Raw genomic sequence first — 72,089 nt, 5'->3', positions numbered from 1 at the left:
ATCCCTTCACACCCTAAGAGTAATCGAGATATTCATCCTCGCCCAAAAACCGGAGGCCATTTCATCCATTTAGACCTTTATGCCTATTCTAATATTCTCGATTTGGATGTTGATGACTTTTTTTTCGTATTTTGCAGCCCGAAGAGATGGAAAATTTCAGAGACTATACCTCACCTTCCTCCAAACTTAGATATCTCGTAATTGAGATTGAAGATGGTATAGAACAAACCAAGCTTTTGGTTCACACCCCACAAGCTGGCCGGTATGCAGCCTCATGGCCTTCTTTGAGTTCATGTAGAAAACTGGACCTTGGAGCACAAGTCTACTTCTAATCCATTGTCCAAGATGTAGTCTCTTCAAGTGCCAATCCATCACCACGTAAACATTGCTAGCACCCTTCCAAACTTAGGGCGTCGCATAATTCAAGGAGAAGTACGTTGGGGAAACACAACAACAATCGAGGGTGAGTATCGTTATATTCTAGGATATTGGGAATGGGCTGAAGATGTACTTGGTGGAAGCCAACAAACCCCGAGTACAACAAAGATTTATGATGCTGTCTATGCCTCACTTTTCACTTATGATCGAAACTCGAACATTTTGCAAGCATTGTGTGAGGCTTGGTGCCCCAAGACGAACACGCTTCTTACATCAGCTGGGGAACTATCTATCTCTCTTTGGGACTTACATATCCTTGGAGGTCTGCCCATTGCGGGTTTTCCGTATGAAGAAGTGGTACCTGAGACAAGAGAACTCATCAGTTTGGATAAAAAATAGATGAGATTTATTCCTCGATCTTGCGAGTATTTATTTGCTACCTTTCATCACCTTAAGAAAGGTACGAGTGTTAACCAAAAGGTCTCCTTGAGCAAGTGGACAAATTTTTGGTATAAGAAAACTTTAATATATAAACCCGCTCTACTGTGAAAGAAAAAGAAATCTGCGCGCCTAAAGTCGACACATAATCTTAATGGAGTTATTCCCGAGACAACTAGGTGGTCGAGTGATCAAGAAGCTATATTCTCCATGCTTAGGGTGAGGCCTGACAAGAAAGATGAAACATATATAGCAGCCTTCTTATTATGTTGGCTATGTGCTTTTGTGTTTCCATATAAGGCAGAGAACTTCATTCGTCCCGAGACTTTTAAGATGGCAAGCATTATGGAAAGCGGGCGAAAGATTAGCCTTGCGGTCCCAGTTTTGGCGAGTATTTATCATGGTTTGAATAAGATTTCATGTTCTTCCCATCTTGATCAGGTCAAAGTTTGTTTTCCCATCCATTATATTTATGGTTGGCTTGCACATTACCTCAAAACCCATTATCCACTTGCTAAGGGTCCGTCTGTCCCTTTGATGGTGGCATACTCAGGAGAGGGAGCCGCGAGGTACTTTGACAAGAAGGATGCAAGAAAACGCATCCACAATGGAGAAGATATAGTTTGGACACCAACAATGTTAACTAATTCTCGTCCTTATTATTATGTGGATAACGAGGCCCCTCAAGAGTTGGAGTCAAATTACTTCATGAGCTTACATTTTAATTACCTCCCTTTGAGGTATGATAACTCATTCATTATCAAGCCATATAGCCCGCATCGGTTTGGTCGTCAATTTAGGTTTTACCAGAACGTCTCCGATTTTTTGGAGAATGATATTCGTAACGCCTCTCTAGATGAAGGACTTAGATTTTGGAGGATTTGCACACTGTATCGGTCTATGTCACGTGCGGCTTTTCCCCCAACGAGAGATCCTGTGGAGAAACTTTTCTCTACCAATTATATGTTTTGGTGGGAGAAAGTGCATGGGAAGTTTCTCGAGGATAATTTATAAGCTCTGGTAGACAATGTTGGGCTAAACTTTACTACTCCTTTAGGATATGAAGATCAAGGTGTTGGAAAGACGCTCTCAAAAGTCAAAGAACCACCTGCTCCAATCTCAAAAGCAGTTGCTCAACATAAGAAAATGAAGCTTAAATCCTCAAAGGTAGCTTTGAAAGAGGTGGTGTGCACTTCAACAGATATTGAGAAACAACCTCCAGTTCTTCCATTTAGCACGCGAGTTCCTCAAGATACAAGCCAGAGTACCAATGAAGATCAAAATTGGAAAAGGAAATGACCTAACCCAGTAGAGATCGTAGAGGTTCCAAGTGTTGATAGTCCCTCAAGAACGCATGCAGCTTGTAACAAAGAAGTAAAATACAATCACCTCGCCTTTTTCCTTCCTTTTTTTTTCTTAAACGAATAGCTTCACTAAAAAAAAATTACTTTCTTTCTTCGCCTTTTCTTTATGCAGTTAAATGCCACTGGGCATTCGATGGTATCCCCACATGACAAGTCGCAAGTGAGTGATGAATCTATTGAAGGGCCTATGTCTAAAGTGAAGTCATCTTCAAAGGCATCATCTCTTCCTCATGACAAAGCCCTAAAAAAATAAACTCCAAATGGGATAATTCGCGTTCCACCAATGAAGAACCGCTTGATTTATTGGAAACTGAACTTCCAAATCTATAACATATCCAAAAAGCAAAATTTAATGCCTTAATTATAGTTTCAGATAATAGTTCGAATTCGACTTTGGTTTCTGATATGTCAACAGTTCCAAATTAGTGCGACTTCACCAAAATTTTTGTATCTTGGTGTGGAAGCCTCGAGATCGTAAGACTTTCTTAATTGCCACAAATTGAAATTTAGGAGCTTTATTCTTACCAAATATCTTGGGTTCAAGTCTCACTGAATTTGAAATTTCGTGCCAGGTAATTTTCCTTCTTATACTTATGTTCCCTTCTGATGCCTCTCTTTCCTTCCCATTTTTTTTAGGTCAGTGAGCAACTTTGAAGACCAACAAACTTGAAGGTTATACGAACATGAAGACTATAATTATTTCATTAAAGATACCAGTTTATCATAGCGGCTTGCCCCCTTTATATCAAATGGGATCCCAAGTTTAACAGAAGAATGGCATCTCAGCTCGATTTGCAAGCGCTGATTGAACGGATTACATTCCATCGTACTTCATTCGGGCAACGATTAGGAGATTATGTATCTTTTGAACTTTTACGACTGAACTCAAAATGAAACTCTAAGCTGTATACGTACCTCGGTGAAGAGGATCAAGTCATACCGTAGTTCAAAATGGGTGATTTTTTTTAATTATTTTATTTTTATTTTTTTTTATGTCCTAACTTTTGCCCAGGACGCCTCTTTTGAGGTTTTCAACCAAGCAGACTTTTTTTGTAGGCCGTACACAGTTTGGACTCATGCGGGCCAGGAGTATAGGAACATGCAGTTTAGGCTCATGCGTCAAGGAGCGTTGCGACTTCAAGGATAATACTTCTTCAAAAACTTGCCATTGATAGGGCCGATTCTCATGCTATCTACATCAACCAACTTGTAAGCCACACTTGAATAAGTTTCTTGCACGACATATGGACCATCCCATTTTGAAGTGAACTTCCCTACAGGTTTATGGGAAGTAATAATAGGTCTTCTTATGGCAAGGACTTGATCTCCTACTCGAAAGGATCTTGGGCGAACTCTTTTATTGAAGGTGCGAGACAATCGAGCTTGATAACATTCAAGACTCTGTTGAGCTTCCAACCTATTCTCATCAAGAGCCTCCAACTCTGCTAATCGAAGTCGAGCATTTTCTTCATCAGTGATGCCTTCTTGAATAGCTAATCGTAATGAAGGTATTTGACGCTCGAGTGGCAAGACGACTTCGACTCCATAAACGAGTGCATAAGGGGTCGCTTGTGTTGGCGTGCGGTGAGTTGTCCTACATGCCCACAGAGCTTCTTCCATATGGTCATGCCAATCCCGTTTAGATTTGGAGACGACTTTCTTTAACAAGTTGATAGAGTCTTGTTGAATGCCTCAGCTAGACCGTTGGTGGAAGCATTGTACATAGAAGAGTTACGTTGCTTGAATCCAAAGAGTTCACAAATCTTGTTCATCAACCTATTGTCGAACGGCTTGCCATTATCCGTTATTATGTAACGAGGAATGCCAAAACGATAGATAATGTTTACTCGGATGAAACTTGCAACATTTTCCTTCTTTACTTCCTTAAGGGCAACAACTTCAGCCCATTTTGAGAAGTAGTTATTTGCAGCCAAGATGTATAGGTGACCACCAGTGGACTTTGGCAATGGTCCAACAATATCCAATCCCCAAGTGTCAAACGACCAGGATGCAACAGTCGGGTGCAACACTTCAGGAGGTTGATGAATAAAATTCGCATGGAATTGACAAGCCTTGCATCTTCGAGCGTAGTCCAAGCAATATTTTACCATTGTTGGCCAATAATATCCCATCCTTTTTATATGGAAGTGGAGCTTTGGTCCAGACTGGTGTGAACCATATACCCCAGAATGTGCCTCTTGCAAAGCTTGGAGTGTTTTTTCTTCCCATAAGCATCGCAAGAGTACTCCCTCGAATGACCTTCTGTATAGAGTATTACATCGCAAGAGTTCTCCCTCGAATAACCTTCTGTATAGAGTATCTTTGTAGTAAATAAAGTGAGGTTCACGACGACGGATTTCAGTCCTTCTCCTCGGATTTTCTGGAAGTATCCCATAGCTTAAGTAGTCGATAATGGGTCATCGCCATTCTTCTTTCTCAGCTTCAGAAACACCGACATGATGCTTGAGTTCATTTTTTTCACCTTCAGCCTCATTTGGCGGCGGTACTACCCATTTTTGGCAGACAGTAATGACGAACGCAAAATCGGTGTACAAAACGTAGGCTCGCTAGTCAAAGATACTAGAGGATTAAATTATCTCTATAGGGATTGGTTTCAATAATATTCTATTAATTCTTCAGCTTAACACTATCCAGGATAATAAACCTTTTGATTTATATTATTATTGACTACAAATAAACTAAGATTATCAGCTGTAAGAAACAGGTGATACCCGAATGATTAGTAATAATAAAGGAATATCAATGAGAGAGGTAAGGGCGATGACAAGATATGTCATCAACTATTGTTCTGGGTACTCTGTGCTAAATTCAATCTTAACTTCTATTGATTCTTTCGAGTTCAATAGATGATCATGCTACTCCAGGGATTCGATTTCTTCTTCCGAATAAATTTGATTCCTTTAGCTAACTTAATGATAATTCCTATGAATATATGCACTAAATTAGTGAATGAATGATCTTTCGAAGAACACCTCTCGGTTATTCTCCTGAACTGGGTAAATCGATACATGCTTAAACTCTTTCTATTACCTAGAAGAGGCGTAAAATCAACCCAATTAAGATGGTAAAAAGCAAATAGCAGCAAACTTCTCTTTCGATTAAAGTAAAACTACAATAAACCTTGCAATTCAATCAATAACTCAGTCAGTAAGGTTGAGCAATTAACATAAAGTAAAACCTAAAACAATAATCAATTCACAACATCCGTCAACAAACCTGAGGAGAATTACTCCATAATGAAGAAAGTATTCAAAACAAGAGTATTAGAAGAACAAGAAGACATTACAATTCCCAAATTCAACCAAACTTTCGTATTGAGTGAATTGGATCAAGTATCTTGCTTTCCCATTGCTTCCGTGCTTCTTCTCCCTCCAAAGTTCTCCTAAAATCCAAGATACCCTCTTTTTAGATGAGCTGGGCTTCATATAGGTCAAGGAAAGTCTCCCCCGAAATTACAAAATTTTTTCTCGAAAGGACGTGCGCGGCCGCGTACCTGGGCAGGTGACCGCGCATCTGGCCGCGCACTTTGGCCAGTTTCTGCTTGACTTGCACGGCCCAGTGTGCGGTCCATGCGCGACCGTGCACCTAGGCAATTTTCTACACTCTTCGTCGTTCTTCTTTTTAAGTGTGCTATCCTCCTTTGATCCTCGAACGAACTCCCAATTTACTCCATAAGCTTTTACTTGGCCTTCAATGCTCCATATTAGCTAAACAATGCTCCCTAACCTCATTGTAGCCCGAAATTTCTCCTGCAAAGCATAAAGTACTCAGTCAGAGCAATTTACTATCATTTAATGCTCAAACATCAGTAAAGTGCAGCGAATTAGAGTGCAAATAGTGGCCAAAATACATAGTTATCGCCTACCATCAAGTAACTTGCGCTTGATCACGCAGGGTTATCGATAAAGCTATGGCAACTAAAGCATCAACCTTCTTATTTTATTTTATTGGCATATATTGAATAGTCACGCCACCGACCCACCACATTAATTTCTTAGCATAATTATGATAAGGGCGTAGTTCAAGTTTTCTGACCTCGTAACTACCTAAAAGCTGATTGACCACTAACTGGAGTCACCAAAGACTTACAATTGCAACTGCTTCATATCGACAGCCATTTCAAGTCCAAGAATTAATGCTTGATACTCAGCAACATTGTTGGAACAGAGTTGTGCCAAAGTGAAGGAGTAGAGAAGAACTTACCCTTGAGAGGTGACAAATACTACGCCAGCACCAGCTCCTCCACGATGTGCAGCACCATCAAAGTACATCTTCCATAGAGGTTGTACTTCAACAACCATTACGTCTTCGTCATGTAGTTCATCAGTTAGTTCCCAATCGTCAGGTATCAGGTGATCTGCTAAGAAGTCTGCCAATGCTTGTTCTTTTACAGCCTTTTGAGGAATGTACACAATCTCGAATTATTGAAATTGGAGGTACCATCTCGCTAGTCGATCACTAAGAACAGGTTTTGACATCACGAACTTGATGGGATTTGCTTTAGAAACAAAACGAACAATATGATCTTGAAAGTAGTGCTTCAACTTTTGAATTGAGAAGACTAGGGCCTAACATAACTTTTCGATTGTCGAACAATTAAGCTCATTTAGTGTCATCATCCTACTCAAGTAGTAAAGAGAGTTTTCTTTCCCCTCACTATTTTCTTGGGCCAACAGTGCTCCAACAGACCTTTCTTGTGCCGCAATGTATAATATCAATGGCTTTCCAGGTATAGGGGCTACTAAAACTGGAGGCTTCATCAAGTAGGATTTAATGCTCTCAAAGGCATTGCTACACGGTTGGTCCCACTTGAAAGGGAAACCTTTCTTCATAAGATGACTGAATGGTTGGCATCTCCCAAATAGATTCGAGATGAATCTCCTAAGATAATCTAGCTTTCCTTGCAAACTTTTTAATTCATGAATATTTCGAGGCTCAGGCATTTTCAAAATTGCATCAACTTTGGATTGATCAATTTCGATCCCTCGATGCCGGACAATGAAACCAAGGAACTTTCCAGAAGTAACTCCAAAGGAACATTTCAATGGATTCATCCTAAGTTGGTACCTCCAGAGCAACTCAAATACCATTCTCAAGTCTTTCAAGTGGTCGCTCATCTTTCTCGATTTTATCACCAAGTCGTCGACATAACATTCAACGTTCTTGTGGAGAAGGTCATAAAAACTATTCCGCATAGCCCTTTGGTAAGCGGCACCAGCGTTTTTCAAGCCAAATGGTATTACCTTGTAGCAATAAATACCTTTTGGGGTGCGAAATGCGGTAAGCTATTCATCTTTTGGTGCCATGCGAATTTGGTTATAACCTGATGAACCATCCATGAATGACATTGCCTCGTACCTAGTGGTAGCATCGATCATCAGCTCTGGAATAGGAAGCGGGAATTCATCTTTGGGGCACACATTGTTGAGATCCCTAAAGTCAACGCACACTCGAATCTGGCCATTCTTCTTCCTTACAGGGACAATACTTGAAACCCATTTTGGGTATTTAACTTCACGAATAAAGCCAGCTTCGATGAGTTTGTTAACTTTGGTTTCAATCAGGGGAACTAAGACCAGCCTAAAGTGCCTTTGAGCTTTCTTAACAGGACGGGCACCATTCTTGACTGCAAGGTGATGGACTACTACTTTAGGGTCCAAGCGAGGCATCTCTTTGTAACTCCAAGCAAAGACATCCCTAAATTCCTTGAGTAACTCAATATAAGTGCTTTCATCATCAACTTCCACTAAAACACTTAGGTAGGTTTGATTCTTCATCAGTGCCAAGGTTTACTTCTTTTAAGGCATCAACTGTCGTCTTCACCCCTTCTTCAAGTTCAGGTGGAGCATATTTCGCATCTTCATCTTCTTGAGGGTCCCCATCATTGAAGGATATGTGATAACACAGTGAAACATCCTCCAATTTCTCGTCATTCTCTATTAGAGATAAAATACCGTGCTCGCCTTGTGCAGTAACATGATACGAAGAACCCACACTTTCTTCGTCTTCATCACATTCTTTAGTGTAGACCGCAGTGTATGGCTTCACCTTTAGTACCTCATCACACGAACCCATGACTTTTATTTGTCGCCTCATTCTAAAAGGAACCAAACTTTGGAAATCCTTAGAGATCTTCTGAATTTTGGGTGAAGCGGGGGTTCTTGTAATTCGATAATTTCTCTAGAACTTATTCCTCTTCTTTAATGGACCTAATCTCTCAAACACGGAAGCCCTCATAGTTGATTTTCCAAGTCGATCAAAGACAGAAGACTTGTTAGAAGCGACAGATTCATCTTCTACAGTGATATAATTGCTGCCCGCCCTTCTTATGGAGATGCGCACTGGTGACAATTGCTTGTATCCCAAACCTTCACTAGGTTGCCTCATTGCAGCTTCTGATGGGAGCTTCCCTAACTTTGACGGCTCATTGGAATTGTATCCAGCTTTTGCAAATAGACTGTAAGCGTTAGGATCAAAACCTTCATCTGTTCGCTTTGTAGGGAGTGCCACATTCTGCAAATGATTTTGGGCCACAAACCCTGCAAGTGTCTTTGAGGACAACTTTACTGCCTCAATTTGTTTTACCGGAAGAGTTAACTCCTTTAGCATGTTAGTTTGCAGATTAGATAATTCACCTTCATCTTTTTTCCTTTTAGGGACATATTGGAGCGCAGAAGTTACTTTCTTGCCAAAAGATGCAATATCCCCTCTATAAGGTTTATTCGAGTTAGGTTATACCTCCTCAGCAACAGCTTTGGCTTTACCATCAGTCACCTCAGCTCTTTTAGTTGTGGGTTCTTCATTTTTGCTTTTCATGACATTATCAGCTTTTAGCTCCTTCACAATGTGGTTTGTCAAGTAGAACTTTGCATTGGCGAAGTGTGACTTAGCCTCAGTGAATGGCTCATCATCAGAAACTATCTTCTTCTCGACTTCACCCTCATAGCATTTTAAATATTGATGGTAGGTAGATGGAACTACTTTATTCTCATGTATCCAAGGCCTTCCAAGCAAGGCGTTATATGAAGTCTTTGCATCGATCACATGCAACCATGCACTTGATTGCATATCTTCGATGGTGATTCCTAACCTGATCACACCTATGGCTCTTTGCCCTCCTTGGTTAAATCCTTGGTTCATCACACGACTTTCTGAGAGTTCATTCACGGGAATACCAAGTTCTTTCACAATGCGAATTGGCAAGATATTCACAGAGGATCCTCCATCAACCAAAATTCAATTTACCCTTTCATCACGCATATATCCAACTAGGTATAATGGTCGGTTATGAAGAGTGTCACCTAGTAGAAGATCGTCATTTATGAACGTAACTTTTTCCTCGCATGCGTTAACTTCTTAAGGAATAGACTCGATGAGATTTTTTGAAAATGGTGCCAACGGTAGGTCATCACTCTTTTTTTCCCCTTTATCAGCATTGTAATAAGAGGCCTTAATACCATCACGAGAAATCTTCATGCGGAACCAACATGGCAAGAAATCCTCCAAGGTCACTGGATGTCGTGGCTTTTGAGGGTGGTGCACCTCCATTTTTGCTTTCTTCAAACTCCTAACTGGATTCTGTTTCCTTGGTTTTTTTACCATCATTTTCTTTCTTGGTTGTTCTACTGATTCTTTTCGTGGGGCTCCTTCTGTGGCACCTACGATGAGTCATCAATGTTCAACCTTCATCATCATCAGGTTTATCGACTTCAACTTTGTCGTTCTCCAGTAATTCTTCATCTTTACTTTCTTTAAAACCACATAATTCTCCGGACTGAATGAGCCAAAGGTGATAGAGACTTGGTTTGCACTTGCTTTCTAATCTTCAAGCATGATATTCTTTTCACGAGCCAAGTCCATAACGTTGTCCTTGAAGACAACGCACTTCTCTAGAGGGTGGCTCACAAGTCGATGGTATTTGCAGTAATTTAGGTCATTCGTTTTACCAGCTTTATTTGGCCGTTTCATCTCCGGAAGCTCAATGAGATTTAACTCGAGGAGTTTTTAAAAAATTGTTGGCACATCAGAATCCAGAAATGGGTACTCCTTCTCTTGCATTACTTTTAGAGTCAACTTCCCACTTGGTTTATCTTGAAAAGAAGTGGATTTCATACTCTGCTTCTTGCTTAACTTCGTTGTGAACTTGATAGGTCATGTATTGACATTCATAGCTTCTTTGTTTTCAGACTTGGGTGCAAAATTGCACCATTTCTTAACTTCTTGCTTGTCATTCCCTTTGCGAGGCTCATAGATATGCAGTCTTTTATTTCCAGTGGAGGCCATGCTTAACTCCATGTCATGGGCACGAGTTGCAAGTTCTTAAAATGTGCTAAGCTTGATACTTTGCAAGATGTAGCGGAGTCCCCAATGCATGTCTTGGATGCACATCTATATGCCAGAAGTTTCACTAAGCCTCTCTTTGCAGTTGAGGCTTGCATTCCTCCAACGATTGATAAAGTCGATAACTGGTTCACCCTTTCGTTGACGAGTATTTGTAAGTTCTATCATACTTACAGTACGTCTCGTGTTATAAAAGAGATTGAGGAACTCTTGCTCTAGTTGATCCCAGCTATCAATAAATCCCGCCTCGAGGTCTGTATACCAATCAAAAGCATTTCCTTTTAGCGAGTGAACGAACTGCTTGACGAGGTAATCTCCATAAGTCCCAGCATTATTGCACATTTCAATGAAGTACGCCACGTGTCGCTTTGGATTATCTTTACCATCAAACTGTTAAAACTTTGGAGGTTGATAGCCAGCAAGCATCTTAAACATATCGATCCTTGCAGTATACAACTTTGCGTATGTAAGAGAAGACCTTGTACCAACTTCGTAATTGCTTTTAATAGTTTCTTCAATTAACTCCTTCAGTTGATCGATTGGAATCATCCCTAGTGATGAGACAAGGATAGCCTTAGCGGATGCAACTTGTCTTGGGGGAGAATTACTCTCTGGAACCTCTGGGAGCTTGCTAGGTGCGTGGGTGGATTCTTCTTCCATCAAAGATTCCCACCCTATCTGTTAGCTTGTCGATTCTAACATCTTGATTTTGCATGCACTTGGTCAAACTATAACTCCACCTTTACATCAATATACATTAACTCCCAACTATTTAAGCTCATTTGCATCAAGAGTCACCACTATTTTCACAACAATACAACTTTTTTTTCATACAAGTGACTCTTACTTTTTTTCAGAACAGTGCACCTCTCTCCTTATTTCACTAGTTCCACTCAAAAGCCAAACCAACCACCCCACACTTCAACTTTTACAAAGTTCATAACAATTTTAAATGCTCATGGGAGGTAAGTGGTTCAAATAGATGGTCAATTCAAACAAAAAGGGTAAGGCTTGTAATGTAGTTTCCAACAAAACATGATTACAGGCTCAAAGAGGTTAACTAAGATACATAACAATTAGGTGGTAAAAGCATATCACTGTCTCAACAAAGAAATGCCTATATCACTTTCTAGACTGAACAAAACTACTATTTCGCTTTGCAAATATACGGGGCAAGTTCTAGACATCAAATGCAATGCACAGAATACAACAAAACTCACACGCACATGGCACATGACTCATCAAGATTGGATCATCAAGACACTCTAGTCAAAGCAGTTAAGCAAAGTTAAGAACATACAACTTAAGGCACTTATACAAGAGTCAAAAACTGAGCCTAAGCGTCACACTAAAGCACTCACTATTCTCAAGGCATAATAAAGTCAAGAGACCTCATTTTCATTTCAAACCATAGCACAATGGTTCCTACTTCTAAAAATAAATAAAGCTAACTACACCCGGTTCAAACGAAACCCTTGAAAAATAACCGCGACACAAAGAAAAATCAAGGGGGAATTATTACACTAACTACACAACAATATATATTTTTGCATTTTTCTTTCAATTTTAATCCCTCAAGAAACCCGTCGAATGATATCCATCATCGAGAAAAGTCAAAATTTTAAAGCTTTTATCCTTTTTTTTAATCTCTACTACTCAAACTAACAAAAGAAACTAAAACTAATATACATTACTATATACATACAATATATCCACCACCCCACACTTTAAATGGTGGCATGTACCCATGTCACACAAAGAAAAATGTAAGGTAAAGAAAACTTCCCTGATAGAGTCTGTCCGTGTCGAAGACAGTGCCGGGGTCTAGATAGCAAGCCCGGCCAAGTGCACGCAGCCATGCCATGACCTTTCTCTTAGACTTGGCATTTTGTGTAGCAAGGGCATCAACTCGAGCTCCCAAGTCTTTGACAGAAGTACGCATCCCCACCATTTCCTGCTCTAAGGCACTCATACTTGTGTCCCATCTGACAACTGAGGTTCCCTTAGCAACCTGCTCGTGCGGGGGTGAAGCAGCCATATCCTCAGCTTGCACTTCGTTACCCTATTCTGGTGCATCAGACTCATCGCTATTTGCCTCAACATGTCCGATAGGGTCTTTCCCAATTACTACTTTATCAGCCCGGAGCTTTTGTTCCCTTTTTACTTTCCCATCCAAGTCCCTGTATTCCGGTACACGTGCCTCACGGCATAACCGAGTGATTAAGGATGTAAAGAAGAACCCATACCTTTGCACAGGACATCGAATGAACATCTCGCCGTGAATAACCTTAGCCACATCAAAATTATAGCCATTGATAAAACACCAGATCAGTGCAGCCCGGGGACCATTCACCTCAGTGGTATTTGAGGAAGGCAGTAGGCGGCTATTTATAATGTAGAGCCAACACTTCCCTTCAAAGGTAAGCGATTCCGAATGAAACTTCCGCCCCGGCGTAACCCATACTACCTCCTTGTTGGGCACACAAATTGTTCTAAAAAACAATTTCCACAGGGTTGGTTCTCTCCTATATGTATCATAGTAGTCTTCTACTTCAGGATTTTCCCCAAACACTGGCAAATGGTAGGCCCTCCGAATGGCCTCTATGGATGCGTCCATACTCTTCTTTCGAACCGTGCAGACATGGTTAACATGTTCCGGGCAGTTCGCATAAAACTCCTGAACAACCAGTAAGTTGGCTTCGTCAGGTTCTTCAAAAAATATATCCAGCCGTCGTCGGACCAATTCACGATACATATTGGGGCAATTATTTTAGAGGGACCCCATATCAATTCCCCTTTCGGTATGGGTTTCTTGGGTGCCTTTTTACAGAAGCGTTCCTGGGCGGCACTGGATACGAACTTGTTATTATCAAACGGGCGAGCAGTGGCAGAAACCCGCGACCGGGACGAGCCATCGTGACCACTGGAGGAAGCACCTGTGGCTCTTTGTTTCTTGGATGTCGTCATAATACCTGTAACAAACACCAATATCAGCTAAAATCACGATGGGTATACCAAGAGCGGTTACTCAGACTTCACCAGCACACTTGGTCACAAAATTACATTCTCAAACTCTTTGGGGCATTTACACAAACACCTGATATGCACAGTCCTCCTGAACCCCCAAACAATAATGTTATAACCCCAATTCGACGAAAGATACACCAATGTCACACCTAACCCATCATGGTGAAATTCAACTATCACCCCAACACAAGAACACGTATAACTAGAAAGAAAGAACTAACAAAAATCTAATACAATTCAGGAAAAAGAAAAGAAAATAAACTAAATTAAGAGGGGGAAAATATGTCACTTACTTGAGGGGAACTTGTGAGGATTTGGGTTGGGGAGAAGAGGAAGGAAAGCACTATCAATTGATGGTGGGGATCTATGGAAGAGAAGAGATGAAAAAGGGGCAGGGTTGGGATTGTTGAGAAGAAGGGGAAAGTATGGGATTTTTGTAATTGGGGGTGTGTAGGAAGGGGGGTGGGGTTCAAATTTAGGTTAGAAGAAGGGGGGGTCGGGATTTCTAAAGAGAAAAAAAGAAGAAAAAAAACACACAAAACGGGTTACCAGTGCGCGGTTGGTGCGCGGCCGCGCACGTGTAGTAGTGAGGGGACAAAAATGCGTGGTCGATGCGCGGCCCCGTACGTTTGGCAGTGAAGATCTGAAAATGCACGGTCAGGTGCACGGCCACGCACGTTTTTTTTTAAAGGTAAAACTACAATATAGTATACACTAATTTCTATCTATTCTATGCTGCGAAGAAATATGAAGTAGAAAGAAAAGAAAATCTAACTAGCAGAAGGGTTAGAGGTAGTTTTGAGTTATAGTCGTCATCTTGACTCAACGGGCATCCTCGGTTGATTTTGATGCTCGAGGATTGCTGCGCAAATCCTCCAACAAGATACGGTTTTAGTCTGTGCCCATTTACTTTGAAACTTTCTATTCCATCTTTGTTCTAGATCTCAATTGCCCCGTATGGTGATACATGTTTCACCACATATGGTCCCGTCCATCTAGACTTGAATTTTTCGGGAAATAATATGAGTCTACTGTTGTACAGTAAGACTCTGTCCCCTTCATGAAACTCCTTTGGCTTAATCAGACGATCATGCCACCTTTTTGTCCTTTCCTTGAAGATCCGCGCACTTTCATACGTGTCCAGTCTGAACTCTTCCAATTCATTCATCTGCTCCAACCTGTGATCACCTACAAGACTAAGATCAAGATTAAGCATCTTAATTGCCCAATAAGCCTTATGTTCTATCTCAACGGGTAGGTGACAAGACTTACCATACACTAATTTGAATGGCGAAGTCCCTATGGGCATTTTGAACGCAGTTTTATACGCCCATAGTGCTTCATCCAACTTGACAGACCAATCTTTATGAGAAGCACTAACCGTCTTTTCAAGAATTCATTTTAGTTCCCGGTTAGCCACTTCGACCTGCCCAATAGTTTGGGCATGGTACGGGGTTCCTATTTTGTGTGTGACCCCATACTTGGACAGCAGTGCAACAAACTGCTTATTCACAAAGTGTGACCCATTGTCAAGATGTTTTTCCGCAAAAACTCACACACCACCCGAGCATCATTGGTCCTAGTAAGGATTGCTTCGACCCATTTAGAGACGTAGTCAACGGCCACTAGGATATACTCATGAGAATACGACATTGGGAACGGACCCATGAAGTCGATGCCCCAAACGTCAAATATTTCACATACTAGAATGGAGTTGAGCGGCATTTTATCCCTCTTGCTAATATTACCTGCTCTCTGACACTTGTCACATGTAGCTACATACGCCCTTGCATCTTTGTACATAGTAGGCCTAAAGAAACCGGCTTCCATGACCTTTGCTGCAGTGCGATTTCCACCATAGTGACCTCCAGCTGCTCCATCATGGCAATGCGACAGAATGCTTGCCATTTCTCCTTCAGGCACACATCTTCAAATCACACTATTTGCACACAGTTTAAACAAGAAAGTATCTCAAAAGTAACTTTTTACCTCACCTTGAAGCTTCCTTCTTTGATTACGAGTGAGGTCACGGGGTAACCATCCACTAGCCAAAAAGTTGGCTACATCCGCATACCAAGGCGGCCTTTCAGAGACCGTTGCTATGGAAAAAATCTGCTCATCAGGGAACTCTTCCCTTATTTTGACTGTTTCAACTGGAGGTTTCTCAAGCCGAGATAGATGATCTGCGACTTGATTTTTTCTATACCCTTCCTATCTTTTATTTCCAAGTCAAACTCTTGGAGCAACAACACCCACTGCATCAGACGCGGCTTGGATTCCTTCTTACTCAATAGGTATTTCAACGCTGAGTGATCAGTATGTACAATCACCTTGCTTCCCACCAGGTATGATATAAACTTGTCAAAAGCAAAGACCATAGCAAAAAACTCCTTCTCAGTAGTGGCATAATTGACTTGAGCATCATTCAATGTCCTGCTTGCATAATAGATGGGCCGAAACATTTTATCTCTTCGTTGCCCCAGAACCGCTCCCACAGTTACATCATTCGCATCACATATTATCTCAAATGACTGGCTCCAATCTGGTGTCACCATAATAGGAGCACTCACAAGCTTTTCTTTTATCAATTTGAATGCTCTTAAGCACCTCACATTGGTAATGCTGGATTTTTTTTTAATAAACCTCCTATAGAACCCAGCATGTCCCAAGAAGCTTCTTATGCTCTTCACCGAAGTCAGGGGAGAGAGCCTAGCAACAACATCCACCTTAGCTTTGTCAACCTCAATTCCATGCGCAATTACCTTGTGGCCCAGGACAATTCCCTCCTTTACCATGAAGTGACACTTCTCCTAGTTAAGAACCAAGTGAGTGGCTTCACAACGTTCAAGCACGAGCTTCAAATTCATAAAACAATCCTCAAAGACATCACCAAAAAAGGTAAAATCATCCATGAACACCTCTAGACATTTCCCGTTTAAATCAGAGAATATAGACATCATGCACCTCTGAAAAGTGGCAGGTGCATTACATAGCCCAAACGGCATCCTCCTGTAAGCAAAAATACTTGACGGGCAAGTGAATGTGGTCTTCTCAACATCTTCGGGGGCAATAGGTATCTGATTGTAGCTTGAATACCCATCCAGGAAGTAGTAGCATCCGTGTCCAGCCACCTTCTCGAGCATTTGATCAATAAAAGGGAGTGGAAAGTGATCTTTCCTTGTTGCATCATTCAGCCTTCTATAATCAATGCACATTCACCAACAGGTGACTGTTCTTGTGGGGATCAATTCATTATCTTTATTTTTCACCACTGTCATGCCCCCTTTTTAGGTATAAGTTGCACTGGACTAGTCCACTGGCTATCAGAGATGGGAAAAATCACTCACGTATCTAGCAATTTGATGATCTCCTTATGCACTACCTCCTCCAGATTTTTGCTCAGCTTGCGTTGAGGCTGCACCACTGGCTTGCTATTTCCTTCCAACAGAATTTTGTGCATGCATATGGCTGGACTGATTCCTTGAATATCAACTATGTTCCAACTAATGGCCTTCTTCTGCTTTGACAGCAGCTCTACCAGTTTTTGCTCCTGTGTACCTGTCAAATCAGTAGAAATAATCACAGGAAAATTGTTAGTTTCGAGAAAAGCATATTTCAAGTGAGTGGGGAGGACTTTCAATTCCACATTAGGCTTAGAAGCCTCCTCTTTTAGTTCATCCTCATCAACTACTTGATCCTCAGTTTCAAGAGCTTCAGCCTCTTTCTTTATTTTCGGATCTTTATCATCCACTATGCTAGACTGAGTAATACACCTCTCTAGAGTATCCCCCACAAGCTTGTCAAACTTGTACTTCTCAGCCAACTCCCTAATGACATCTAGCTTGAAACACGTGTAGGAAGACACCTCATCACTGGGGTATTTCATCATTCTCTTCATCTGGAATACCACTTTCTCAGTACCCACTCTAAGCATAAGCTGCCCCTCATAAATATCAAGGATGGCTCTACCTGTACACAAAAATGGCCTCCCTAGAATTAAAGGCACCTCCTTGTTCACCTCCATATCTACCATAATAAAGTCTACGGGGAACACAAACTTGTCCACCCGCACTAGAATATCTTCAATGATTCCCTCAGGTAGAATGGTGGTCTGGTCGGCCAGTTGTAGGGACACTGGTATTGATTTGATCACTCCAAGTTCACCTTCCAGTTTCCTGAATACAGATAGAGGCATTAGATTTATAGACACACCTGAATCACAGAGGGCCTTGTCAAAATTTTCACTCCCCAACGAGCATGGTATGGTGAAGCTTCCTGAGTCCCCACACTTTTGGGTAATTTTATTTTGCAATATGGCACTGTAGTGGGCATTCAGCTTGACCATAATATTTCTCTTGCTAGACAGGATTTCCTTCAGGAACTTTGCATAAGCGGGCATCTGAGTAAGTACCTCTGTGAAAGGGATGTTCACATAAAGTTGTTTGAGCATCTCCAAGAATCGCCCAAAACACTTGTCAAGTTTCTCCCGCTTCATCTTTTGAGGGAACGGTAGAGCTGGCATATGTCTACTTTCTTCAATTTCTTTTTGTACCCCGCTATTCTGGCTCTTTTGCTTTTCATTATTTTCCTCTGTTGGTGTCTCAGTCTGTTTGTTGACCACTTTCGATTTAGCCTTCACTATTGGGTCAGTCAATACTTTTCCGCTTCTCAGAGATATAACTTTGATTGTTTCCTTCAAGTTCTTTTCAGTGTCGGATGGGAGAGTCCAAGGAGCCCTCTCAGACAACAAATTTACAATCTGTCCCATTTGCCTTTCTATGTTTCGGATAGTCATGCCCTGAATCTCGAATTTTTCATTTGTTTTGTTAATGAATGCCTTCATGAGATCTTCCATATTTAACTGATTTGGCTGTGGTGGCCGGTATTGTTGCCTCTGCTAGTTCTGAAAACCTGGTGGTCCCTGATCCTGGGGTTTGAGATTATTTTTCTGCCATGAGTTCAAGCTCCCATTAGGTGAACTCCACGAAACACCTGGAAGTCTTTGACCCATAGCATTAAAGTTATTCCCACTTTGGTAGTTTCCTCTATTAAAATTTCCCACAACATTGACCTCCTCAGCTGTAGCTTGACACTCGTGTGTAGGGTGTCCCATCCCACAGATGTCACAACCCACATGTGGTTGAGTTTGCACCTGAGCCATAGTCAATTGCTTGATGTCCTTAGCCATTGCTGTAATTTGGGCCTGCATTGCTACAGACGATTCTACTTGGTGCACCCCTGCTAATTTTCTCCGATCCCCTTGGTCTGTGGACCATTGATCTACATCTTAAGATAGTTTATTCAAGAGAGTAACAATCTCTTCCGAAGTTTTCTTCATCAGAGGGACTGCAACTGCACTATTTAGCAATCTCCTTGATGACGGGTTTAAACCGTCCCAAAAGTCTTGAAGTAGCATCCATTGCTCCATTCCGTTGTGAGGGCACCTCCGCAGTAACTGTGAACATTGTCGCTCCTTCGCCTTGGCTGAAATTGTGAATATCCTACCGCATCCTTCCAGTCTTAGTAGCCGAGAAATAATTTTCCAGAAACTTGGTGGTCATCTCCTCCTACGTACGGATTGACCCTGTAGGCAAACTTCTCAGCCACTGCTTTGCATCATCCTTCAGCGAGAACGGAAATGCTCTAAGGTATATAGCATCATGTGATTCTCCATTGTAGCAGAATGTGTTCATAATTTCATCAAAGTCCATCATATGGTTTTTGGGATCTTCATTGGTTTTGTCTCTGAAAATGCAATTATTCTGAATGGTCTGGATGACTCCCTGTTTGAGTTCAAAATTGTTAGCATCGATGGGTGGGGGCCTCACACTAGACTATTATTGGTTGTACACCGGTCTAGCGTAATCTCCCAGGCCTAGGACCTGCATTTTCAAATGCATCCTCGATAATTCGGTTAGGATTGAGTCTTCGATCCCCATCAACCATTTCATCAGCAATTATGCGGGCTGCTTCAGCCGCTAACCGTGCTTCCTGTTACTGAGCCACCTCTCTGGCAGCTAGGTCTACTATCTCTTTATTGTTCACCATTTTATCCTGAGTTGAAGGCTGACCCAAAACAATCCACTCGATCATTTCTCTCTTTTCAACTACCTCAGGTGTTTGTCTAACTCTGGGTCATATGGCACCAAGTACTTTGATGAGGATCGAGTCATAAACCATTGAACTTATCCTGTTGCCTGCACACAGAAGAAAAGAGGGTAAAAAAGGAAAATAAAATAAAATAATTCCTGAATTAGCACTGAAAACTAATTAAAACACTATTAATCGCCAATCCCCGGCAACAGCACCAAAATTTGATGAGCGCAAAATCGGTGTACAAAACGTAGGCTCGCTAGTCAAAGATAGTATAGTATCAAATCGTCTCCACAGGGATTGGTTTCAATAATGTTCTATTAATTCTTCACCTTAACACTATCCAGGGTAATAAACCTTTTGATTTATGTTATTATTAACTACAAATAAACTAAGATTATCAGTTGTAAGAAACTGGTGATACCCGAATGATTAGTAATAACAAAGGAATATCAATGAGAGAGGCAATGGCGATGACAAGATATGTGATCAACTATTGTTCTGGGTACTCTGTGCTAAATTCAATCTTAACTTCTTTTGATTCTTTTGAGTTCAATAGATGATCATGCTACTTCAGGGATTCCAATTCTTCTTCCGAATAAATTTGATTCCTTTAGCTAACCTAATGACAATTCCTATGAATATATGCACTAAATTAGTGAATGAATGATCTTTCGAAGAATACCTCTCGGTTATTCTCTTGAACTGGGTAAATCGATACCTGCTTAAGCTCTTTCTATTACCTAGAAGAGGCGTAAAATCAACCCAATTAAGACGGTACAAAGCAAATAGCAACAAACTTCTCTTTCGATTAAAGTAAAACTACAATAAACCTTGCAATTCAATTAATAACTCATTCAGTAAGGTTGTGCAATTAACATAGAGTAAAACCCAAAACAATAATCAATTCACAACATCCATCAACAATCCTGAGGAGAATTACTCTATAACAAAGAAAGTATTCAAAACAAGAGTATTAGAAGAACAAGAAGACATTACGATTCCCAAATTCAACCAAACTTTCGTATTGAGTGAATTGGATCAAGTATCTCGCTTTCCTGTTGCTTCCGTGCTTCTTCTCCCTCCAAAGATCTCCTAAAATCCAAGATACCCTCTTTTTAGATAATTTGGGCTATAGGTCAAGAAAAGTCACCCCCGGAATTACAATTTTAACCCTGGGAAATTGTTTCTCGGAAGGACGTGTGCGGCCGCGCACCTAGGCAGGTGACCGCGCATCTGGCCGTGCACTTTGGCCATCTTCTACTTGACTTGCACGGCGTAGTGCGGGGTTCATGCGCGGCCGCGCACCTTGGTTTCATCATCCTGCTCAAATAGTAAAGAGAGTTTTCTTTCCCCTCACTATTTTCTTGTGCCACAGTGTATAGTATCAACAACTTTCTAGGTATAGGGGCTGCTAAAACTGGAGGCTTCATCAAGTAGGATTTAATGCTCTCAAAGGCATTGCTACAAGGTTGGTCACACTTGAAAGGGACACCTTTCTTCATAAGATGATTGAATGGTTGGCATCTCCCAAATAGATTCGAGATGAATCTCCTAAGATAAGCTAGCTTTCCTTGCAAACTTTTTAATTCATGAATATTTCGAGGCTCAGGCATTTTTAAAATTGCATCAACTTTGGCTTGATCAATTTTGATCCCTCGATACCGGATAATGAAACTAAGGAACTTTCCAGAAGTAACTCCAAAGGCATATTTCAATGGATTCATCCTAAGTTGGTACCTCCGGAGCAACTCAAATACCATTCTTAAGTCTTTCAAGTGGTCGCTCTTCTTTCTCGATTTTATCACAAAGTCGTCGACATAACATTCAACGTTCTTGCGGAGAAGGTCATAAAAAAATATTCTGCATAGCCCTTTGGTAAGCGGCACCGCATTTTTCAAGCCAAATGGCATTACCTTGTAGCAATAAATACCTTTTGGGGTGCGAAATGCAGTAAGCTATTCATCTTTTGGTGCCATGCGAATTTAGTTATAGCCTGATGAACCATCCATGAATGACATTACCTCGTACCCAGTGGTAGCATCGATCATCAGCTTTGGAATAGGAAGCGGGAATTCATCTTTGGGGCACACATTGTTGAGATCCCTAAAGTCAACGCACACTTGAATCTGGCCATTCTTCTTCCTTACAGGGACAATATTTGAAACCCATTTTGGGTATTTAACTTCACGAATAAAGCCAGCTTCGATGAGTTTGTTAACTTTGGTTTCAATCAGGGGAACAAAGACCAGCCTAAAGTGCCTTTGAGCTTTCTTAACAGGACGAGCGCCATTCTTGACTGTAAGGTGATAGACTGCTACTTTAGGGTCCAAGCGAGGCATCTCTTTGTAACTCCAAGAAAAGACATGCCTAAACTCCTTGAGTAACTCAATATAAGTGCTTTCTTCATCAACTTCTAGTAAAGCACTTAGGTAGGTGGGTTTTGATTCTTCATCAGTGCCAAGGTTTACTTCTTTTAAGGCATCAACTGTCGTCTTCACCCCTTCTTCAAGTTCAGGTGGAGCATATTTCGCATCTTCATCTTCTTGAGGGTCCCCATCATTGAAGGATATGTGATAACACGGTGAAACATCCTCCAATTTCTCGTCATCCTCCATTAGAGATGAAACACCGTGCTCGCCTTATGCAGTAACATGATACGAAGAACTCATACTTTCTACATCTTCATCACGTTCTTTAGTGTAGACCACAGTGTATGGCTTCACCTTTAGTACCTCATCACACGAAACCATGACTTTTGTTTGTCGCCTCATTCTAGAAGGAACCAGACTTTGGAAATCCTTAGAGATCTTCTGAATTTTGGGCGAAGCGGGTGTTGTTGTATTTCGATAATTTCTATGGAACTTATTTATCTTCTTTAATGGACCTAATCTCTCAAACACGGAAGTTCTCACAGTTGATTTTCCAAGTCGATCAAAGACATAAGGCTTGTTAGAAGCGGCAGATTCATCTTCTACAGTGATATAATTGTTGCCCGCCCTTCTTATGGAGATGCGCACTGGTGACGATTGCTTGTATCCCAAACCTTCATGTGGTTGCCTCATTGCAGCTTCTGATGGGAGCTTCCCTAACTTTGACGGCTCATTGGAATTGTATCCAGCTATTGCAAATAGCCTGTAAGCATTAGGATCAAAACCTTCATTTGTTCGCTTTGTCGGGAGTGCCACATTCTGCAAATGATTTTGGGCCACAAACCTTGCAAGTGGCTTTGAGGACAACTTTACTGCCTAAATTCGTTTTACCGAAAGAGTTAACTCCTTTAGCATGTTAGTTTGTAGATTTGATGATTCACCTTCATCTTTCTTCCTTTTAGGGACATATTGGAGTGCAGAAGTTACTTTCTTGCCATAAGACGCAATATCCCCTCTATAAGGTTTATTTGAGTTAAGTTGTACCTCTTTAGTAACAACTTTGGCTTTACCAGCACTCACCTAAGCTCTTTTAGTTGTGGGCTCGTCATTCTTGCTTTTCATGACATCATCAGCTTTTAGCTCCTTCACAATGTGGTTTTTCAAGTAGAACTTTGCATTGGCGAAGTGTGACTCAGCCTCGGTGAATGGCTCATCATCAATAACTATCTTCTTCTCGACTTCACCCTCGCAGTATTTTAAACATTGATGGTAGGTAGATGGAACTACTTTATTCTCATGTATCCAAGGCCTTACAAGCAAGACGTTATATGAAGTCTTTGCATCGATCACATGCAGCCATGCACTTGATTGCATATCTTCGATGGTGATTCCCAACCTGATCACACCTATGGCTCTTTTCCCCCCTTGGTTGAATCCTTGGATCATCACATAACTTTCTGAGAGTTCATCCATAGAATACCAAGTTCTTTCACAATGCGAATTGGCAAGATGTTCACAGAGGATCCTCCATCAAAGAAAATTCGATTTACCCTTTCATCATGCATATAGCCAACCAGGTACAACGAGCGGTTATGAAGAGTGTCACCTAGTAGAATATCGTCATATATGAACATAACGCTTTCCTCGCACGCGTTAACTTCTTGAGTAATAGACTCGATGAGCTTTTTTGAAGATGGTGCCAACGGTAGGTCATCACTCTTTTCTTCCCCTTTTTCAGCATTTTAACAAGAGGCCTCAATACCATCACGAGAAATCTTCATGCAGAACCAACATGGCAAGAAATCCTCCAAGGTCACTGGATGTCGTGGATTTTGAGGGTGGTGCACCTCCACTTTTGCTTTCTTCAAACTCCTAACTGGATTCTGTTTCCTTGGTTTTTTTATCATCATTTTCCTTGTTGGTTGTTCTACTGATTCTTTTTGTGGGCTCCTTCTGTGGCACCTACGACGAGTCACCAACGTCCAACCTTCATCATCATCAGGTTGATCGACTTCAACTTTATCGTTCACCAGTAATTCTTCATCTTTACTTTCTTTAAAACCACATAATTCATCCAGACTGAATGAGCCAAAGGTGATAGAGACTTGGTTTGCGCTTGCTTTCTCATCTTCAAGCACGATCTTCTTTTCACGAGCCAAGTCTATAACTTTGTCCTTGAAGACAACACACTTCTCTAGAGGGTGGCTCACAAGTCGATAGTATTTGCAGTAATTTAGGTCATTCGTTTTACCAGCTTTATTTGGCCGTTTCATCTCCGGAAGCTCAATGAGATTTAACTCGAGGAGTTTTTAAAAAATTGTTGGCACATCAGAATCCAGAAATGGGTACTCCTTCTCTTGCATTACTTTTAGAGTCAACTTCTCACTTGGTTTATCTTGAAAAGAAGTGGATTTCATACTCTGCTTCTTGCTCACCTTCGTTGTGAACTTGATAGGTGATGTGTTGACATTCATAGCTTCTTTGTTTTAGACTTGGGTGCAAACTTACTCTATTTCCTGACTTCTAGCTTGTCGTTCGCTTTGCGAGGCTCATAGATAGCCAGCCTTTCATTTCCAGCGGAGGCCATGCTTAACTCCATGTCATGGGCACGAGTCGCAAGTTTTTCAAAATGTGCTAGGCTTGATACCTTGCAAGATGTAGCGGAGTCCCCAATGCATGTCTTGGATGTACATCTCTATGCGAGAAGCTTCACTAAGCCTCTCTTTGCAGTTGAGTCTTGCATTCCTCCAACGATTGATAAAGTCGATAACTGGTTCACCCTTTAGTTGACAAGTATTTGTAAGTTCTATTATACTCACAGTACGTCTCGTGCTATAAAAGCGATTGAGAAACTCTTGCTCTAGTTGATCCCAACTATAAATAAATCCCGCCTCGAGGTCTGTATACCAATCAAAAGCATTTCCTTTTAGCGAGCGGACAAACTGCTTGACGAGGTAATCTCCATAAGTCCCATCATTATTGCACGTTTCAATGAAGTGTGCCACGTGTTGCTTTGGATTACCTTTACCATCAAACTGTTGAAACTTTGGAGGTTGATAGTTAGCAGGCATCTTCAACATATCGATCCTTGTAGTATACGACTTTGCGTATGTAAGAGAAGACTTGGTAGCAACTTCGTAATTGCTTTTAATAGTTCCTCCAATGAACTCCTTCAGTTGATCAATTGGAATCATCCCTTCAGATGAGACAGGGATAGCCTTAGCGGATGCAACTTGTCTTAGGGGAGAATTACTCTCTGGAACCTCTGGGAGCTTGCCAGGTGCGTGAGTGGATTCTTCTTCCATCAAGATTCCCACCCTATCTATTAGCTTGTCAATTCTAGCATCTTGATTTTGCATGAACTTGGTCAAGCCAGCAATTGCTTCCGTCAAGTTTGCCAACTGCTCCTCCACAAATGAAGTGTATGTCACCATGGCTTGCATGATTGTCGTGGACGATGGAGAATAGCATGGATTGTCACACAGATTGATCTTTGATTGGCTCATGCTATGTGGTGTAAGTGGAGAGGATCCATCACTTGAAGCATCATCATCTTCCTTCACATCAGAGTACTTGGGTCCGGAGAGGTCAAGCAGAGCAAGAGTTTTCTTGATCTTTTCAGCAACATCGCTTCCTTCTTCGGGTGCGTTTGTAGAAGTCTTGCTACTTTTGAGGATGAAGATCCGAAAATAGGGGTTGATGCGGACGACACTTGGGGTGCTTGTTGTCCTAATGAGCTTGCTTTGCTCCTCGTAACTGGTCCAAAACTTCCAAAGGTAACATCGAGGATGCTTTTCACATCAGCATAGAACCTGGAATTAGCAGCGTTGGTGGAAGTTGAACTGGAGTTGATTTTCTTTGAAGCCATTTTAATGTTCTTGAACTTTGGTGATTGAAAAGTTGAGATGAGAGGTAGAGATGGTCCAACTGGGCGTGCCAAAATTTGTAGATAATAAAATTGCAGCGAGAAAATAATCGAGACTGAAAAATATTGCAACAATCGTAGTATTTGATTGTAAGTAATTTGAGTGTACAATCTTTATGATTCCTCTAATTCTACTTTTCCACTATAAATTCAAGGGCCTTTGAGCTTGATCTTGAACCTATATTTGTTGTCACGAACGATGATCTTGAATTCAACTAGCACTAACTTTGATTTGAACTCGTACTCCTTGAATCTTGATTTGTTCTTCGTTCTTGAGCTTGAACTTGATTTCTTGAACTTGAACTTGATTGCTTGAAGCTTGAAACTTGTGGAGGAATTTGCAGTGTTTGATCCATGAGTTTTCTCTTGCTTCTTGTTATAACTTATAGTCCCTTTTCTGAGTTATGAAGACACCTATTTATAGTTGTGGAAGAGAAGAGTTATGATAAGAACAAACTCTTTCCGACCAATCAAATTGAAGTGTGACAAGGTCGTGTTTGACTGGCCAGAACATGTCACTTGCACACGTGGCGCGGTTTCATTGACCTTTTAATGTGACTTGGCATGCCTTGTCATATTGACACGTGGCATGATCCCATTGGCTCTTCCGTTTGACTTGCCGTGCCACGTCATTTGACACGTGACATTGGGCCTCTAGGAAGATGTCATCTTGGGCCTAATGAAGTGGACTTATCGCTTGTAGCCCGATTAAATGAGCTAACCCAATGGATTCAAAATTATTTATTTAATCCATATATATTGGACCTATATAATTAATTCAATTATATTAGATTATAATATTTATTTGGACCGATATATCTTGAATTTATAATATAATCTAAATTATTTTATGAATTTAATTTTAATAAATTTTATATGCCTACAATGCCAAGGCTCCCCTTCGAGCTAGTAAACAAAGTAAGTTAGTTAAATGAACAGCAGAGAATGGACCAATGTTATCCGCTGTGAAGCTTACAGAGAAAACATAACTGAGAATAGTGGTGACTTACACTGGCATCTTCTCTAGACATGTTGCCATAGGTTCTTGAGCTCATTCTGTCGTATAGGTTTTAGAAGGAAATCAGCTGCACCTTTTGACAAACACTTGAAAACTAAACCCACTGAATCATGAGATGACATCACTGCACATAGCCCTCATCAGGTATAGAGGAAAATAGGAGAATTGAAAATCGAAAGCCAAATAGTACTTTCCCCCCTAAAATAGTAGAATGGTAACACTGGGCCAAAGAGATTACTTACTGATCACAGGAATATTCTTGCACTTCTTGTGGCTCATGATTTTGCATAACAGGCCTATGCCTGATAAACAAGGCATTACTACCTTCACTTAACACTAGGTCAATTTGATTGGTAAGATTTTCTAATATATTCCAGGCTTGCAATCCATTAGCTGCTTCTATAACTGCAAATAACCAATTAATGTGGAGATCATAAGAGCCATAAAGATGGTAAAGTAGTAATCAAGTAAAATATATTATCAACAAACAACCAAAAAAAAAAAAAAAAAAATTCAGTGGGCTCCCATAAGTGGGGTCTGGGAGGGTAGTGTGTACGCAGAATTTACCCTATCCTGGAAGCACAGAAAGACTATTTTCAATAGACCCTCGGCTAAAAATATATTATCAACAACTAACAAATATAGTTTTGTCAAGAATTAAAAACTTGTAAGCCAAACTGTTGTAAAACTTAAGTTTATCAATTCACCAAACAAATACGCAATGTTTGCTTGACTGAATATCACATGTGATGAACTTGAAACTTCACCTGGACGAGCATTGACAGATCTCTACTGCCATTCATAGTTTAAGCTGATAGTTACACCTTTGCAATACTCAACAAGATTTCAGTATATCAAACGTACATTTCCTGGTTACTTTACGTAGATCGATTGAAGATATAGGTAGCTCTTCAACTGCAGTTGCTCTGTGTCTTTCAGTTAACTTTAATTGAGGTTTTCGCAGTGCTGATGACAAGCGTAAAAGGTTATGCACATTGAAACAGATTTTAGAGTATTTCTGCTTGTGATTTACTGAGCAATCAATTATATTATCTATTTATTATTTATTACTCAACATCCTTACACTTGTGGGATTACTGGTTTATTTGTTGCTTTATACAAATGATTATTCCATACAATTTACACTTAAACTTGCCTCAATAGACAGTAGCCAGAAAAATTATATTTTGATAACATAAAGCAATAAGCTTCAAAAACCCAAAAAGACATTGACTTGAATGAAGATTTAAAAAATGATAAAGATAACAGAAATGCACCTTCAGAGCTCATCAATGAGAGCAGAAACAACAGCTACAAAGCTCCAATCACCATTAAACCCAAATGAAAACAGTTCAAAGGGGTTACCAATTTGATTTTCAAATTGAAAAATAGTGTAATGTGATAATGAATAGTGCAAAATTCAATATAAAAGGACTAGAAAGTTGAAAATGTCTAAAGATTTTGGTTTGTGGAGTAGGGGAGGAAGAAGAATAAAGTCTTGGAAGTTTCCAATATGATGACGTGGATAAGTTGCAGGCCTAGAAGGGGCCACGTAGGACTAGATTATTCCATGTCAGCCGAGAGTATTCTGATGACATGGACAAAATCTAGGGGGCAAAGTGCACCGGTAGTTAGGTGTTTAAAATATATTCGTAATTTATATAATATATTTAAAAATATGCCAATTCATCTAAATTTCAATATCAAGTATTCTAAATTTTTGAACTGCTAATTTGAAGCTCAAAATTAGTGTCCCAAATTTTTGAACTACTAATTTAAAATTTAGGACACTCTTGAACTGCTAATTTAAAATTCATTACATAAAATTTAAATTTTTAGACATAATTTTTGAACTTTAGTATACGATGTCCTGAAGTTTAAATTTTAAGATTTAAATTTCAGAATATCATATCCTAAAATTTAAACAAATTGATTAATTTTTAAATATATTTTAAATAACATATTTAAAAATGGACATCGTTTACACATATCTAAAGGCATGAACTTATGGGCTTGAACTTAATCGTAACAGATTTAGGAGCGGGACACGTGGGGACTTCTGAGTTGTTTTCGCTATTATGTTTAAAAAAGGAAGGGAAACGTGGATTTCACGGACGTTAAGTTTTCCGAGTATAGAGGTCGCCATCTCAGCTCCTAAAGGCTAAAACCATGTAAACAAATGAAAAGATGGTCGTGAAGGCGTTATAAATTAACGTGAAATGAGACAAAGCCCTTAAATAATTGCAGTTGCCTACTAATGTGTTGTCATGTGGTTAAGTAGAAATGTAATAAAGGAATATCTCTGTAGACAAGGTTTTGGTCATCAAATTAGTCACTTGTCAAAGCCAAAGTCAAAGAGTTTTTATAAAAAACTCAAGATTTCCAACTTTTTATTTTTTATTATTCGGTATTCAAAATTCACTAAATCAAGGACTCAGAATACGCATGAAAAAATATTCACAAATAGCCACTTTGTCGCTCTATAATTAAAAATAGCTATTATAGAATTTCAAATTTCACAAGTAAAATTCAATTATATAATACATCCTGAAGTTTTATTTATGAAATTTGAAATTATATGACAATAACTATTTTTTAAATGCATGGCCGAGAAATGGCCAGCGGACGCTATGTCTATGAATAGGTGTTCGAGTAGAGTCGGTAATTCACATGTAAAGCGCCCTCTACGTGAAATTTTTTATTCTCAGTAGTCGAACTTAAGACATAAGATTTTTAACCTTTGAATTGAATACAAAAAATAAAAATCTTTGTCACAATTAAGCATAAATCTTTAACAAAAAATTAATGTTAATTGTTGCTTCAAATGTATTATTACCCTTGAATTAGTGCTGGCCTACCATTGATGAATATGTTTGGTAATGAGTTAACATCTCCAAAAGATACTATCTTATCTAGTTATTGCTTTAATTATTAACTTAAGACTTTCCTAATTCATGTGATTTTCTAGATTCTTCCTTTCTTACACTTCCTTTTCATTTTTTGGCTTAATTAGACACGTTTCCTTTCTAGATTCAATGGTTGGCATTATTAGTAATGTTCTCGCAAAGCCAACAACTAAAGTTATACAATGCCACATTTTTTTTTAATTTTCCCATTATCTGGGGTGTTGTATTAATTAAAAGTTGATTCTCATTAGTATAACACAAAGATAAAGATTACCCTTCAAAAGATTTGGCGAGGTGATAATATAATACAAGTTCACCTGCCACCACAAATAACAATCCTAGCTTACAAAAAAATTAGCCTTGTCATATTTGATTCTAATACTCAGTATTTGACTTTTGTCCAGGTGAAAGGGGCCCTTAACACCCTTTGGAAGTTGCTCACCGGAGAAGTTGTAATTTCCGGTCTGAGTTTTGGCAGCCAATTTTGCTAAACAGTCAGCTAGTTGGCTGGTTTCTCTGTAGCAATGGTTGATATATATATATATTTGCCTTGTACCTCATATGTACCATCTTATCACTTATATGATCCATCCTATAATTAGTCTCCTTCTTCTCCCTTAGAATATCAGCTAACAAGAGTGAATCTATCTCTAAAGTGAAAGTTGTATAACCATTTTATATACACCAGGTCATTGCAAAAAGTGCTGCATAAGCTTCTGCAAGAGTGTGATTGTTGCAACTATAGGGGAATGAGAATGCCATGATAATGTCGCCGTTGTGTTTCCTCAATGCACCTCCCAATCCAGCTCTCCCATCATTCTTGTTAAAACTTCCATTTGTGCTTAGCTTGAAGGTTCTGATCTCTGGTTTTTGCCATTGCACTACAATGCAATCTTTTTGGGGTGCATCCTTACTAGAGTGTCGCAAAAATTATTCCAAGGCAACTTGAGATTACAATTAGGATAAGCCTTGTTGATTGCAGTTTCCACATTCCAACTGATTTGTTGCTTCAACTTATAGCAGTTGAATTTCTTTTGATTTCCATACATGTAAGCACAAGTTTTTTTTCACAGTACCCAACATATGATTATAGGAGTAATACTTAACACTAATTTATGTACATCATTAATAGACTTAGTTTGCCACCAGGTATGTAACATATATCTAATAGGGTGGGGGTGATAGTTAATTTCAAGTTGAGAGCCAAAAAGGGTTGCCTATCCTTCTATGAAAACATGGTGCATATTTTCATAGGCAGGATTCTCACAGCAGTTACACCTCGAAACAATCTGTCTCCCAAACCTAGAAATAACTTCATCAAAGGGGAGCTTGCATTTCCATAGTCTCCAAACCAGGAATGACATATTAAAAGGAATACAAGAATGCCAAATCTTACCAATGTGTTGTTGTTTAAGTCTAGAATTTCTTACCAGATGCCAAGCTGTCTTGTTGAAGTATTTACCATTCTCCATAAGGTCCCAATAAATCTTATCCTCTTTGTCTTGATTTCCAATATCATTTTTTAGGATATGATTTTTCAGATGATCTCGAAGGACATTTTTCAGCTTTCTAACATCCCACCTGCTTTCAGTGATGAATTCACACACCAAAGTTTTATGGCTCCTCCTAGTGTTAGTAACTAAACTTGCAAGATGGCCTTTTAAGGTCTAATTATCCCACCAAAATCTGCTTGAGCCTGAATTGATTTGCCATACCATATGCTTTTCTGCAATGTTTTTTATACTAAGAACATGCTCCCAGGCATGGAAATTCCCAGTAGCCCATTGTTTCGAAACCAAATGAGATATAATGCAATATTTATGTCTAACATATGTTGCCCATAGAGATGATGTGGACCTGATCCTTCACCGCCTTTTCATAGCCAACATGTCACTGATTTCTTCCATCTTTCTAATACCAATGCCTCCCTCATATGTAGGCACAATGAGATTATTCGAGGAACTCCAATGTTACTTTTTACGCTTAATAGAGTTACCCCAGAAAAAAATTAGCAAAATATTTTTCAATTAATTTTAAAGTAGTTTTAGGGAGGGACATAGCAGATAATGTATAAGTGGACAAATATTGAAGGACACTTTTAATCAACACATATTTACCACTATAAGACAAAAGCTTACCTTGCCAACCATTGATCCTTTTCACTATCTTACTAATCAATATGTCAAAATATTCAATCCTTTTTCTACCCACATATAGAGGACAACCAAGGTAATTAAAAGGAAAATTCTTATCCATAAAATCATAGCACTCCCTTATTCTATTAATCCTGCCAGCTGCAGTCTTAGAAGATGTGAGGAAAAACTCTTGTCTATGTTAACCAATTGACCAGAGCTTTTCTCATAGTTACCAATTTTCTTCATACCAAGATTAATATATATGGAATTACCATTACAGAAAATAACAATATCATCTACATAGGCTAAATGGTTAATTTTGAGGACCTTATCATGCATAGAAAAAGGGTTAAAATCAGGATGATTATACAAATTATTAAGAGACCTGAAAAGAACCTCAGCAGTCATAATGAACGAAGAAGGGGAAAGGGGATCACCTTGTTTAAGACCTTGAGAGGAAGAGAAAAACCCTTGCCTAGATCCATTAATAATGATCGAATACCAAACATTCAAAATCAAATTATGAACCATGTCTATCCAGTATTTAGAGAATCCAAATTTACTTAACACAAAATAAACAAAAGGCCATACCATTCTATCATAAGCCTTAGCCATATCAAACTTAATAACAACATTACCTCGTTCTTATCAGTAATCTTGTGAATAATTTCTTGAGCAAGTAAAATATTTTCGGAGATTAGTCTATCCTTCACAAAACCACTTTGATTAGGAGAAACTAATTTGTGCAAGAGTGGGTTTAATCTTAAATAAATAATTTTAGAGATGATTTTGTTAGAAAAGTTAGAAAGACTAACTAGTCTAAAATCAGAAAAACAAGAAGGAGTATCAATTTTGGGAATCAAAACTTAGCAAGTATGTGAGAACAATTTAGTCAAACTTTTTCCTTTGAAAAACTCCAGAACAAATGCAATGACCTTCTCTTTGATAATATCCCAACAATTATAGAAAAATGCTCCATTATATCCGTCAAGTCCCGCTGTGCTAAAAGCACTCAGGCTCAATGCAATATTTTTTATTTCAGCTTCATCGGGAATCTTATTGAGAATTAAGTTATCCTCCTCAATAATGCAATTAAGAATACACTCTAAAATAGCGGGGTTGAGGTTAGGAGTTGGTAAGTTGAACTGGGAATTGAAGTGCCTGACTGCAGCTTTGAAGATCTTTTCATCACCCATAATCCATTTACCCTTATGATTCTTGATTCTATTTACTTGTTGCTTTCTCCTTTTTTTACCTGAGAATACAGTGAAAGTATCTGGTATTACTATCACCATCTTCAAACCATTTGATCCTAGATTTCTATTTGAGAAGAGAGTCTTGGATACTCAGCCATCTAATATATTCGGCATGGGCTTTGTTCATATTTTCTCTACTCTGCTTGGTGTTGTCTTCAATGTCTTTATCTTCCAAATATTGAAGCTTCTCCTCCCAGTTGTTAGCAGCCTCATTAATGTCACAAATGTCTTCCCTGGACAATTGACTTAATCTCTTACGGAGATCCTTCAGCTTGGATTGCAAGATCTACATAGGATTACCCATAAACTTTGTATTCCAAATTTTCTTAACAATATCATAGAAACCAGGCTGATTAACCCAACAGTTAAGGAATCTGAAATACTTAATATAATTGTGGATGGCGTAAAGATCCTTCATAAGCAGAGGTCTATAATCAGATCCAGTCCTTGCCAAATGCCTAATGGAACATCTTTGAAATAATTGGTCTCATATATCATTAAGAAAAACTCTATCCAATCTTTTCCAAATTCTATTCATGGGCCTCTTGTTATTACACCAAGTAAAATTTGGACCTGAGTAGCCAATGTCTGTAACTCCACAATTGTCGATACAGTTTTGAAATGCAAGGCTTTTGTACATTCTAGGAGGTTTACCCCCTATTTTTCACTTGGTTCAAGGATCGCATTAAAATCTCCCCCGATACACCAACAAAGACTGCAGTAACAAAGATATCTTGAGTACCTATAGCTTACTCCAATTTGATAGTAATGTGTTATTCACTTTCTGTGAAAATTATTTTATTGTTGTATGAATTCCAGAAGCACCAAATTTGACCATTACCGTTATAATGGCAATGTTGATACCCTAAGAATCTCTTGTATCCATCCACCTTTTCTTTAGTAATAAAAGGTTTAAAGACAGCTACAAATTGTGTGTTGTTGATGTCAATCAGCTTTTTAAGCCTGTGAATGACTTTTTTGGACCTCACCCCCCTTATATTCCAGAAGATTGCATTAATCATAAGAACAATTTGGGATGTTTTCCTCTCTTTGTTTCCTTCTTTGAGAAGGATGTGTTCTATTTTTTTTGTCCTTTGCCACTTTTTCAAGCTTCACTTCTCCCTATTTTAGCAATGTATTGGTTATCCACTTTTTGACTTTCAGAAACTTCCTCCATGTCTTCATTCTCCGTGTCGCTGTCTCTTTTTGATGTCATATTGAGTCTGTTAGTATTGCCCTCATTCATATCCTGGTCCCATTCTTTGCCATCCAGATCAATAACTAAATTTAAACTAGGTTGATTCCTTACCTCTGTTGGAACAGTAGAGGAGCTTGAGGCACATGTTGTATGCTTGTGCATTTCCTCTGCCTTGCTTTCTTCCTCCCTGCTAGTATCTCTATTATACGACATCTGATTGACAAACTTCCATTTCTATATTAGGAGCTTCCCCTTTCTCTAACCTTTCATTCCTGCAAGTATCATTAACTTTGCTTTGTCGCTCATGTTATTGTGTATATAGTGTTTCTTGATTTTGAATACTGTCTCTAATGGCAGCTATAGACTAATCATTTTGTTTGCTCGTCGATGTAAAAATAACATTCTTTTTGCTACTCATCTAGGCAGGTTTGAATCTCACTTTGCTTTTCTTCTTCGTCATTTTTTTGATTTTCTTCTTATTATTTCTTTTCTTCTTGTTTTCCCTTCTTTATTGCTAATGGTCTTTGTATTTTCATTCCCCTCTTCCTGTTGTATTTTTCCATTGTCAACACTATGAGAATCCACTTTATTTGTATCCTCCTTGCCATCATTGTTTTCTTTCATCATCTTGTTCATAGAATATGCTTCATCCTCATTTTTGATAAGCTCATCTCTATCTCCCTCCGCCTTAGCTTGATCAGCCTTTTTCTTTTAAAGAGCCCTACAATTGACTATGTAGTGACCCAATTTCCGACAGTGTTTACAATATTTTGGGACGCCTTCATACTCTAATTTTTTGGTATACCCTTTTAACGGCGATTCATCATATTCTTGACCCATAAAAACACTTTGAGGCAAAGGTTTTAATAGGTCCACTTCCACTCTAATTTTGGCCATACTAGGCCTTCTTCTACCAATTGTAGCAGCATCTAGAGCTAGAGGCGTACCTACAGAGCTCAACAATTATTTTATGTAATGCCAATCATGCATATGAAACGGTAAAGCTGGCAAAAGAACCCATGCCGGAGCGACTGACAGATCATCTTCTGGCTTGAAGTCTGGTGACCACTTTTGTAACCACATTTGCATCTCATCGACTTCGATAACTCTTCTGAACCATACTGATTTCCAATCATCATTATTGAAGATATCAATGAAAACATTATGATTCTCATAGACCCCTATTTTGACTGACCCCTTCAACGGAATGGTCGAAGAAATTTTCCCACAATTGTGTACTTACATGAATCCGCCATTATGCCGTAGTAGTATTTAGCTTTAAAAACCACAACTGGCATGCCATTGTGTGTCGTATGTCTTGCTATCACTTTTTCCTTTTCATGGCGATTGGAGTTTGGGTTGGGGATCTGAGCAGATGACGAAGGAGTTGTGATGGTGTTAGCATAGGATGGTTTTCCTAGATTAGAACCGACATTGTGAGTTGTTTCACCTATGGGGTGAATCTGATCTGTCGTACGTGCCAATGGGATGCCTCCCGGCGGCTCCATCTAGTGGAGCGTGTGCATGACACGTTAAGACATGAACTTTTAATTAGCCGTTGTAGAGAGGAAAAGTTTTAGAGAGTATTTAGAGAGATGTGGATATTTTTTACAATGCCACATCAACATACTTATATTTTGACTCGGTTTGGTGCTAAGCTTTTGCAAGCACGTTTCTCTCCTTTCTTCTCTTCATCTTACCTTAAGTTTGGAGTGGGAGAGAGATTGAAAATTTGAAATTGTGCACACCCTTGACACATACTCCTCGCATCTTATTTATGTAAATTTATTTTAATAAACACAAAATTTAAGGAAAAATAAAATAAACTAAAATTTATGATCTTAAACATGTCAATGGCATTTTGTATGACTATAAAATCATGTCACTGAGAATAAAATGAGATGTTTATACTTAAATTAATTTCAAATATTTAAAAAGAAATTATTATTTTTGAAACAAATTAAAAATAAAATAATCTCACATAAACTGAACAAAATATGATAAAGAAGATGTCCGTCACTTTCTTCCGAGTTAGTTAGGTTTTCTTTTCTGCTCCAGCTAATGAGGGATATGAGAATTCAAACTATAGAACAAAAACAAACTATTTAGATTGGAGTTTGGTCCAAAGAGAAATGAGAAAACCTTGTGCATTGCCCAACTTATGCCTATGTCAATGAATTCAATGCTGCCATAGAAAGCTAAACTATGAATATACCTAACTTGGCTACAATATCTCTCTTTCTTTTCTTTTTTGTTGTCGAAGACAATTCTTTCTTTTCTCTTTGTTTTCTTATTATCTTGTTGTTATTACTGGTTGTTACTACTACTTTCTTTTCATCTTTTCCTAGGCCCGGGGTTTATAGGAAACAACTTCTCTATCTTTAACTCAGGGGTAAGGTCTGCGTACACACTGTCCTTCCCAGACCTCACTTGTGAGACTATATTGTATTTGTTATTATTGTTATTGTTGTTGAAAAAATTTCTTGTGGGCTTCTGGCTCACAGGTTCAAAACTCTGAGGAGTATGGTTCCACTTCTTTATCCTTCTGCCAACATATATATCGGACTTCGTCTTACTCACACATCACGTGTTGTATCCTCGTGACTAAACCTAAATACTGAGGCAACATGGCTACAATATATCAAGCCTCTCTTACCAAGTAGAGGTGTAAAGTGAGATTTTATATATCAGAAGATAAATCATGTGTATGATGGATAGCTCTTTTTAGTTAAAAGGAGACACTGGATGACTAACCATTACCAGGATCTTTATGGATGTTTCCTCTCAAGTTTTATTATGGAATGAAGTATTATTTTCTTCTTATTTTTTTCTCCATTTTTTTTGGAGGTTAAGACTAGCTCGAGGATTCAAATCTCATCAGTCGCGTAGCATCTTTTTTTCCTTTCCCCCTCCCCTTTCTCTGATGTAATACAAAACAAATTAATATTGTTTAAGAAAAAACACAAAGTTAACAGCAAGTGAAAAATCCATAGGACCGTCCCTTGCAACAACAGCAACAACAAACCCAGTGTAATCCCACAAGTTGAGTCTGAGGAGTGTAGTATGTACGCAGACCTTACCTCTACTTTCATGAAGGCAGAGAGGTTATTTCCGAAAGACCCCCGGCTTAGGAAAGACAAAAGGAAGGGCAACAACAATCACACCAATTCTAAAACCAAGAAAAAAAATACAAAGATACAAAACTAAAGTGATTATTGCAATCAGAAGGCCAAAACGAAAGCAACGACTAGTAATCACATAAATCAAGAAATACAAAAATACATAACTAACGCTAACTCATGTACTTAATCTATTGTTACAGACAAGGACAACGCTAGGCGGCCTATTCTAACTCTTTACTTTTATTCTCAACCTCCACACCTTCCTATCCATGGTCATGTCCTCAATGAGTTGGAGCAACTCCATATCTTGCCTAATCACTTCTCCCCAATACTTCTTCGGCCTACCTCTACCTCTCCTTAAGCCCTTCGGGGCCAACCTCTCATACCTCCTCACAGGTGCATTTGCGTCTCTCCTGTTCACGTATCCGAACCATCTAAGTCTCGCCTCCCGCATCTTGTCCTCCACAGAGGCCACGCTCAACTTATCCCGAATAACTTCATTTCTAATTCTATCTAGCCTGGTATGCCCACACATCAATCTCAACATCCTCATTTCAGCCACCTTCATCTTTTGGACATGGAAATTCTTGACTGGCCAACACTCAGCCCCATATAACATAGTCGGTCTGACCACCGCTCTATAAAACTTACCTTTAAGTTTAGGTGGCACATTCTTATCACACAAAAACCTGAAGCGAGCCATCATTTCATTCATCCCGCCCCAATACAATATGTAACATCCTCGTAGATCTCTCAATTCCCTTGTATAACTGACCCAAGGTATTTAAAACTCTCTCTCCTAGGGATGACTTGAGAATTAAGCCTCACTTCTCCGTCCACACCCTGAGTTGTCTCACTGAACTTGCACTCTAAATACTTTGTCTTGATCTGCTCAACTTGAAACCTTTAGACTCCAGGGTCTGCCTCCAGATCTCAAACCTTCCATTAAAACCATTTCGCGTCTCGTCAATCAGAATAATGTCATCTGCAAATAACATGCACTACGGTACCTCTCCTCGAATATGGCGCGGTAGCGCATCGATCGCCAAGAGAAATAGAAATGGACTGAGGGTTGACCTCTGATGCAACCCCATCATAACTAGGAAGTGTTCTGAGTCCCCTCATACGGTTCTCACTCGAGTCTTAGCTCCATCATACATGTCCTTAATAACCCTAATGTAAGCAACATGAACACCTCTAGCCTCCAAATATCTCCACAGAACCTCCCTTGGCACTTTATCGTAAGCCTTCTCTAAGTCGATGAACATCATATGTAAATCCTTTTTTCTCTCCCTATACTATTCCATAAACCTCCTAACAAGATGAAAAGCTTCCGTAGTCGAACGACCTGGCATAAATCCAAACTGGTTCTCAGAAATATCCAAAAGCCTCCTCAACCTCAGCTCCACCACCCTCTCCCAGACTTTCATAGTATGACTTAGTAACTTGATGCCCCGGTAATTGTTGCAACTTTGGATGTCACCCTTATTCTTATACAGCGGGTCCATCGTATTCCATATCCATTCTTCGGGCATCTTCGTCATCCTAAAAGTTACATTAAATAACCCAATGAGCCACTCCAAACCCGCTCTTCCAAAATTCCATCGGGATCTCGTCAGGGTCGGTCGCTCTCCCCCTGCTCATCTTACACACAATCCCTCAACCTTCTGAGCTCTTATACGTCTACAATACTCAAAGTCCCAACGACACTCAGAGTTTTCTAAGTTGCCTAGCTCAATGTTCCTATCCCCTTCTTCGTTCAAGAGTTTATGGAAGTAAGTCTGCCATCTATGCCGAATCGGTGCCTCATCCAACAAAACTCTGTCATCCTCGTCCTTGATGTATTTCACTTGGTCTAGGTCCCGAGCCTTCCTTTCTCGCACTTTGGCTAACCTGTACAACTTCTTATCCCCTCCGCTACCTCCGAATTCCTCATACAAATGTTCAAATGTAGCGGTCTTGGCCGCAGTAACTGCTAACTTCGCTTCCTTCTTAGCCATCTTATACCGCTCCCTATTCGCCCTCTTCACCTTCTCATCCACGCTCTCCAGAAGCTTCAGATATGCCACTTTCTTGGCCTCCACTTTACCTTGAACCTCAATACTCCACCACCAATCCCCTTTACGACCACCAGATGACCCTTCAAGACCCCCGATACCTGTTTAGCAACCTCCCTAATGCAATTTGTAGTCGCGGTCCACTACTCCTCCATGCTCCCATAGCCAGTAACTTATCTCCCAACTCTTGTGCTCTGTCTTTTGTCAAAGCTCCCCACTTGATCCTAGGTAGATCAAACACAACCCTCTTTCTACACTTCCTCATGATATCCAAGTCAATGACCAGAAGTCTATGCCGAGTCGTAAGGTTCTCACTCGGGATGACTTTACTGTGAAGCCCCAGAAAAATTTTCTAACAAGATTAAGCCGAACTCGAGCTTAAGAGAATATTTTGCGAGACCTCGAAGTGCTTGCAAACCCACACGAGGGTAATAGGATCATTACAATACTTAGGCATGAAGGTAGGATGAATTTAAGGTCCTCAAGTAGTATGATTAAAGGCATAGATTGGAATGATTGAGCTAAGAGGGAGGAAAGGATTCCAGCAGACCTGCGTATCCATCTTGCGTAGCCTACGCAAGTTGCATAGGCAAAAACAGAATAGAAGTGGGGGGGCTTAAGCTGCAAAGGCTACACAAGCCTGCGTAGCCAATATATGTAGGCTACGCAGGCAAGCTACGTAGGAATTTGCCTACGCAGGCTATTTTCTATATAAAAAAAAATAGGGGGATTCGGGGAGAAAGAGAAATAAATTTTATTTTTGGCTAAGTTTTGGGTTCTAGAGAGAAGGTGGATCATCCCCAACCTAAATACACATCACATGTGAGTTTTATGATATTTTTATAATAGATTAATACTAATTAATTATAGTATTAACATCTACATGGATTGAAATTCATAGGGATTTCTCTAATCTTCAAGAATCATTCAAAAGGGTTCAAGTTAGGGTTTGAGCTACAAGAGGTAAAATCCCTATCCTACACTTAAAAACATCTATGGATTAAGTATTTGGAATGTATTGTGAAGTAGAAAGTACCAATTGGTTGAAGAATTATGCTAGTCCTTGAAATGGGTATTGTGAGTTAGAGTTCTTGAATGGAGAAGAAGATGAATAGTGAATTTTTGAATCTTGTTAAGATGATTGGTGATCCTAGTGCTTCAATAGCTTAATCATGATTAAGTATTGAATCGTATAACATGTATTAGGCTTAAAGGCCAATGATGGAAGCAACTAAGGATAAAAGGGATATGTATGGGTGAATTGGGCTTGAAGACTTATAGTTAACTTGTGGACCTTAAATGGGTATCGACATATATTTGGATACATTTTGATGTCTTGGGATGTCTAATGTAGATATTGTCTTGTTGGCGACGTTTGAGAGTTATAAATGAATTGAAGCGTCGTACTATTATTTTGAAGCTTGGACTTGAGGTAAGTTGATTAATACTTACTCTTCTTAAGGAATTTTCTCTAAAATCATATTTGAGTTATTACGCGAGTTTGTAAATGTGCATCCATACTTGTGGGGACAAGCGGGAAAGGATGTCACCATGTATTTGGAGTTGTATTGCATAAAGAAAGTTTTGTTGTTTTACAATTGAAAAATCTTATTTCTAAATATTCGATGCCAAACGATGCTTGAGGAAAATATTATAAGTTTTATACAAACTTGAGTATTGGAAAGAATATAAAATATTTGAGTGCCGAAGATGTATTTTTATGAATAGTATTTCCTTTTAAAACTTGATTAATGGATAGCATTCGTTGTATCTTTGAAAGATGGATGTTAAATTGCTAAAGGCTTTAACATGAAAATGATCATATGTTTGATTGTTTTATTCAAATGGTTTACTTTGGACATGAGCAATGATTTGATAAAAATAGATCCTTTGAGGCTAATATGCTCTGAATCTATTTTTGAAATATCAAATATTTTGGGAGTTACTAGTGGAGACCACCGAGATTGGTTCGAATATTGAGTTTCTTACCATGGAACTACACGTGCCGGTGTAGGGACACATTCCAAGGCTAAGCCGAGGTTTGTGGGATGAAGTCCCCCATTGAAAGTGAAAATGATCATTACTTAAAGTAATGAGGTTAAGTCGACTCGTATGGAACTACGGGAAGCTGCCCAGACAAGTAGGGTCAAATACTTGTTGCTAGGTCGATCACCTACTAGTTATTTATTATGTCGGTGTCGGTATAGTACTCCCGGTGAAAAGGTAAAAACTAATTTTGCTATGTTTAGGCTTAAGGAGGCTAAAGTGATTTCAATGACTTAATGAAGTTGAAATAATTTTACATGATTTTATTAGAATCATGGATTGGTATAAATATTTTAAAAGTTTATATGATGATTTATATTTTTCTATTCTTTTCATTTAAAATGATAAAGAACATGAATTGATATAATTGTTATCATTTTATATCAATATTGGTTGCATTTATTTTGTAAAGCCAAGTCCCAGAAACTTGAGTTAGAGAGAGTCTATGACACTTATTGAGTACCGTAGTGGTGTACTCAGCTCTCAGGGGCCCCTCTCTAGGGTCTCACTTACTTTACATATTTTCAGGATGAGACGTGGTACATGATGAGCAGATGGGGCAATAGGATGATTCTCTTTTCGAAGCATATAGCAAGGCACCACTTCTATTCCGTGGTAGCCTTCATGTTGATCTTACTTACTTTTGGTTGGGTCTGTCTTCAAGTACTTATTTCATCATTGTGTCTTAGAGATTCCACAGACAGTTGTTATTCTTTTTCTGAGTTGTAATCAAAATTTATTCGTATGTCATGCATGAAATAAATATTGTTATTCTTTTGTATATTTTTCAATTGGATTTAAAGATTTTGTTTCATGTATGGTTTTTAATCATTTAAAATGATTGTGTTTTCAAAAAGACTTCCGCATGTATTTATTTTTCATATAGATGGACATTCTTGTACGGTTTGTTTCGCCCGGGTTGGATAGTATGCTGGGTGTCGGTCACGTGATTTTGGGTCATGACAAACTTGGTATCAGAGTACTAGGTTCTAATTCGAGTCCTAGGAAGTCTATGGAATCGTGTCTAGTAGAGTTTTCCATTGGTGTGTTGTGCACCATACCTATAACGGGAAGGTTACATGGACATTGTAGGATTGTCTCATTACTTTCTTCTCACTCTAGATCGTACGTTAAAGCTTGAAGTGAGGAGAAAATCGTGTGTATGTATTGACATCCTGGCGGGGTTTACAAAGGAGAGTGTTGATCATAATGCTTGAGATGTAAGTAACGACACTAGCTACTAGATGAGCTAGCAATAAAGAGTCGGTTCCTCTGTATATGAATATGAGGGAAAAGATAAGAAATGAAATAAAATGGATTCAAATCGAATGATGCAATAACGAATCATATGTTTTTTTGTCAAAAGCTAATGACTGTTTGAAGGAATATAAGACGTGAATCGCGTTGACCGTTACCGTGATACATCGAGAATTGCAGGAAGTTTGTGCTACCAGAAAGAATAGTCACATCTTGAGAGGGCATGACCCTAGTGGCCTGGTATATGGTTGGGACTACTCAAGAAAAAGGACATGAATATAATATGTTAGCTACCAGTTCTGAAAGACAAGTAGAACAAGGAGAGGTAAAGTTCAATCGAGTGAATATAGATGACATGTCAAGGTACGAAGTGTATAAAAGGCATGACAAGGTACGAAGTGTACAAAGTTTGAGTCGACTAAAAAAGTTCGAGTCCCGGATTGTTATAGATGGATACTGAAAGTTGATGTGGGCAAGATGGACACTTAGTATGACAGGTTATAGTCATTATCATGTCACAAGAGCTAACAACGACATGTCTAGAGTATCAAGCGCATTTCTGAGCGATCAAGATATTATGAAGGGAATTAATTGTTAATAATAATTATTGATATACATTGCAATGATATAAAGATACTAGAATAGATATGATGACATGTTAAGGTACGAAGTGTATAAAAGGCATGACCTCAGAGGTTAAAGGGGTAAGATAAATTGTTTATAAGGCAAGTTTTCATGAAAGGGCGATATTAAACTTGTATAGACACGGTATGTCTCATTGGTGTTGATAAATTTGTGAAAGGTGAAGTTTTACTCCAAAAAGCTTTATATGGGCCAATGGAGCAGCTGAGTATGGATTGATTAAAACTCTTATATTGTAAAGGGGTTGAATGTGTTGAATGAAGTACGAGGGTAGGTAATACTTTTGAGGAGTTGTAAAATATTACATGAACGAATTAAGGCTAAAGAGCTGGAGAACAGTAATATTATATTTCGAAAGTTGACGAATTGTAAGTGTTTCAAATATATGTATTAATGTCTCATTCATCCTAAAGATGTTGTGTGGAAATGAGGCTAAGGATACTATTAGATATGGAGGATCTCATTGTGTAAACACATGTTAAAATTCATGGGTAGTAAGGGTATGATCGAAAAGGAAAAAGAGAAAAAACAAATACGTACGGAGACGTGGTTTGAAAGTCTATATGGCATGTAAAGATAGGTTGTGAGTTGCTTGCATTATAATTGCTGAAAAAAAAAGAGTTATTATTAAAAGTTGCATAAAGATATGATATACGAATTCATGTGAAGCATTCATACTTGTTCAAAATGGTTGAGCTTCGGCTTAGAGCTTAATGAAGTCGTGCTTGTTAATGACATATTCGGGCATGGACTCAGAAACATAAGGAAGTTGTACTTGTAGAAAAATATATGTGAATATGAACTCATGAATAACATAACAGAGTTGTACTCCAAATGCAGATCTCAGCTAAGATCAATAAGTGTGCACGTTAGTAAAGTTATGAGATCTGTACAGATACAGAAAGAGAAATATGTTAATCATAATATTTTAGTAAGGGTGGAGAATCATTATACTTAGAAACATGAGTTGTGGGTTGAAAGTGTCATGGTATTTAAGAAGGGAAAGGAACCAGGAGAGCTATGATGAGTGTAGAGATTCAATCATATCGCCAGAATCAAAAGATAACACGAATATGATGATCATGAGATCTAAGTCAAACTCAGTCGGAAGTGGAAACTATGAGAAAAGATTCTTGATTGGGAAATAAATGACCCTTAACATTAGGGTAGTTACGTAAGTATACCGGGCAAGTGTACTTATGGTTTAAAGACTTTGTAAAGTCTATGGAAGAAGCGTAGAAGCTTATGAACGGATTCACTCTTAAGTGGGGGAGAGCCATACATGTAATTTCACCTTAAGGTGATGCGTGAAGGAAGGAGAGATCTTACCTGTCGGAAACGGAAAAGACAAGTTAAATTTATCAATATCTTCCAAGAGTGGACAAAATGTAAAAGCAATAAAGTAGGTTGTACTGGAGCTACAAGTTTATTGTAAATAAAAGAGGTACAATATTTTTGTTGTGAAAATTAAAGAGGTAGATTATTATTGTTCGAACAAGTTACCAATGAACAATCAAATGGTTCAATTGAGTCTTAGAGGTTCGGTTTGGGTATGAACCGACTTGAATACTTGAATACTTGAATACCAGTTTAAAAGAAAAAAAATGTGAATAAACATCAAAATGTTATTGTGCAAAAGTAGCTAGAGGAAATAGAGAAATATTTTTTCCGAGTATATTCCTAAACATGAAGTGGGCTATATAAGTTGAGACATGATGCCCAAGTGAATCCAGTATATCGGAAGGGAGCGATAATCCTTAAGAGGGATTATATAGAAGGCCAAGCGTCGAAGGACTACATGTAGTGGTGTTACTATGATGAAAACAAAATCCTAGCGAATGGAACTACGAATGTTGACATTAAGAAATCGATGGCTGATGTGTGTGTCACAAACTTAGTAATAGTGTGGAATGAATATTTTCTATAAAGATGGCATATTAGCTATGATGATTAACAAGTTAGGGATTGAAGAATTTCTGGTTATGATTGCCGTAAGGGCAAGGAGATAAACTACACGTTATTGGCAAACAAGGTAAGACAATGCCGTGCTTGATTTTTAAAGGGATAAAGTAATGTTCTAAATGGATGCAGATGAACTTAAGTCTCAAGAGTTTCGAATGGATGAATGACATCGTGAATAATATCCGAATAAAGGAGTTACATGATTTTAAAATCTTTTCTGCAAGAAAGTTGATAAATGAGATCCTAACCCATAAAGAAAAACTCTTAAGTGTAAATTTCGTCAAAAAGTTTGAAAATAGAGGACGAATTATATAAGGTTAATTTAAGCCTTATGGTAAAACTTTGGTTCTAAGAGAACTATAAAAGATATAGGGATGGAAATAAATACATGGCGTCTCAAGTGTAAAGTTGTTATTCGGATGGACTTCACCTAGAACATGGTTTAAGAAATATGACGTAATATTCATAAAATGGAATTGTTAATGAAAAGTGTTGCAAGCCCCATATGGAAGCGCCTGCTTTTTCGAGGTTGCGTATGGTTTCTAAAAGGAGAGAAGGTGTGCACGTGAGTTTACTTTGCTACCATAACTAATGTTAGTGGATTTGATATTATAATTCCCTAACTACGAGAGTATACGTACGATGAGTCATATGTGATTCATATGGTGAATGAGATAACCTTAAAGGTAATGTTATTGTCAATTCTTGGTAGCATGTTTGGATATTAATAGTTATGATTCGATTTACAAGGAAGGATCAATTTAGATTCTTGTTATGCGAGTCCGTGGTTGGGAATTCAAATTATTGCTTCAGCTAAAGTATATTAGTGTAATCATGACTTCGAGGAGGTCACTTGGGTGGCCTAGGAGAATATGAAAAATTGGATATCCACACTTGTTCGAAACTACATTCATGATTATTTCTTAAAATCTTCAAATTTGGTGAATATCGTATTTTGACTCCATGGAACGAGTAAGTAATTTATTTATCTTGATTATAAGTTGAGGGTTGCACATATTATTAGTGTTGTTGATTCAGTTATTGCCTATGATGGCTAGATTTGACTCATTATAATAGATTTTATTGTTGTGATGCCGAAAGTGGCTACGCAGTTATGATTTGAGTCACATGAGATCGATGTTATATTGTTGATATTGCTATGATGTGTAGAGCAGTGTTGGCTTATTTATTTGTATCCCTGTGGCTCGCTAGCAAGTGAAGAAAATTTAGATAGGCCTAGAAATAAAGGAAGCTCTGCCGAAATTTTTGAGAATTTGGAGAATTAGCCAAAAGGGATGAGTAATAATGAGGTTATTTGGTGCAATGGTCAAAAAGGGTTGTGATTGGATATTTTAACTTGATTTCGTCTTCACCATGACATTCGAGGACAAATGGTTCTAAGTGGGGGAGATTGTGAAGCCCCAGAAAAAAATTTTAACAAGATTAAGCCGAACTCGAGCTTAAGAGAATATTTTGCGAGACCTCAAAGTGCTTGCAAACCCACACGAGGGTAATAGGATCATTACGATACTTATGCATGAAGGTAAGATGAATTTAAGGTCCTCAAGTTGTATGATTAAAGGCATAGATTGGAATGATTGAGCTAAGAGGGAGGAAAGGATTCCAGCAGACCAGCGTAGCCATCTTGCGTAGCCTACGCAAGCTGCATAGGCAAAAACAGAATGGAAGTGGGGGGGCTTAAGCTGCGAAGGCTACACAGGCCTGCGTAGCCAATATGTGTAGGCTACGCAGGCTATTTTCTATAAAAATAAGGGGATTCGGGGAGAAAGAGAAAGAAATTTCATTTTTTGGCTAAGTTTTGGGTTCTAGAGAGAAGGTGGATCATTCCCAACCCAAATACACATCACATGTGAGTTTTATGATATTTTTATAATGGATTAACACTAGTTAATGATAGTATTAACATCTACATAGATTGAAATTTATAGGGATTCCTCTAATCTTCAAGAATTATTCAAAAGGGTTCAAGTTAGGGTTTGAGCTACAAGAGGTAAAATCCCTACCCTACACTAAAATATATCTATGAATTAAGTATTTGGAATGTATTGTGAAGTAGAAAGTACCAATTGGTTGAAGAATTATGCTAGTCCTTGAAATGGGTATTGTGAGTTAGAGTTCTTGAATGGAGAAGAAGATGAATAGTGAATTTTTGAATCTTGTTAAGATGATTAGTGATCCTAGTACTTCAATAGCTTAATCATGATTAAGTATTGAATCGTATAACATGTATTAAGCTTAAATGCCAATAATGTAAGCAACTAAGGATAAAAGGGATATGTATGGGTGAATTGGGTTTGTTGAAGACTTATAGTTAACTTGTGAACCTTAAACGGGTATCGACATATATTTGGATATATTTTGATATCTTGGGATGTCTAATGTAGATATTGGCTTGTTGGCGATGTTTGAGAGTTATAAATGAATTGAAGCATCGTACTAATAATTTGAAGCTTGGACTTGAGGTAAGTTGATTAATACTTACTCTTCTTGATATATTTGAGTTATTTCGTGAATTTGTAAATGTGCATTCATACTTGTGGGGATAAGCGGGAAAGGATGTCACCATGTATTTGGAGTTGTATTGCATAAAGAAAGTTTTGTTGTTTTACAATTGAAAAATCTTGTTTCTAAAGATTCGATGTCAAACGATGCTTGAGGAAAATGTTATAAGTTTTATTCAAACTTGAGTATTGGAAAGAATATATAATATTTGAGTGCTGAAGATGTATTTTTATGAAAAGTATTTCTTTTTGAAACATGATTATGGATAGCATTCGTTGTATATTTGAAAAATGGATGTTAAATTGCTAAAGGCTTTAACATGAAAAAGATCATATGTTTGATTGTTTTATTCAAATGGTTTAGTTTGGCCACGAGCAATGATTTGATAAAAATAGATCCTTTGAGGCTAATATGCTATGAATCTATTTTTGAAATATCAAATGTTTTGGGAGTTACTAGTGGAGACCACCGAGATTGGTTCGAATGTTGAGTTTGTTACAATGGAACTACATGTGCCGGTGTAGGGACACACTCCAAGGCTAAGCCGAGGTTTGTGGTATAAAGTCCCCCATTGAGAGGGCAAATGATCATTACTTACAGTAATGAGGTTAAGTCGACTCGTACGACACTCTGGGAAGTCGCCCAGACAAGTAGGGTCAAATATTTGTTGCTAGGTTGATCACCTACTAATTGTTTATTATGTCGGTGTCGGTAGAGTACTCCCGGTGAAAAGGTAAAAGCTAATTTTCTTATGTTTAGGCCTAAGGAGCCAAAAGTGATTCCAATGACTTAATGAAGTTGAAATGATTTTACATGATTTTATTAGAATCATGGGTTGGTATAAATGTTTTAAAAATTTATATGATGATTTACATTTTTCTAGTCTTTTCATTTAAAATGATAAAGAGCATGAATTGATATAATTGTTATCGTTTTATATCAATGTTGGTTTCATTATTTTTGTAATTCCCAGAAACTTGAGTTAGAGAGAGTCTATGATACTTATTGAGTACCGTCATGGTGTACTCAGCCCTCAGGGGCCTCTCTTCATGGTCCCACTTACTTTACATGTTTTCAGGATGAGACGTGGTATATGATGACTAGATGGGGCAATAAGATGACTCTCTTTCCGAAGCATATAGCAAGGCACCACTTCTATTATGTAGTAGCCTTCATGTTGATCTTACTTACTTTTGGTTGGGTCTGTCCCAAGTATTTATTTCATCATTGTGTCTTAGAGATTCCATAGACAGTTGTTATTCTTTTTTTGAGTTGTAATCGAGAGTTATTCGTATGTCATGCATGAAAGAAATATTGTTATTCTTTTGTATATTTTCCAATTATTGAAAAATAATGGATTTAAAGACTTTGTTTTATGTATGGTTTTTAATCATTTAAAATGATTGTGTTTTCAAAAAGACTTCCACATGTATTTATTTTGCATATAGATGGACATTCTTGTACGGTTTGGTTCGCCCAGGTTGGATAGTGTGCCGGGTGCCAGTCATGTAATTTTGGGTCGTGACACTTACAGTCCGCGCACAGACCTTTATCAGACTTCCTTAAGAGTAGATAATCAATATGGGTCCTGGCCACCGAATTCTGAAAGGTGACCAAGTGCTCCTCCTTCTTCGGGAAACTAGAGTTAGCAATCACCAAATCAAAAGCCTTAGCAAAATCTAGTAGGGACGTACTACCTCCATTTCTAACTCCGAAACCGAAACCACCATGCACATCATCGTAGCCCCCAGACGTCACCCCAATGTGGCCATTAAAATCCCCTCCTATGAATAACTTCTCAGTGTGCGAAATACCACGCACAATCTTGTCAAAATCCTCCCAGAAATGCCTTTTGACCTCCTCATCCAACCCAACTTGAGGGGCGTACGCACTCATCACATTTAGGGGTCATTTGGTAGGATGCATTAGATAAAATAATGTATGCATTAGCTTTAGCTATTAATAATACCTTGTTTGGTACACTTTTTGAACTTATGCATTAGTTATGCAAACATTAGTTATACATCTTATTTGGTATTATCCTATGCATAACTTATGCATAAGAAACCATGGTATTTTCAATTCAGTGAGTTTTAATGAATGCATTAGCTTAGTTAAAGACAAAATTGTCCTTCAAAATTTATGCTTGATTAAAATATGCTATTATATTAATACAAGTTTGAAATAATCCAAGAAAGTGGAAAATAAAATTATATCCTTAGTAAATAAATAAATAATTAGCATATTTTCTTTTTTATAAATAAATATTCAGTTCTATACTACAATATAGATAGACAAATCAAATAATTTTCTTAAAAACCTTTTTCATATAAAAATATTCCTCAACATATGTTTCTTTTAAAATAATAAAGTTGTGGACTGGTTATGAGGTCATTTTTGTAAACAAATAATTTTTTTAGAAATTGAGAAATGCTTTAATACATCAAACCAAACAATGGATAAGAAATATTTCAGCATAACTAATGTCAGCATAACTAATACCAACATTATTAATATACCATATTCAGCATTATTCTTATACTCTATATCAAATGACCCCTTAGAGTAAAACCCCCCAACAACTAGTGTAATGCCCATCAACCTGTCGTTCACCCTCCTAACCTCCACCACTAGCTCCCAAATATCCCTATCAACCAAAATACCTACTCCGTTCTTGCCCCCACACATCCAGAGTACCAAAGCTTAAACTCATCTACATCTCGTGTCTTATCTCCCACCCATCTAGTCTCCTGCAGATAAGCTATATTGACCTTCCTCTTATGGAGAATCTTCGCTAACTCTACAGACTAACCCGTCAAAGTACCTATATTCCAAGACCCAACTCGCATCCTAGAGGCATCCTTACTACCCTTACTTCTTTTGCACCTTACACCCCCAACCCCCTGAGGACCCCCGAGGACATGATCTTACCCTGCCATCGTTCAATACAACCACTAAAAAGGTCCGTAAACAGATACAATTGAGCTAAATAGATTAACCATGATTAAAGCACAATGACTAATAAAGAACGCAGTAGAAGCAAAGCAACAGATAATAGCAAAGCAACAACACGCTACTAGGCAATGTACAAAAATTTAAACTAAAACACCAAGTCGATACTACATGCAAGCAGATAAGTACTCTACTGAGACTAGGGGTGTTAATGGTTCGGTTCAGCCGGTTATTTTATAAAATTTGTATCATATCAATTTTTTGGTTATTCTATTATGTATAACCAAAATTAGACTTTTCGAAACCATCCCAATCATGTTGATTTCTCTTCGGTATCGTTACGGTTCGGTTAATTTTTGGTATTTTTTTAAATATCATGTAAAATTCACCAATAGAAGTAGAATGCAATAACATATGTTATTTTATAGGACTTAGCAAAACTCTATAGACATTTTTACTGTTTAAAGGGTGATGAATTAAAAAAAATAAAAGATGGTTAGAGTATAGATCCATCAACTATTCTACAACAACGTAAAAGAAATCAAGCAAAGGCAAAAAAAAATATAAATCATACGAGTGAAAAGATATTAACCAAGCTGGGACTCAAGAATAAATTTTATAGAAGATTAAATATTCAAAATGATAAATTTAAATTATATGAAAGGAAACATATTCAATACATTATAGTTTGCTACTCATAATCGCTAGAATACTTTGTGTCTTGCTAATGAAGATACTTGAAATAACTTAGTTTAAGTAGAAGTAGCATAATAGGTTTTAGGAATTAGTATTTTAAGTTTAATTACTTGTTGGCTTGTAATAGTTTTCATAATTCCAAGGCCCAAAGAAAAATTTAATGCATTATTATTTTTAAACTTACTATATAAATATATTTTTCACATGTAAAATTTATTCGGTACGGTTCGGTATTTTTTTGGTTTATTTTCATAAAATAAAAAACCTACACTAATTACCGGTGTGACTATAAATTTATATAAAAACCTACGGTTTCTTTAATAGAAACCTAAAAATCGGTTCGGATCAGTCGGTTTTCGAATATCCATTGACACCCCTAACTAAGACCATTGCACGAAACTACAAACAAACAAATATGCACTGTTAACTAAAGCAGTTTTACAAGAATGAAAGAGAACCTAGATCACCGATTAGGATGTCGAGGTGTTGCTGTAATAAGGGCATTAGCGTCAGTCAAGAGAGCGACGAGAGAAAAGACGACGGTGATAAAGGGCGAAGAGAGAGAAGACGGCGGTGATTAGAGGGCGAAGAGAGAGAAGACCCACAGGACCATCCCTTGAAGAAGAAGAAAAAAAGGAAAAAAGAAGCCACCTCACATCTTTCACTCCTGTCTTTTGAGCAAGAGAACAAGTACCACAGATAGAGAATTGCCAAAGGATCAAGAAACATGACATTAATTTCCCAGTACAGTCAAAATAAAACCATATCAGTTGCTTATATCAGATTATATGTCAAAATTTATAATAAACGGTGTCATTACTATAACCCTATTACAGGATATAAAAAATAATCTCCTTGTTAACAGTTGCTGCAACTATAGTACAACAGACCTCTTCACTGAACAAATTTGAAATTCATCAAAGGCAGCCACCGTTTTTAACGGCTTCAAAGTACACTCAAGAGATTTGTTATTTGACTTAAATTAAGAGGAAAAAGAAAAATAGAAAGGGAAAACAATGAATATGTTTTTTTCTGCAAAATTGTTTTAAGCACGCATCATACATGCGAAGCAGCTAATAGAAACTAAGCTGCAGCAGACAATTTATATTCCTGCTCATCAAGGTTGAGTACTTCCAACAACTTGGGCCATGATTCTGGGATGCCTCCAGGCAAATCAAATTCCAGTAACTTTCCTTGGTTTCGGTAGAAGTCCTCAACGGGCTGACTCTGCAATCATAAAAAAGAGCAGAAATCATACAACTCTTCTACTTTTCTATTTTCTAGAGACATATGATAGTATCATAAATGCTTGAATGACTGTTAACTAACAATTTCTAGAGCTATTTGATTAAAGAGATCAGAAGATTATCACAAGAAAGGTGAGTATCAGTATTAGATGCTTACGCTTAATTCTACCCAAAAATTTGTGGTTTGAGAATACTTACTCACGTGAGGAAAAAAATGCTTATTTAAGTAGTAGTGAACTTGAAAATATTGTGGTTCAGATATTGAAGCAATACCTTATCATAGTATATACGAAGTCTTTCCTTAACGATATCTTCTGTATCATCTGCTCGAGTGATTAACTTTGATATACACTGAGAAGGAGGATTAAGTGGAGCCATGCTGATTCTAGGAGCCCCATTTTCACCCGCGACATCTATAGATGCTACGTTGAAATTCTTTCCACATTCATTACAAATCCTTCGGCCAAGGCATTTCTCAACCAATACCTTTTCTGGGAGCTTGAGATTAACCACCAAATCTATGTCTGTCACCTCAGTCAATATTTCCTGATGCAGAAATAGACACAAATGTTATAGAACTTGCACAAGAATTTCGTCTAACACCTCTGATATAAATCAGAAGTCCTGTCAATGCTTTTTACCAAAAGTTCCTATCCATTTAGACAATAAAGTAGTGCGAACAGGGCAGAATTCCCAGCATTCAAGAAACTCCTTTGTTGAACACTGGTAACAGAATCCTCTTCTATGAAGTCTATTAAGTAAGTAATACACTATTTTCAAGCACCTTTCTTGCCTCCCACTAGTCAAGTTAATGCATTTAACATGACAATTGACAACTAAAGTGAGCAGCACTTCGCCTCTAACTTCTTACATTTCTCTTCTTTGGTGAGAAGAATTCATTCTCAGTTTATCACTGTCCTAGCCTAATTATTTCTCACTGATAATCAGATCGTAATATTCAACCTCATACAAATAAGGTTTTTGGAGATGGTAGCCAAGAGGTGTAGAATAGACAAAATTGAAATTGAGAGATTTTATGTAGGAGAATTGAATGCATACTCACCGCTTGTCTCACAGTTCTAGGAAATCCATCAAGTATAAATCCAGCTTCACCCTTAGCTTCCCCAGACTCGAGCCTCTTAGATAGTAAATTCAGTATTATCTCATCTGAAACCAATTTTCCTTGGTTGACAATCTCTGCAAGCTGAAAGAGAATGAAGCCGATCATGAGATGAACCAATTTAGCTAAGCACCAACATAAAGCTAGAAATGCATATAATAAAAACAACTATGCCTTAATCCCAAACTCAAGCTGGGATTGGCCATATGATTACTCAATTACCATATCTCTATATTTTACTTGATTGTAATTTTTTCATTTCATCGTTACAAATATTGTTGTTTGTGTTTATAGTGAAATTTTTCTTGCATAACATACATTTTTTTTTTCATTTGCACCTTTCTTCACAAAGGTCTTCAATTTAATTATGCTTTGCGATTAAAGCCCCAACAGCTTTTAGGCACTTTTCTACTTTGTTTGCCATGGACAACACTAAAGCAAGTAAAAATCTGGATAAGACCTCCTTTTAGTAATTAAGCTTCCACCAAATCTCTGAATTGTTTATTAACGGATCAGAGACTTCTATCCTGACAGTACCTGAATGGCTCAAATCTGCTCTCCCAAACTAGATTCAAAAGTACGAGTAATCAGCACTAATTTGATTCGGAATTGTTTATCAATCAGTAAAGAAATCATTAGCTTTGACCCAAACCATATATTTGTGTTTAAAAATTCATTTAATATGCATAAATAAGGGCCCGTTTGGCCATATAAAAAAATTCACTTTTTTCGGTTGGTCATGAACTTGAAGTTGAAATTCGGAACTTGAAAAACTCAAAAAAACTGTTTTTCAAATTTTCACTTCAAATCACTCACAAAAATTCAAAAACAACTTCAAATTGTATTCATGTCCAAGCACAACTCTAATTTTCAAATAACATTTTCGCTTGAAAAAAAAATTACTTTTTCCGGAATTTCACAATTCTTATGTCCAAACACCCACTAAGTTATCGAGAACCCAATAAGATGCCTTTTCTAAAAATTAGAATCCATAAACTCAAAATCCTACCTCCGTCTCTGCTTCCAGATCTAAAGCCAAATAATACTTCAATAAGCATTATATCATTATCAAATCATAAAGCTGACATTCTTATAGCCCCACAACTATACTTTTGAGTTAATCTTAACATTATAGCAAATTCAGCAAATAATCATGCACCACTATCTCAAACACCTGAATGTATATGTAAAAACAATTTTTTTGGTTGAAGATATGTAGGGGAAGTTACACATTTGTTAGCTCGGCCAAAAATATTTACAGCCGCTAACCAATAACATATTTTATACACTAATTATGCATATATTATACATATGTCAGCTATTTAAGTTAATATCTCAAATATGTACATACATATATTAAGATTGCATCAATCTACACAGGCAATAAGAAATTCTTAAACAAAAAAATTGAAAAAAAAGGTTAAAAAAACATACTTGTTTGGATAAAGCGCCAGAAGAATTCAACTCTTCACGGACAAGATCACCAGTGGCAATATGAGGAACGCCAAGAAGGGTAGAAAGGCGACTAGCATAAGTACCTTTTCCGACACCTGGACAGCCTAAGAAAACCCATTGAACAGTTTTACCCTTGGGTTCAATATTAGTAGGGAGGGGATTGTGAGGGTAAGATTGGGACTTCAAAGTCTCAGATACAGCTGCTGTGGAAAAAGACCTAAGGGCAATGGATGAAGATGAAGATCTGAACAGGCGGATCATGGCCGCCATTGCCGCAAAGTTTTGGACTTTTTTTTGGAGAAGAGGGGGACAAATAAGGAGGCGATTTCCTAGTTAATAGGAAAAGTGTTGAAAATTTCTAGGTATTTACCTTAACGGGTCACGTGGATCGACCCGTTTTTGTTGGTTTGGAAGTTGGCAGCTCCAACCGAAATTTCAAAAACCACTACATTTTTATAGCTAATTATAATTTGTGATTTGTTATAAAATAAAGACTTTAAAGTAAAGACAAGTATAGAGAGAAACTGATATATTATTCAAACTTCAAATTTATGTACATAATGAACTGAAGACTCCTCTATTTATAAAAGAAATGAAGCAGCTGCGAGACTTTTCAGGAAGCAGCTGCAAGGCTTTTCTTTAGCTGCTTATAAGGTGTCTGCATGAGTTGCTTGCAACCTGCCTGTTTAATAAGAACCTGCTGCAAATCATTTCATTGAGCTGCTTGCAACCTGCCTGCATCAGCTGCTTGTAGATAAACTTCAATAGAGTACTAAATGGATAATCTTCTTCAGGAAGATTATCTATAGCGGAGTAATAAATGGACATCCACAATATAATTATTTTCATAACACTCCCCCTTGGATGTTCATTTAAAAGGTATTGTGCCTCGTTAAAACCTTACTAGGAAAAAACCCTGTGGAAAAAAATCCTAGTGAAGGAAAAAGAGTACACATATTTAGTAATACGCATTGCTAGCTGCCTCATTAAAAACCTTATAAGGAAAACCCTGTGGGAAAAAACCTTAGTAAGGAAAAAAGAGTACATCGCGTATTTTACTCCCCCTAATGAAAACCTTGTTTCAAATATTTAAGTTTACGCATTCCAATCTTGTATACCATCTTCTCAAAAGTTGAAGTTGGTAAAGATTTAGTGAATAAATCTGCCGGATTGTCACTTGAACGGATTTGTTGCACATCAATATCACCATTTTCTGAAGATCGTGTGTGTAGAATAATTTTGGTGAAATGTGCTTCGTTCTATCTCCTTTTATAAATCCTCCCTTCAATTGGGCTATGCATGCAGCATTATCTTCGTATAAAATTTTGGGTCTTTTTTCACATTCCAAACCATATTTTTCTCGAATAAAATGAATTATTGATCTCAACCATACGCATTCCCTACTTGCTTCATGAATAGCTATTATTTCAGTATGATTTGAAGAAGTAGCAACAATAGATTGCTTTGTGGAGTGCCATGATATGATAGTACCTCCACATGTAAACATGTACCCGGTTTGAGATCTAACTTTATGGGGATCAGATAAATAACCTGCATATGCATAATTAACAAGATCTGCACTATCTTTGTTAGCATAAAAAAAACCCATATCAAGAGTTCCTTTTAAATATTGCAATATATGCTTAATCCCGTTCCAATGCCTCCGTGTAGGAGAAGAACTATATCTTGCTAGTAAATTAACAGAAAATGCTATGTCAGGCCTTGTAGCATTAGCAAGATACATTAGTTCACCAATTGCACTGAGATAGGGTACTTCGGGACCAAGGAGTTCCTCATTCTCTTCTGGAGGTCGGAACAAATCTTTATTCACTTCAAGTGATCGAACAACCATTGGTGTACTCAATGGGTGCGCTTTGTCCATGTAAAAGCGTTTTAAGACCCTTTCTGTATAGGCAGATTGATGGATAAAGATCCCGTCTGCTAAATGTTCAATTTGCAAACCAAGACAAAGTTTTGTCTTTCCAAGATCTTTCATCTCAAATTCCTTCTTAAGATATTCAATTGCCTTTTGGAGCTCTTCTGGAGTTCCAACAAGATTTATGTCATCAACATAAATAGCAAGTATAACAAATTCTGAAGCCATTTTCTTTATAAAAATACATGGACAAATAAAATCATTTACGTAACCCTCTTTCAGCAAATATTCACTGAGGCGATTATACCACATGCGCTCAGATTACTTTAAACCATACAAAGATCTTTGTAATCTGATTGAGTACATTTTTCGAGATTTTGAATATGCTTCAGGCATTTTAAATCCTTCAGGGATTTTTATGTAAATTTCATTATCAAGTGACCCATACAGATAAGCTGTAACCACATCCATTAGATGTATTTCAAGCCTTTCACGTAAGGCTAAACTGATGAGATATCGAAATGTTATGGCATCCATAACTGGTGAATATGTTTCTTCATAATCGACTCCAGGTCGTTGTGAGAATCCTTGTGCAATAAGGCGGGCCTTGTATCTTTCAACTTCATTTTTATCATTTCTTTTTTCGCACAAAAATCCATTTATGACCAACTGACTTTATACCAGCAGGTGTTTGGACTACTGGTCTAAAAACCTCTCTTTTAGCAAGTGACTTCAATTCTGATTGAATTGACTCTTGTCATTTTGGCCAATCAGATCTTTGTCGACATTCTTCGACATATCGGGGTTCAAGATTCTCACTATCTTGCATAATGTTAAGTGCAACATTATATGCAAAAATATTATTCACCACTATTTCAGATCGATTTAAATTAATCCCATCACCAGTAGAACTTATTAAAAGTTCCTCACTCACTTGAGTCTCGGGTTCATTGATTTCTTCAAGAATTTCAGAACTAATCAGATCTTGGGTCTCTTCAGGAGATCCCTTCATAATATCATTTTGATCATTTGTCGATTTTTTTTTTCTAGGATTTCGATCCTTAGAACCCACAGGCCTACCACGCTTCAGGCATGCTTTAGGTTCATTAGCTCTCATGCTAATAGATGGTCATGCTGGGACATCAATTCGGATAGGCACATTCTCTGCAGGGATATGTGACTTAGTTATCCTTTTCAAATCAGTAAATGCGTCTGGCATTCGATTTGCTATATTCTGTAAATGGATGATCTTCTGGACCTCCTGATTACATATAGGGGTACGTGGATCAAAGTGAGATAATGATGAAACTTTCCACACAATTTCTCTTTTGATTTCCTTTTTCTCTCCCCCTAATTATGGGAAATTTACTTCATCAAATCGACAATCTACAAATCGAGCAGTAAATAAATCTTCCGTCAATGGTTCAAGATAGCGAATAATAGAGGGTGATTCAAACCCAATATATATTCCTAACCTTCTTTGGGGGCCCATCTTACTGCGCTGTGGTGGTGCTACTGGCATATATACAGCACATTCAAAAATTCGTAGATGGGCAATATTTGGTTCATGACCAAAAACTAATTGTGACGGAGAATATTTATTATAATGCGCTGGCCTGAGACGGATAAGTGATGTTGCGTGCAAGATAGCATGGTCCCAAACAGTAGTGGGCAATTTTGTTTTCATAAGTAGTGGTCTTGCTATCAATTGCAGTCGTTTAATGAATGACTCTGCAAGGCTATTTTGAGTATAAACATAAGCTACAAGATGTTCAACTTTTATCCCAACTGATAGGCAGTAATCATCAAAAGCTTGAGATGAGAATTCTCCAACATTATCAAGGCGAATAGCCTTTGTAGGATAATCTGGGAATTGTACCCTTAATCGAATTATTTGGGCTAATAACTTTGCAAACGCCAGGTTGCGAGATGATAATAGGCACACATGAGACCATCTTGAAGATGCATTTATTAGGACCATAAAATATCTAAACGACCCACTTGGTGGGTGAATAGGTCCACATATATCCCCATGTATACGTTCTAAAAAGGTACGGGACTCAATGCCAACCTTCATTGGTGATGGTCCAGTGATCATTTTGCCTTGATGACAAGCATCACAAGAAAATTCATCATTTGTAAGAATCTTCAGGTTCTTTAATGGATGCCCACTCGAATTTTCAGTAATTCGTCTCATCATTATTGATCCAGGATGGCCCAAACGGCCATGCCAAAGCACAAAAGTATTTGAATCAGTAAACTTCTGGTTTACGATAGAGTGTGCTTCAACTGTACTAATCTTTGAATAGTATAAGCCAGAAGATAAAGTTGGTAACTTTTCTACAATGCATTTCTGGCCAGAAATATTCTTTGTAATATAAAGATATTCCACGTTCATTTCATCTATTGTCTCAACATGATACCCATTTCGGCGGATATCTATAAAACTCAACAAGTTTCTTCGGGACTTGGAGGAGTACAATGCATTGTCGATAATAAGTTTTGTTCCCTTAGACAGAAATACAATAGCTCTTCCGGAGCCTTCATTCAAACTTATATTACCAGAAATTGTAGAAACATTTGCTTTTTCCTTATGCAAATAAGAAAAGTATTTCGGATCTTTGAATATGGCGTGAGTTGTTCCACTATCAACTACACAAATATCTTCATGATTGGTCTTTGATCCAAACATAATTTGAGGATTATCCATATTCTTCAAAATGACATAAACAAAATAAATATGATAGTAAACATTATTATCAAAGCATAACTTTTATTTATGTACAACAATTACATAACCATACTATCTACTACAAATAACAAAAATTAAAATATTTACATCTCTACAGATTCACTACCGATCACATGACTTGTTTCTCCTTCTGGGAGTGCAAAGTAATCAGCTACATCCAAATGCATGAAGTCTAAATTATCTTCAGAAATAAAATTTGCTTCAGCATTTTTCTCTGTCTTCTTTAGGGAAGCTTGATATAGCTCAATCAGGTGTTTTGGCGTACGGCATGTACGTGACCAGTGCCCTTTTCCTCCACATCTATAGCATGCATTTTCTGGCTTTGCTGCTTGCACCGCTTCATGCTTTTGCTCTTTCCTTTTCCACTATTGGTGGTGAGCAGGATTCTTTGGTGCATTATTATTACCACGATTAGAGTTTCCTCCCCGACCACGGCCATGACCACGACTGGGGCCACATCCTCTTCCACGTTTAGCTTGGTGGAAGTTCGTCTCATTCACTTCAGGAAATGGACAAGAACCAGTAGGTCGGCTTTCATGGTTTTTCATTAATAACCCATTATGTTGCTCGGCTACAAGAAGATGTGAGATAAGTTCAGAATACTTTTTGAATCCTATCTCTCGATATTGCTACTGCAGGAGTATATTCGAGGCATGAAAAGTGGTGAAAGTTTTCTCCAACATATCATGATCAGTAATATTATCACCACATAGTTTCAATTGGGAAATAATTCTGAACATAGCAGAATTATACTCACTGATAGATTTAAAATATTGCAACCTTAGATGAGTCCAATCATAACGTGCCTGTGGAAGAACGACCATCTTCAGGTGGTCATATCTATCTTTCAAATTATTCCACAGTATGACCGGATCTTTAATAGTAAGATATTCCATTTTCAGGCCCTCATCAAGGTGATGTCGTAGGAATATCATTGCTTTGGCACGGTCTTGGTTTGGTGCCTGATTTTTATCTTTGATAGTGTCTGCCAGACTCATCGCATCAAGATGAATTTCGGCATCAAGCACCCAAGACATGTAGCTTTTGCCCGATATATCCAGGGCTACAAACTCAAGTTTAGAAAGATTTGACATTATTTAGAAAAAGAAATTTGTACCTATGATACTTTCAAAGTATTTGCTCTAGATGGCAGAGTCTCGTGCTGATAACGTGTTATAAAATAAAGACTGTAAAGTAAAGACAAATATAGAGAGAAACTGATATATTATTCAAACTTCAAACTTATGTACATAATGAACTGAAGACTCCTCTATTTATAGAAGAAAGAAAGTAGCTACGAGGCTTTTCAGGAAGCAGCTGCAAGGCTTTTCTTTAGCTGATTGTAAGGTGTCTGCATGAGTTGCTTGCAACCTGCCCGTTTAATAAGAAGCTGCTACAAATCATTTCATTGAGCTGCTTGCAACCTGTCTGCATCAGCTGCTTGTAGATAAACTTCAACAGAGTACTAAATGGATAATCTTCTTCAGGAAGATTATCTATAGCGGAGTAATAAATGGACATCCACAATATAATTATTTTCATAACTTGATTATTATTTTAATATTTATTATTTGTAGCAAAATCTTTTTTTATCAGCTAAAACACTGAAATATAAAGGTGTTTATAAAGATACAAATAACAAAAATACAAGGATGCATACATGGGGTATATAACTACAAAACTAAGGTAAAATATACATGGTGCGAAAAAGTAATCCCATACCTGAAAAAATAAATACATGGTGCAAAATTAATGCGAAATATAAAAATGTAGAATTTTGGTGGAAAATTCCTCCCTTGGAGTACGAAAATATAGTTAGATTTATTATAAAATTTAAATATATTTACGAATAATATATATTTTTAAATATAATTACGAATGATAACTGTAACATTTTTCCTTAAAAAGTAGTATATTTGATGATCATTGAGTAAATTAAGTTCTGTGCTTTGCATTAATGGATTACGTGGATCAACCCGTATTGTAAGGATTGAGTATTGGCCGAGCCGACCGAATTGAGTAAAAAGAACTCAAATCACTCAATTATAATAATTTACCCCATCAAAATAAAGATCAATAATCCCGATTTTCGAATATGCCGTTGTAAAAGAATATTCTCTCTCCTCTTAATGTTTCTTTTTCACGTTTATTATATTAAACCTTGAGAAAGCTTAAAGATATTTTAGACCATCCTATCGCTTTTTTTTTTTTTTTTTTTACGTTATTCAATTCTAGCAATTTTTTTAAATTCAAAAACGTTAACTAAATATATGTGATACATTATTCAAATTTAAAGTAACTTTTGTAAATATTATTGTTAACATTTTAAAATCTTTGTTCTTCAACTACTTATGTCATAAATAAAATAAATATTAACATTGATACGTGAAATATCATAAAAGGTTCACCCCGTATATGAACTATAATTCGAAGCACTAACAAATATGCTAGTAAGATATTGAATATTTATATTGTTTATTACACATTATAAGTTTACGATGATTGACTAAGCAAATAAATTATTACAATATTTACCCCACAAGTTACATGTAACGGCAAATAGTATTCACTTTAATTGCTTGTTTTTTATTGTTTTCATACATATTAAAAAATTCATATTTTAGCATTAATAAATAAAAAAAATTGATAATATTTATACCTTTTGTCACACCTCCTTTTTACCCCCAAAATGATGAAATGAGTATTATTGATTGTGGATGGTGGGTTAAAGAGTTTTTCCAATTAAAGTGACAAACTTGAATAGGGATTATTTTATTTACAGAGTCGCCACTTGAAATTGATTTTTTTGGGTGTTTCAAGTCACCTTTTGTTTGAATCCCTAGTCAAAGGAAAGATTTGACTCTTTTATTATTGGTCTGCAAAATAAAATCCGGGTAAGGAATTCCGTTGACCGGGGAGAAGGTGTAAGGCATTCCCCGAGTCCCGTGGTTTTAGCACGGTCGCTTCATTGACTACAACTTGGCTTAAATATTAGGCCCAAAACCACACGTAGCACGTCATATTGACCCATTTGACTTAGTGAAATTTCTTACAGCTTTCTTCTCCAAAGCTTTCACAAAAATAAACTAATGATAAAATAATATTTAACTCCATGACACATGCTCAAAACAGAATTACTGCAAATGCAAGTGACATGGACAGAAACTGCAAATAATGAAGTAAATATCTAGAATATGAATTAGCGAATTAAGACGACAAACAAAGGCATGCTAATACAAGATATCAATTAAGCGACAGAACTTTTACTTAAACCAACAGGAGCAAAAATAAAAAAAAAAATTAATTAAAGGGGGGGAGGAGACCTTATGTGAAGCTTTTCAAATATGTGTATTGATATAAAACTCCAAATGTATACAGCAAAGTGGGACTCCGATTGTCAAACTCGCCCACAGAAAACGGACAGCAACAAAACCTCGGACTGGAGCTTTCGAACCTCAAGTGACTCGAACAACGACTTCAAACAAGGAGCCCGAACTCGCCGGTAGCCTCTGTTTTTGACATAGGAATAGTGGCTGTTTCGGGGTGGTTTAGTGCTGGATTCTTTGGCTGAAAAAATAGCTTTTTTTCTTACTGATTTTCGTCACCCTTTTTTGGCTATTTTTGCAGCGAATATTTGCTGGAAAAGGGCTGTTTTTCAGGTATTTTCGGAGCTATTTTTTGGAGTGATTTTTGGCTATTTTTTTTTTTCTGTTTTGAACTGATTTTTGCTGGGGTTTTGATGTGGAAACAGAGCTGGTTTATGGACTATTTTCGGATCCGATTTTGAGTGAGAAAAGCAGTGTATTTTCCCCCTTTTTTGGGTGGATTTGGACTGATTTTATGCATGTGGGAGGGGGACAAGCATGGGGGGACAAAAAGTAATGGGGGGACAAAGCATGGGGACAAGAATAATGGGGGGTTTAGACGTGGGGGACAAGGCATGGGGGACAAACAATAATGGGGGGACAAGACATGGGGGACAAAAATAAGGGGGGGACAAGACATGGGGGACCGGTATGGTGGGGACACGCGCGGAAAGACGGGAGCGGAAAATATTCAAACACGGTAAAAAATTAAGTGCTCACAGCATGCCCCTCTTTGCTTGGAAACATTAAAGGTTTTCAGGCAAAGATAAAGTGAGCCGTGTGACTAGATTTTGGTTTGGACTGCCTACATATCCTGGGTTATAAGAGAATCAGGTCGCGTGTAGTTCAAGGATAATGATGGAATGATGAGTTGGAGAGTCGAGTGAGGTTCCGTCGAGGCTCTGGTCCGTGGTCTTGCTATTACATCAAAATTGAAAGAAACTAAACAAGCCTATCAACTATGAGTTACAAGATTCCTATCTATAAGTCTTTTGGAGCTTGATCTTGAGTCTTGACTGGTTGTTCAATACGGACTCTGATCCGAACCTTGATGCTTGCTAACTGTAGGTGCTAGTTCATTCTTCTACGGCTTCTTCTGAGCAAGACGGGAAATGTGAAGCTCGTAACTTTAGTCATGTCTTGAGTAGTCCATATCCTTTCTATCTTCTTCTGCATTTTGATTCACTTCTTTTCCTTTTCTTTTCTTTATTCTGGATTGAGACTTTTTCTTTTGTTCATCTCGAACACTGTGCCTCGCGGTAAAACCTGCTCAGACATCACAACAAACAAACAAACGAAATTTTTCTGCCCCAGTTTTCACTAGGAAAATTTCGTGAGTTATTGTAACAAAAATTCTAAACTACTTCTTTATTGAAAGAAATAAAAGAACAGGAATGGTGTACCCTGAAAAGGTCATGATAATTTTTTTTTATTGTCCCAAAAGAATATCTCAACTAAGGATTTGTGTACCTTATGTTAGGAAACTGTGGTCAGAGAATGGGATACCCTATATTGGCAATGATACCAGGGAGTGGTGTATCCTGCTTTTAAAATCAAATCAACTAGGGAGTGGTATACCATATGTTGGAGAACACAACAAGGGATTGGTGTACCCTATACTGGTAAGGAAATGTAATCAGGGGATGGCGCCCTGTATTACTGAAAAGGAAATATAACCAGGGGTTGGTGCCCTGTAGTACTGAGAAGGAAATGTAACCAGGGGTTGGCGCCCTGTATTACTGAAAAGCAAATGTAACCAGGGGTTGGCGCCCTGTATTACTAAAAAGAAAATGTAATCAGGGGTTGGTGCCCTGTATTACTGAAAAGGAAATGTAACCAGGTGGTTGGTGCCATGTATTACTGAGAAAAAGAATGTTGAATCCCCTTGGTGAAAAAGTTCTACCTGGGTTAAACTATGAAAAATAAAACTGGACAAATAGTACTTCTACCTGGAAATATAAGCTGGATCCCCTTAGGCAAACTACCTAGGTTAAGCTACGAAAAGCAACCTGAGCGAATAGTACTTCTACTCGAAACTATGAGATGGATCCCCCTAGGTGAAAAAGGTTCTACCTAGGTCAAGCTACGTAAAACAACTTGACCAAAAGTACTTCTACCTGAAACTATGAACTGGATCGCCCTAGCCAAATGGTTCTGCCTCGGTTATGCTACGTAAAACAACCTGAGCAAAGAGTACTTCTACCCGGAACTATGAGCTGGATCCCCCTAGGTGAAAATGCTCTACCTGGAACTAATAGCTGAATCCCCCTAGGCGAAATGGTTCTACCCGAGTTAAGCTACGGAAAAATAAATCCTGAGCGAAAATTATTTCTACTCGGAACTATGAGCTGTATCCCCCTAGGCGAAAAGGTTCTACCTGGGTTAAGCTACGAAAAACATCCTGAGCGAAGAGTACTTCTACCCGGAACTATGAGCTGGATCCCCCTAGGTGAAAAATGCTCTACCTGGGTTAAGCTACGAAAAGCAACCTGAGCGAAGAGTACTTCTACCCGGAACTAATAGCTGAATCCCCCTAGGCGAAATGGTTCTACCCGAGTTAAGCTACGGAAAAATAAATCCTGAGCGAAAATTATTTCTACTCGGAACTATGAGCTGTATCCCCCTAGGCGAAAAGGTTCTACCTGGGTTAAGCTACGAAAAACATCCTGAGCGAAGAGTACTTCTACCCGGAACTATGAGCTGGATCCCCCTAGGTGAAAATGCTCTACCTGGGTTAAGCTACGAAAAGCAACCTGAGCGAAGAGTACTTCTACCCGGAACTAATAGCTGAATCCCCCTAGGCGAAATGGTTCTACCCGAGTTAAGCTACGGAAAAATAAATCCTGAGCGAAAATTATTTCTACTCGGAACTATGAGCTGTATCCCCCTAGGCGAAAAGGTTCTACCTGGGTTAAGCTACGAAAAACATCTTGAGCGAAGAGTACTTCTACCCGGAACTATGAGCTGGATCCCCCTAGGTGAAAATGCTCTACCTGGGTTAAGCTACGAAAAGCAACCTGAGCGAAGAGTACTTCTACCCGGAACTATGAGCTGGATCCCCCTAGGCGAAATGGTTCTACCTGGGTTAAGCTACAAAAATGGGAGGTATGAACAGTAGTGATGCATGCTGCAAATAAAGGAAAGTGGAGATTTTAACGAAACCTACCTTTGGTGACATTCGCCCGTTGAAAATCGCCATTTTGCACCGCTTTGATCCTGCTTCAAACAAAGAAAAATTTGTGAGTTTTTAGAGTGGTGGTCGGTTTGTGGCCTTGATGCCCTTAGTAATTCGAATTCACCCCTCTGCTGTCGAAGAACTGATTTTGTCAGTGTGATACCGAGGTTCCCGAATACTCTGTATCGCTTTCTGGAGACATTGTCTTTCTGACGGTGCCCCTGGCTGTTTCCTTTAAAATCAAACTTAGTGGTCTTTCACCTAAAACCAATGTTTTTCTGTAGTGCTTATCAACTTTTCCATGAAGCAAGTCTTGCTCAAGAGACCTTTTCAGTTTCTTTGAGACACTTTGTCTGCCTTATCAAAAAGAGATCACATATGGATTCCTGCCTTCGTCAATGCCGTATATGCTCCAAATTTATGCTTGGTATTACGGGAAAGTTATAGCCAGTTTCGCAGCCATCTTTGCTTTGCTCTTGATGCAAGATTAGACCGAAAGAAAATCTAAGAAAAATTGTGGAAAAGAATAAAAGAGCAATTGGAAAATGAAAAAGGAATTGTGTCTAAATAAAAGGTGTCCCTTTCGGGGAGAGAAATAAGGAGACTTATCTGGAGATATGTGCCGACTTCAATGAATCATGACATGCATTTTGGATTGGACGCCTGATCTGTCTGAGCTGTCTAATTCTCAAAATACGTCGCAAATGTTCATCTTGAAACTGTCTTAGTTGTACTCATGTCTGCGCATGGAAGACCCTCATTCGGTTAGTAGCGCCCTTTGCGGGTTTTCACTAACTGACCTCTCTCATTTCTCTAATCACTGGCACCTTATAGTGCCCATACGGGTTTTCACCGATAAGACTCTCTCATTTCTTCTTCTTTTTTCTTTTTTTTTTTTTTTTTTTTTTTTTTACTAAAATACGACCCACGGAAGGTTGGCTGATGCCCCTGGCATGGGGACTTCAAGTATTCTCAAAGATCGATCAGAAGTTCTTGACAGGAAAAGGCGAAAGGAACCTTGAACTGAATTACGACCTTTGGAACTGTTTCTACAGGAAAAACTGTAAGATAAAACAAACTTCTGCCCCAGTTTTGGAATATTAGGAATATGGATTTTTGTTGCAATGGGACCGAACCCGGGGTAAGGCTGCCTACGTATCCTTTCGGAATCAGGTCGGACGTAGTTCAATAACTCAGAAAATTTGCTCTTCTTTTTTTTTTTTTTAAGTACACATGTTCCAAAAAGTGGAAAACAAAGGAAGAAGAAAAATACAACTTGAAAGGGGTAACAAAAGGGTGACACTTTCTTGGAATAGCGAGCAATGGTAGCCTTCGTCATCTCGATCTAAGAAAATCATGCACGAAAGTTCCACAGTGGGTATATATCATACATAATATCTTTTGACTGCATCTGCATTAATAGTCATATCTGGTAGCCGTCCTTCTTCATCTACCAAGTGCAAGGCCCCTTTTGGTAACACTTTCTTGATGATGTACGGTCCTTTCCAGTTTGGGGCGAACTTTCCTTTAGCTTCTACTTGGTGTGGAAGAACGCGTTTCAGGACGAGTTGGCCTACCTCAAAGTACCTTGGACGCACTTTCTTGTTGTAAGCGCGTGCCATTCTTTGCTGGTATAACTGGCCAAAGCACACTGCTGCTAGCCGTTTCTCATCAATCAACATTAGTTGTTCTAAACGGGTCTTTACCCATTCTGCATCTTCAATCTCCGACTCCACAATGATCCGAAGAGAGGGAATTTCGACTTCAGCCGGTATTACAGCTTCTGTCCCATATACCAACAGATAAGGAGTTGCACCGACCGATGTGCGAGCAGTCGTGCGGTATCCCAGGAGAGCAAAAGGCAACTTTTCATGCCATTGTCTCGAGCCTTGGACCATTTTCCTAAGAATCTTCTTGATGTTCTTGTTCGCTGCTTCAACGGCTCCATTGGCTTTTGGCCGGTAAGGGGTAGAATGGCGATGCATAATTTTAAATTGCTCGCATACTTCCTTCATCAAATGACTATTGAGATTGGCTGCATTGTCAGTGATAATGGTATTTGGGATACCAAAGCGGCAGATGATGTTGGAATGAACAAAGTCTAACACTGTTTTCTTGGTGACTGCTTTGAAAGTGACGGCTTCCACCCACTTGGTGAAGTAATCAATTGCAACCAAAATGAATCTATGCCCATTTGAAGCCTTTGGCTCAATTGGCCCAATAACATCCATTCCCCAAGCAACGAAAGGCCAAGGAGAGGACATGGGATGCAACTCTGAAGGTGGCGAGTGGATCAGGTCACCATGAATCTGGCATTGGTGACACTTGCGAACAAAACTGAAGCAATCTCGCTCCATTGTAAGCCAATAATACCCTGCCCGCAGAATCTTCTTCGCCAAAACATATCCATTCATGTGAGGTCCGCATACCCCCGAATGTACTTCACTCATGATCCGCTTAGCTTCTGTTGTATCTACACATCTCAACAAGTTCAAATCTGGGGTCCTTTTGTACAAAATTTCCCCACTCAGGAAGAAACCGTTGGCGAGCCTCCTTATAGTTCTTTTTTGATCTCCCTTAGCGTGCTCTGGGTATTCTCTCATTTTCAGGAATCGTTTTATGTCATGATACCATGGTTCACCATCTGGTTCTGTCTCAATTGTATTGCAGTAACCGTGTTGATTCCGAATTTGGATTTCTAGTGGATCGATATGGGTGTTTCCCGGATAAGGGAGCATCGAGGCTAAAGTAGCCAAAGCATCTGCTAGCTCGTTGTGAAACCTGGGAATGTACCTGAACTCGATGGATTTGAATCTTTTGCTCAAATCTTGTACACATTGTCCGTATGGAATAAGCTTGATGTCTCGAGTCTCCCATTCACCTTGGGCTTGCCGGATAAGCAAGTCAGAATCTCCCATAACCAATAGTTCGTGCACATCCAGATCGAGGGCCATTTTCAAACCCATGATACATGCTTCGTATTCTGCCGTATTATTGGTACAGAAGAACCGAAGTCGGGCTGTTGCAGGGTAATACTGTCCAATAGGTGAGATGAGGATTGCCCCGATCCCAACTCCTTTGATATTGACAGCTCCATCAAAATACATTTTCCATAGAGGGTTATCGTCTGGAACTACTTCCTCTATTGAGTTGACCTCTTCGTCTGGGAAGTATGTGGTAAGTGGCTTGTACTCATCATCAACTGGATTCTCTGCCAAATGATCGGCCAAAGCCTGTGCTTTCATTGCAGTGCGAGTGACATAGACGATGTCGAACTCTGTAAGTAGGATTTGCCATTTTGCGAGCCTGCCGGTGGGCATTGGCTTTTGGAAAATATACTTCAGAGGATCCATTCTGGATATGAGGTAAGTAGTATAGGCCAAGAGATAATGTCTCAACTTCTGAGCGACCCAAGTCAAAGCACAACATGTCCTTTCTAAAAGGGTATACTTAACCTCATAATTTGTGAACTTCTTGCTCAAATAATATATTGCTTGTTCCTTTTTGCATGTCGCATCATGTTGCCCCAGAACGCATCCAAAAGAATTATCCATCACCGATAGATATAAAAACAAAGGTCTACCAGGTTCAGGTGGGACCAGTACAGGGGGTTTTGATAGATAATCTTTGATCCTGTCAAAAGCATTTTGGCAATCGTCTGTCCACTTGATTGCAGCATTCTTTTTCAGCAACTTAAAGATGGGCTCGCACGTGTTTGTGAGCTGAGCGATGAACCTACTGATGTAGTTCAACCTTCCGAGCAAACTCATGACCTCCTTTTTGTTCTTCGGGGGTGGCAGATCTCGAATGGACTTTATCTTAGATGGATCCAATTCGATGCCTCTCCGACTGACTATAAAATCGAGGAGTTTCCCAGATGGAACCCCCAAACGCACATTTGGCTGGATTGAGCTTAAGGTCATACCTTCGAAGCCGTTTGAAGAACTTTTCCAAATCATTCACGTGGTCAGCCTGTGTCTTTGATTTTATGATGACATCATCGACATATACTTCAATCTCTTTGTGCATCATGTCGTGAAAAATGGTGGTCATGGCCCTCATGTAAGTTGCCCCTGCATTCTTTAAACCGAATGGCATGACCCTGTAACAATAGGTACCCCATGGAGTGGTGAAAGCGGTCTTTTCTGCATCACCCTCATCCATTAGAATCTGGTGGTACCCAGCATAGCAATCCACGAACGACTGTATCTCATGCTTTGCGCAATTATCTACAAGAATATGGATGTTCGGCAAAGGAAAATTATCCTTCGGGCTTGCTTTGTTCAGGTCTCTGTAGTCAACACAGACTCTAGTTTTTCCATCTTTCTTTGGCACGGGCACAACATTTGCCACCCAGGTGGTGTATCGTACAGCTCTGACAACATTGGCGCTCAACTGCTTCATTATTTCCTCTTTGATTTTATCACTCATGTCCGTTTTAAATTTTCGCTGCTTCTGTTGGACTGGTGGAAAATCAGGATACGTGGGAAGTTTATGAACCACTAAATCGACGCTTAAACCAGGCATATCATCATAAGACCAGGCAAACACATCTCTATACTCAAATAAAAGTTGAATCAAGGCATCTTTGGTTTTTTGTTCAGTGTGAATGCTTATCTTTGTTTCTCTAACTTCTTCATGACCTCCGATATTGATTGGCTCAGTTTCATTGAGGTTGGGCCTAGGCTTGTTTTCAAATTGTTCCAACTCTCTTTTTATTTCATCAAAGACCTTATCTTCATCATATTCGACCTCTTGATGCATTATTTCGAATTTAGACAGCCTTTTGAGATCTGGGCGTGAATTCCGCATGCATGTCATGTTATTAAAGCCGGCATTAACAACACTGAAATGGAAATAAAAATGGCAGGAATTAGGAAAAGGAAAATATACAAAATTTAACACGAAACTGAACTGCATTTCATTGAATTCGAAAGGATAGGAGGGTTAACATCAAAATAAAACAATCATACTAAGATATTCGGATTACAACCCTGGAAGTAACCCAAAGTACAAAAGAAAGAAGCTGCAAAAGTCAACTACCAAAACTCCTTCCTTATGGGGAGAGGAGTTGCTTCCCAGTTATTGAGCATGGTTTCTGGGCCAATTAGTTGCATATCGGCACGACTAGTGCCTTCTCCCGCATGGATCATGTTCACTTCAAAAAACATCTGCCTGAGGTCTTGGCAAATTTCATCAATGTTTGCATGCGCCTCGGAATTTTCACCATATTTGAATCGTGGCTTGACAAAAGTGTGGAAAATGTGAGGGATAGGTTGCTGCAAGACCCACCCTTGCTTCTTGCAGTGCTTGGCTTTGTCTTTGTCTGCTTGTGTTGGCCTGAAGCCTAAACCAAAAGTACCCCTGTTAC

The 72,089-nt window shown here is 38.3% G+C and overlaps 3 protein-coding genes across 3 annotated transcripts; all 3 read right to left on the bottom strand.

Moving 5' to 3' along the window:
• Nucleotides 1–16,911: 16,911 nt before the first annotated feature.
• On the bottom strand, nt 16,912–18,423 carry LOC142166225 (uncharacterized). Its single transcript, XM_075224825.1, has one exon. It carries the CDS (start codon nt 18,421–18,423, stop codon nt 16,912–16,914), a length of 1,512 nt encoding a protein of 503 aa, XP_075080926.1.
• A 20,661-nt stretch (nt 18,424–39,084) lies between these two features.
• LOC107798709 (uncharacterized) lies at nt 39,085–49,976 on the bottom strand. The gene is made up of 3 exons (XM_075224818.1): nt 49,628–49,976; nt 39,243–39,733; nt 39,085–39,138 (listed from the first exon to the last, which is right to left on the bottom strand). Exons 1-3 carry the CDS (start codon nt 49,974–49,976, stop codon nt 39,085–39,087), a joined length of 894 nt encoding a protein of 297 aa, XP_075080919.1.
• Nucleotides 49,977–52,484: 2,508 nt separating this feature from the next.
• Nucleotides 52,485–55,889, bottom strand: LOC107798713 (adenylate kinase-like). Its single transcript, XM_016621742.2, has 4 exons — nt 55,530–55,889; nt 54,039–54,179; nt 53,249–53,521; nt 52,485–52,955 (listed from the first exon to the last, which is right to left on the bottom strand). The coding sequence occupies exons 1-4, from the start codon at nt 55,818–55,820 to the stop codon at nt 52,812–52,814; spliced, it is 849 nt and encodes a 282-aa protein (XP_016477228.1). The 5' UTR covers nt 55,821–55,889; the 3' UTR covers nt 52,485–52,811.
• Between the last annotated feature and the right edge of the window lie 16,200 nt (nt 55,890–72,089).

The sequence above is a fragment of the Nicotiana tabacum genome, chromosome 2 (assembly GCF_000715075.1).
Source record: "Nicotiana tabacum cultivar K326 chromosome 2, ASM71507v2, whole genome shotgun sequence".
Classification (NCBI taxonomy): domain Eukaryota; kingdom Viridiplantae; phylum Streptophyta; class Magnoliopsida; order Solanales; family Solanaceae; genus Nicotiana; species Nicotiana tabacum.
The sequence above is the reverse complement of the archived record's forward strand: the minus strand, read 5'-3'. Positions and strand labels throughout refer to the sequence as shown.

Coding starts and splice junctions, on each gene's coding strand:
- LOC142166225 (XM_075224825.1), bottom strand. CDS start 18,423: ATGGAAGATCTCATGAAGGCATTCATTAACAAAACAAATGAAAAATTC.
- LOC107798709 (XM_075224818.1), bottom strand. CDS start 49,976: ATGAGTGCGTACGCCCCTCAAGTTGGGTTGGATGAGGAGGTCAAAAGG. Junction 39,734..49,627: donor CTTAAGGAAGTCTGATAAAG/GTCTGTGCGCGG, acceptor GGGGTCTTGAAG/GGTCATCTGGTGGTCGTAAA. Junction 39,139..39,242: donor AGAAGGTTGAGGGATTGTGT/GTAAGATGAGCA, acceptor TGTAACTTTTAG/GATGACGAAGATGCCCGAAG.
- LOC107798713 (XM_016621742.2), bottom strand. CDS start 55,820: ATGGCGGCCATGATCCGCCTGTTCAGATCTTCATCTTCATCCATTGCC. Junction 53,522..54,038: donor CTAGAACTGTGAGACAAGCG/GTGAGTATGCAT, acceptor TTTCTGCATCAG/GAAATATTGACTGAGGTGAC. Junction 52,956..53,248: donor TTCGTATATACTATGATAAG/GTATTGCTTCAA, acceptor TTATGATTGCAG/AGTCAGCCCGTTGAGGACTT.